General features: G+C 33.7%; 5 protein-coding genes and 1 pseudogene across 6 annotated transcripts in view; 3 read left to right on the top strand and 3 right to left on the bottom strand.

Moving 5' to 3' along the window:
• The first annotated feature begins 5,381 nt into the window (after window positions 1–5,381).
• LOC108981076 (auxin-responsive protein IAA13-like) lies at window positions 5,382–8,740 on the top strand. The gene is made up of 5 exons (XM_018952148.2): window positions 5,382–6,025; window positions 6,900–7,213; window positions 7,642–7,759; window positions 8,069–8,130; window positions 8,235–8,740. Exons 1-5 carry the CDS (start codon window positions 5,382–5,384, stop codon window positions 8,282–8,284), a joined length of 1,188 nt encoding a protein of 395 aa, XP_018807693.1. The 3' UTR covers window positions 8,285–8,740.
• Window positions 8,741–11,085: 2,345 nt separating this feature from the next.
• LOC108981067 (3-isopropylmalate dehydratase large subunit, chloroplastic-like) lies at window positions 11,086–21,793 on the bottom strand. The gene is made up of 15 exons (XM_018952141.2): window positions 21,598–21,793; window positions 21,311–21,445; window positions 21,042–21,212; window positions 20,247–20,399; window positions 20,085–20,153; window positions 19,871–19,987; window positions 19,002–19,076; window positions 18,776–18,853; window positions 18,502–18,597; window positions 18,089–18,138; window positions 17,743–17,797; window positions 17,403–17,534; window positions 16,746–16,793; window positions 16,497–16,655; window positions 11,086–11,471 (listed from the first exon to the last, which is right to left on the bottom strand). Exons 1-15 carry the CDS (start codon window positions 21,646–21,648, stop codon window positions 11,331–11,333), a joined length of 1,530 nt encoding a protein of 509 aa, XP_018807686.1. The 5' UTR covers window positions 21,649–21,793; the 3' UTR covers window positions 11,086–11,330.
• An 11,622-nt stretch (window positions 21,794–33,415) lies between these two features.
• Window positions 33,416–39,421, top strand: LOC108980699. Its single transcript, XM_018951704.2, has 3 exons — window positions 33,416–34,132; window positions 38,139–38,180; window positions 39,193–39,421. The coding sequence occupies exons 1-3, from the start codon at window positions 33,617–33,619 to the stop codon at window positions 39,292–39,294; spliced, it is 660 nt and encodes a 219-aa protein (XP_018807249.1). The 5' UTR covers window positions 33,416–33,616; the 3' UTR covers window positions 39,295–39,421.
• Window positions 39,422–41,486: 2,065 nt separating this feature from the next.
• LOC108981040 lies at window positions 41,487–44,271 on the top strand (annotated as a pseudogene).
• On the bottom strand, window positions 43,637–45,960 carry LOC108981049. Its single transcript, XM_018952124.2, has 2 exons — window positions 45,341–45,960; window positions 43,637–44,804 (listed from the first exon to the last, which is right to left on the bottom strand). Exons 1-2 carry the CDS (start codon window positions 45,763–45,765, stop codon window positions 44,648–44,650), a joined length of 582 nt encoding a protein of 193 aa, XP_018807669.1. The 5' UTR covers window positions 45,766–45,960; the 3' UTR covers window positions 43,637–44,647.
• Window positions 45,961–60,058: 14,098 nt separating this feature from the next.
• Window positions 60,059–62,920, bottom strand: part of LOC108981017 (histone-lysine N-methyltransferase family member SUVH9-like) — a 6,907-nt gene continuing 4,045 nt past the window's right edge. The window contains exons 2-3 of one of the 2 annotated variants that reach the window (XM_035683449.1): window positions 62,362–62,475; window positions 60,059–60,582 (exon numbers count right to left, since the gene is read on the bottom strand). The gene's annotated coding sequence lies outside the window, so the exon portion shown is untranslated. The remainder of the gene's footprint in view (window positions 60,583–62,361; window positions 62,476–62,920) is intronic. The other variant, XM_018952091.2, reaches the window with a different exon arrangement.

Genomic DNA, 62,920 nt, shown 5'->3' with positions numbered 1-62,920 from the left:
AAAAGCTTAAACTGATGGGAAGAGATAGATTTTATCATTTTATATCTTAACACTCCCCCTCACTTGTGGGCCAGACTTCCCCTTAATGAGTAGGCCCAACAAGTGGAATATTTAATTAAATGGGGTAGAGTGTAGAGTCGGGATTCGAACTCAGGACCTCTGCTCTGATACCATGTGAAATCACCACTTGTCCCAAAAGCTTAAGCTGATGGGAAGAGGTAGATTTTATCATTTTATATCTTAACATTGGTGATTTCACATGGTATCAGAGCAGAGGTCCTGAGTTCGAACCCCGACTCTACACTCTACCCCATTTAATTAAATATTCCACTTGTTGGGCCTACTCATTAAGGGGAAGTCTGGCCCACAAGTGAGGGGGAGTGTTAAGATATAAAATGATAAAATCTACCTCTTCCCATCAGCTTAAGCTTTTGGGACAAGTGGTAATTTTATCATTTTATATCTTAACACTGCTAAACTTCAGAGAATAAAAGAACTTACAGGCACTTTTTACAGTAAACACCCCATTCTTATCACGTACAGTTCCATAAAAGTCTATCATCTCGAGGATAAGGACCAAAATTTAACTGTAAAACCTTAGAGCTTCTTTAAGAGGCAGCAACCATCTAACAAATTTCTAACGGGAGACATATATGGAAACTCGCAATATCGAACGGTATATCAAGTACGTTATTCGTAGTAGTACTTATCCTTCTTCCTTTTTCCTGCATGCATGCACAAATTTCGCTGATATTTATATATGTCAATATATCATGTGCGTGTGTTTCGCAATTGATCAGTAATATTCCTTTAAAACAAATATACAGCAACGTCTGCATTCAGATTGTCTTCTATTTGTTGATATTTACTGGAGTCTTGCCGACTTATATATTTAGAAGCGTGATATATATGTATGTAAACTAAGGAATTCATATATAGGGATTGTTATATATATGACATTTGTACGTACATACGTGATCTATATATATACGGGGGGAGAGAGAGAGAGATCAGAGAGAGAGAGAGAGATCAGACCAAATTTGAATTGCACAACTAGAGAAGGATCAGGCCATTTGTCCATGAAAATTAAGCACCTACGTAGTAAGTACCAAGGAACATATATATATATATATAGAGAGAGAGATAAATATATATATATATATATATATCTATATGTATATATATACACACACACACACACACACAAATGAAAGTTGAATTAAATGAAGATATTCTGCGACTCACCGAATATTGACAAGATTTTAGCAATTCAAGATTTCTCTTTATATTGATCTTCTCCATCCATTAATATTATTGTAGTACGCAGTACGTACGTAGCATGTATGCATGATTTTTATATTAATAATGTTGATCTTGCCCCTTGCATTCCATGTACAATATTAAATTTCTCGTATCATGAGAGTATGTACGTCGGTCGTATCTATATATATATATATATATATATATATATATTTAAAAAGAGAATAATTTAATCAAGATTAGTTTATCTAAAATATATAAATTAAGTACGTATTGTTCAGTATTCTCCATGAACCTGGATGATGATCTAATCCTTTTTCTTCGACCTTTAATTAATTGAAACTGATAATCTAATATGTATATAGTTAGCTAGTACATGATCAACTATATACGTACTTCAGTAATATTAATTAATTGAACCATCTCCACAAATTAAACGTATTCTCTCTCCTTAAAATCATCCATCGATCTCTAACTAATTACGCAAAAAGACCGTATAACTAGAAGATTAAAAAAAAAAAGAAAGAAAGAAAGAAAGAAAAAATATATCTTTTATTTTTCTTTAATTTTGCTTTTGAATCCAAAAGAGAAGAAAAAAAAAGGTTAAAATAACTTCTAATTTTGTAATTAGAATAATATAATTATGGAATGACAAAGCATACGTTGAATCGTTATGTGCTCCATATATACAAACCAAAGTAGTACGTAGTACTTTTTACCTAATCAGTTCACTTAAATATTCAATCATGTATTATTTAAGAAAAAGTTTGAGAAACACACAAGGAATTCATTTTAGTAGTCCCCATGGAAAATTTATGATAAGCAATAAAGTAATGTTTTATGTAATTGTGAAGTGCATAAGTGTCTTGTATTCATTTTAAAAAATAGTGAGGTCTACTATTAAAAAAATATTATTATTTTTAAATGGATTCTGTATTTATTTATTAATTTAAAAATAATTATATAATATTTGTATATTTATGAGTATAACTATTATTTCTTTAATCAATATATATAATATATATAGTAGTTGAATTTCAAGCTTTTGCTAAAAAATAAAAATAGTGATCACAATTAGGCTCACTAGGAACACGTACGTGCGTACGTAGCAAAGTATATATGCTCGCGCGTGAAGGGGCATCGATCGACGTACAGAAAGTAGTACTGCATGATGTGATTTGATATATATCAACACAACGAACATCTTTTCCAACTTAATAAGCCAAAACAAAAAGAAAAAGAAAAAAAACAAAGCACATATATACGTTCTCTCTGAAAAGATTCCATTATATATATATATATAAAAAAATAAATTTTATTATATACAATTATTTTTATATATTTTATTAATATAATTGGTTAAAATAATTATTTTATATTAAAAAAATGATGTAGTCAATCACATTAATAGCGTGCATAAAAAATATGTAAAAATAACTATATATAGAATTTATATATATATATTATTATATTGCTATTGTGGGAGAAATATTGTAATAATTTGAGACATATCATCCATAAAAGATATAGAGATTCTTATAAATTAAATTTGTAATGCAACCTGCAATAATTAGTCAATAAAGTGATATTTCTCGTTGGAATATTAATAATGTTGTGACCGATGATCTGGTACGTAATTGAAGTATATATATTCTCTTGTATATAATCAATATATATATATATATATATATAATGCGAATGAAATTAATAGTAGTAGAAGAACTAGTGGAGGAGAGAATATTTAGTTCATAGCAGAGACTTATAACCATATTCCCCCTCAATGGGCCGGCATGCATGCAAAAACATTCTCATGCAAAAAATAGATCACATGCACTTCTTATCGCCGCAAAAAGTATAATATATATCTTGTAGTGAGATGATCAACTTAGCAAAACCTACAAGATCGATGCATGTACAGGTTAATTGTATTGTTCCACACTTGATCATAACCCAGCCGGGCGGGGTTGTATATATTAATATTAAGGAAAATATTGCTAAATATACTTAAGAAAAATTTATAAAAAAAACTTACTTCTCCACGTGTCAGTTATTAATAGACTGAAAATCATAAAATTTAAAATTTTAATTTAAAATTTAAAATTTAAAAATAAAACTAATATAATGAATTTTGTAAGTAAAATTAATGTAAGTAAAAGTGTAAGTGTATATATCATGTAGCACTACTATGTTATTAATGTTAAATGTAATTGTGTCAAGAAAATATTAATTGAAAATACCAAAATTAGCTAGGTTTTAATTACCTTGATCAATTCGACATGATTTTTTTACCATATATATTAAAACAGTAATCCATGCATGCATTATCCCAAAATTCAACAAGTATTTATAAACCAGTCATGTGTAAGTAAGAACGACATACTCTCTTTTTTATAAATATATGATATATATGAAAAATTAATTTTTTAATAATAAAACCTTACATTTTTTTAAAAGAAGTGTGCGAAATTTATATGATCTAACATTACACTTATTATATTTGAGTCTTGTAACTTATATATATGATCTATTAGTACCTATATATATATAATCTATTTATCATCTATTTTCTTATCATCCCATGATATAGTATTAGATAATAAGTTCACAAGTGAAATATATATTAAATATTATAGCTTGATGTAATAGATATTAATGCATGGCATGCAATATGTACCAATTAGTGTTTCCACTTCAGGTAATCGGAATTATGAAGACATCCTCTGAACAGTGACAGTGTATGAATATATGAGACCAACCAATTAATAATCATGTCTAGCAAACCATGCATGGAATTTAATTAAGGTATGCATCATTAACTATGAAAAAACTGCCCCATAAAATCGGACAGTTCGATTTTAGAAGAAATAAACACATCATGCAGTACACTCTAAAAAAAGATCTCCAATATTGCTGTATTTTGTGTTTAATTAATACTGATCTGATCTTCCTCTCTTTCCCAAACAATCAATTAATGACCAGACCATGCATGCATGATCTGTACTAGAAAAAATGTTTAGATCGATCGATGTGGTCCCTGCAGGAAGAATAATAATTTGTAATGAATATTGATAAATGCGGTTTTGTGAATAATTAATAATGAAGATGTTTTCTGCCTAGTCTTGAAAATTTATCACCTTTACTGGCTGCAGGCCCACTCATGCATGCCCACTGGCAATAATATTGCATCTGATCTCTTTAGGTCTCAACTTTCTAAAACAAGTTTTGGCGCCGTTTGTCGTCTAAGTAGTAGACAGCACATAGAAAGAAAGAAAGGAGCAATATTCAGAAGTAAAGATCATTATAAGAATAAATTAATAATGTTTTTGCATACCTAATGCTCTTTTATAGTACTAAGAGATTAAATGAATAGGTACTAATTCTTCATTCGAGTAATATATATATATATATATATATTTGTTATATATGATCTGGGTTTGGAATGCTTGCTCCTTTAGGTTAAGGAAGATATATATAATAGCTTAAACACAGAATGATTAGATTTTGTCATCTTTCTTAATTTTTTTTCCATTTTCACTTTTCTTAAGCAGCATTTTTCTCGAGGAAATTCGCTCAGTTCAAAGAGAAATCTACAAAGAAACGGTCTTAAGTTTTCTTTTTGATGACAAGACCTTACCTGCTTTTGTAGTAAATACATAGTTGATGTGCTCAGAACACAAAAAAAAAAAAAAAAAAAAAAATACAGTGTTGGATGGTAGATCCCCACATGTCCAGGTCAAAAGACCCAAGATCAACTCCTAACTCCTAACATCATTAGCAATCATATACTAAGGCTTAAAAAAAAAAAAAATTGCAAACATCATAATAGAAGACTTTTATATCAATTCCAACCTTTATCATATCAGATCAAGGCTATTTTTAACAACTTAATTTTCTTCTGATCTGTATAAAGAACTGTGCCACTCGGATGGCCAAAAACATTAATGGAGATGGATATTGTTTAATTGGAATTTCAAGAACCAAATTGCATTTGCTTATGCCCATACTCTGAGTATTCGATCCCCCTCTCCCTCTCTAAAAAACTATTAAACTTTTTTCCTAAACTATATCTTTCTCTGCACTATACCAACATAGAAAATCAGATTCTTAAAGAGAAATGAATCATGTCAAGAAAATTTGAGGTTGGGGGTGGTGAGAGTGCAAGGCGCACTACCGGACACATGGGCCCCAGCACCATCACCCCCTCCACCACCTCTCTTCAACCTACCCTCCCTTCCCTTCCCTTCCCTTCTCTCTTTGCGTGCCTTTTGCTGCCCTATACTCTCCTTTCACCCCCTCATTACTCCAAATCTTTGCATTCATTCTTTAAACTTTTCTTTGGCTCTGCTAGAAATTTGACTCCATATCTTGCTCTCATGGATGTTACTCTTGGTTTACTACGGGGTGGTGGTGGTTCTTCTGGGCCTTCCACTAATGAGTCTACTGTGTCAAAGATGGAGGTGGTGGAGCAAGACTTCGTGGGCCTGTCCTCTGAGGCATCCTCATACCCCCCGGTTGAGGCTGAACTCGAGCTGGGTCTTGGTCTGAGCCTAGGTGGTGGTGCTGCTGCTACTGTAAAGGGTAAGCCTTTTATATGGGGAGAGTGTCGTCGAATCTTGACTGCCAAAGACTTTCCTTCAGTGGTCTCTCATGGTTCCTCAGTTCCTTCTCGGTTCTCAGACAGAGCAACTGCTGTTGCAGCTGTTACTGGAACTAAGAGAGCTGCTGACTCTGTTTCACAAGAGGGTGGATCTCCTCCTAGTGCCAGGTTAGACGATTCATCAAAGTTCTTTCTCTCTGTCTCTGTCTCTGTCTCTCTCAATCTCCCCGTGTTTGTTAGCAAAGAAAAACTGGGGAAAAAGTTGAAATCATCTTATGGGGTTTCGCTCTCCAATTCCAGAAAATAAAGACCTTGCAGTCAGTCAGACGTGAGGATATGTGTTAGACCATCTTTATCTGGGGTCTCAAGTAATTTGCGAGCATGATCTAATCCCATTCCCTCCCCCCCCCAAAAAATTTTTTTTTTTTTTTTTTCATATTGTTTAGCTGTATTTGAAGTTGATCAGCAGCTCTAAAAGATCCTTGTATTAGTGGGAACTTGGTTTCTCATGTTGAGTATTTCCTCCTTCGGGTAGAGTGTGAACTTTTTCCGTGTAACGGTTTCTTTACGTGTCATCTGCCTGAATTTTTCCTTACTAGCTCTATGTCTTGCGTCTGTTCATATTTTTTCCTTCATAATCTCTTAATGGATTATGGACCATGCCTTCTTTAATCTATAGTGAAACAGGGAGCTTGTATTTCTTATCTAGAATGCTTGTCCCTTTTACTTTTGTTTCTTGTATATACTTTGTTACAACGATCACATTTCTTTATTTTGTATCTTAAGATATTCAACTCTGTAGACGATGCTACGAATAATAGACTTCTATTTTTTATTAATTTATTTTTCTTACAAGTGCTTTTCTTATCAAATTCCCAGCATTTGTTTATCAAAAAAAAATTCCCAGCATTCTACTTTGTTCAAGCAATTGCCTGGTTATTATGAGAAAATGGTTATGACTGATCTTTGTTTCTGTTCGTCAATCTGTTCCTTAATCATTAATGTTATCATTCCTTCGTTGTGATTTGCATTGTGAAAGCAGTCAGGTTGTGGGATGGCCACCCATAAGGGCTTACAGGATGAACAGCTTGGTAAATCAGACAAAAAGTCAAAGAGATGAAGAAGACAAGCAAATTGGAGAGAAAGATGAATCCAACGATTCTTCAAAAAAGAAAATTTATACAAATACTGAAAATACTGCTAAAGAAAAATGTCATCTTGGATTTGTGAAGGTGAATATGGATGGAGTTCCGATAGGAAGAAAGGTTGATTTGAATGCTCATTCTTGCTATGCGACTTTGGCCGAAATGCTGGAAGACATGTTCTTTAGGTCCACCACAACTGTCAAATCCATGGGTTAGTTCTCTTTCCCTTGTGTGTCTTGATCCGGGATATCGAAATTGGATTGATTTTCTAAAACGATCTTCAAAGTAAGCACATAGACATATAGAGTGAAAAACATTTACTCGGACAACTATAAATTTTGTTTAGGCCCACTGTTTGATTGTCTTGTCCACTTTTGTTCCTAAGTTTCAATAGAAACTTGAATGATCTGCGACCAAAACTGAATACCCCAGTTGAGGTAGGCCTAAGACATCCAATGTTTACCCAATGACCTTGTACTCAGATAAGAGGTTGGGTCAGTGAAAGGGGAAAAAAAGGTCCAGTCTGAGTAGTAAATATTTCTGCCAGTTAATAATGCACTTTTTTTTTCTGCATGTATGGATCAGCGAAAGGTTGATTGACGCTGATAGTGCATATTGTCGTTATTTGTCTTGCGTCAGGTGGAGAGAAAGAACAGGTGACAAAATCCCCTAAGCTTTTGAATGGTTCATCTGAATTTGTGCTCACTTATGAAGATAAAGATGGAGACTGGATGCTTGTGGGAGATGTTCCATGGGGGTATGCTCAATCGTTTAACATTACAACTTAAAAACGGAAAAAAAAAATACACAAATAAATAAAATGGGAGTTGGGGAAAGGGGGAAATGGGCATACATAATGTTGAAGTGAGCCTTGCCACTTTTAATGGTCCTAGCCATTGGTGGACCATATTACTAGGTGGTCTGGTAGAGGGTGTCATAAGGTACGACTCATGGGTTGTAGCAATCTCGGAGGAACAAAAAGATTAAATTGCCATGATGAGTATATATATCTCCTTTTTTTTGGTGCTGCTCCCAGTGTTTATGCTATTTTCTATTGTAATTTCAGGATGTTTCTTGGCTCTGTGAGACGGCTTCGAATCATGAAGACCTCTGAGGCAAATGGACTTGGTATTTGAAATTTACAGCTATAATTCTAATGTCTGGCGTTCAAATATTTGGATTGATTTTGTTTCCCCTACTTTTTCAATTCTAGCTAACACATATATTTCCAGCTCCAAGATTTCAAGAAAGGAATGAGAGACAAAGAAGCAAGCCCATATAATGCCACTGATCTGATCATTCTCAAATTGAGTACATGAAGAAAACCCACAGATTGAAAACAAAGGAAAGTAGAAAAGTTCATGAGACAGAATGTCCTGCTGAGATTGTTCTTCCACTGGTTTTTATATTGCTCCCTTTTTGTTATACTCAACCAGTCTCTGGTTGTTGCTCCTTTTTTGTCCTTGTAGGTCATTTTGATTCTAGTTTTTACAGGCTCTTAATATAGTGCTACCATACAGGCCTGCCAACTTGGCTGAATGCTGCTTCACAGTATTGTAAATATGGGAGTACTTATATCTAGAGTGTTGAGTCTGCTGCAATCTAGTGGTCTCAGTTTTTACAAGGTTGGAAAAAAAAACTTGGGTTGTTTTAGATTTTTAAAAATTCTGTGGTTGTGTTGGTTGGCCATGTTTTCTAAATGTGATGCTCCAGCAGTGTTTTGAAAGTGTTCTTTTGTTTCTGATTTGACATAATTTCATTTTTTTTAATTACTTTACAGCTGAATCAACCTGTTCAAATTATGCTAAACCTTCGAAGTAGCAGAGTTTTGTAATTATCATTGCCATAGCTGGTTTTACGTGAACTTCTTCATGTACAGACATTGAAATATTACCAAAAGATCAAAAGGCTACCACATCATAAATGTTAACAAGTCATAACTCCTTAAAATCTTCCTTGTATTGTGTAAAAGTTACACCGATGAAAAGTCAACGATTTAACCAATTTCGTGTAGGAAACTTCCGTGAGTACGGTACACGGAACTAGGGTTTACTCTGCAGGGATGGGTCCGGAGGGCCCTGCCTTGAAGAGGTTCCCCAACATAAAAAATAAAAAATAAAAATGGATACACTGATGGTGGTGAGTCTTGCATTCACAGCATCACAGCTGCCGCTGTCTAATTCGTACATTACAACTAACAAGAATGAACAATCTCAGCCTAATTGCCATAATTTATTAGCAATGGTAATACAAAGCATAATCAATGTATATGATGATGGCTCTGTACACCATAATTATGTCTGACTGTATATTTCTAGATTGATTTGAATTACAAGGTGGTTTTCGAGATGGCTGAGCAATTAGAATTAGGATTCGTTTTCATGTTGATTGTGTAGAACTGAAATTCAGTAAGGTTACTCAAAAGTATATATAAGACAATAAAATCAATGATATGCTATCCTCAGCCTTTTTGCTTGACCTCGTTCTCAACATTTCACTTGTGTTTTTTGTTTACTTCAAAGGAAGGCCTAGGATTCTCTCTCTCTCTCTCTCTCGTATGATAATAGCCGACCACCAACCGACTAATCTTCAATCTTTACTTAGAATGTAAAAAAAACGTGGAAATTAAACATTCTACCCCATGGTTAGAGTTAAAAGACTTTCATTAATTCCAATAAGTTTGATAGTGAAAAACATTCATAATAAAGTTATAACTTATATTCCGTTTCTTTATTATTTGTTTTTTCTTTCGTTTTTGGATAAAGGTCGGTGAGGTTTACGAAATACTGATATGAGAGAGAGAGAGAGAGAGAGATGGCAGTCTTGGTTCGTAAGATTATGCAATCATGAAAATTTTGACTCCAGACGACAGCCTATTGATGAAATGAGATGCTACTTTTTCTTTAAATAATTACATTCTTTTAATTGATTGGGGGGGACAACTGTATTTCACAAAGTTCTCATGAGTTGAAGGGAGACATGCGGGGGCTCTTTCAGCTTTCATCTGTTTCCCGTACATTCTTGCTGGTTTCCATTCCATGTCTTGCAAAAAGACAGCAAATGAGCCTTAAGGGGTTTCCCCCAATAGCTGTAAAGCTTTTGATTTTGTTTTTATGGCTTCACTCCAATCCAAGAAAATCCTTACTTGAGTCTGAAATATTTCAGGCCGAGAAAGGAGAAGAGACGAGAGAAGTTGGAATGTGTTGAAAGCTTTTAAAATCAGTCTTGTCACTTTGACAGAGGTTTCCCTTTCTCAAAAGCGTTGTGGCGTTGAGTGCACTCTGGTGGATGATCGGGCAGTAATCTAAATACTGAACAGTGCAATCAGATCAAAGATATGGCCCCCAAACTGTATGATGAGGTTCAGCTCATTGCTTGTCGAGGCACCATGAGGCCTGTTTTCTGATTTTGGCATTTTAAATGATTGTCTCTCTGCAATTTTGTGCAGATGCTACGGCCACTAGCGTTACAATGTACTTGAATGGCAAAACCAGACCAGATTGCATTGGCCTAGAACAAACTATTTGCTTCAGTTTCTTCTATTAGATTAAAAAAAAAAAAAAAAAAAATCTGGTTCAGTCAGATCAGAGAACAAACAGACTGCAAACCAGATTCCCCTGGCCTAGACTGAAATCTTCTTCGCAGTACCAAATAACTTCTGGTGAATGATTACTCTCTCCCCATATGATCTTTGTTTTGTAGGTTTTCAGACTCAACCCCAACGACGCAAGGAACAACGGGAAAAATAGAACAAATGTTGTTTTGCATTCATAATTGGTCATTTCCCTTGGGTAAAGGGCCTACAAAAGAGAGAAGAAAAAAAAAAAAAAACAGATAATAGAGTTTGCCAGCAATTCCTTTCCATTTTTTGTATCGTCTTCTGCGCTCCAATATTTTTAGAAACCCCCCCCTGCTGCGATGTCTGCCCTATCATCACAACCTTGAGGAAGATCCATACATCAAAATCAGAAGCATTCAGGTTCCACTGTTACACAGCTAGGCAGGAAAGTTCAAGGTTTTCCTATTATTTCGCCATAAAGGAAGAATAAAACCAAAGTCAGGAATAATTATTACGATGACGAGTATTGCCAACCCCAATCGAACTTCATTTTATTTCATGGATAATTTTAGCACAGCCATAAGACACGGTTTCTGGCCCAGGCTACAACTCACTTAAAAGCTCAATATTTAGTACCAAGTTCCTAATAATTATCATACAAAACTTCTAAGATCCATACTTCTTCTAAGCTCCGCCATTAGACCTACAGTCTTCAAGTACAAAGTAACCATGACATACATGGTGATGGTGAGCAGAGTTATGATATAGCCTACTGCAAGAACTCCCTTGGATCGGTAACATAGCCTGTCAAAGCTGATGCTGCTGCAGTATATGGAGAAGCAAGATATATCTGGCCTTCTCTGTGTCCCATTCGACCTGGGAAGTTCCTGTTTGTTGTTGACACACAGACCTGCAAAGACCATCCCATACAGTAACATTAAATTCACGGAAAACATTCTCATTGGCCTTAAACATAAGCAATCTAAGTAAAACATAAAGGGGAGTCACAATAGAGATTGAACACATCACAATGGCTAGCAGTAAAACACATCACAATGGCTAGCAGTAAACTCATGCTTGAACAAAATCAATTGGGTCCTACCTTTAGATACTCTATAGTATCTGTATGAAGAAGCATCTTCAGTCCACATCTTTGCGGGAGTATATAATCCCAACAACCATCTTTTTTGATCGGTAATCAAAGTGTTTTATTCATAAAAGTAGGCAAAACCCAAGTATACAGGGAGTATACATGAGAAATACCTAACTAGAGTTTAGAACAGATAGTAAAAAGTCATGGACACTTAGTCCGTTACAAACAACGGCCCCCACCGATGAGAACAATGTTTTAAAGAAAAAGACTTTCAGCTCCTCCATTGTCTTCTTGCAGTTTTCGAAGCTTCTATCATTTCATTCCCGCCATATACACCAACACATGCAAATAGGGACCATTTTCTAGATTGTTGGGACTTGTGAATTCCCTTGGAGACCTCTCCAACTAGCTAGAAAATCCACCATTCTAAAAAGCATGACCCATGATACGCCAAGTCCTGTAAAAAAATTCCCACAAGGTCTTCTGTAACGCCCCAATGGAAGGCCCAAACCACATGGCCTATACTCCAAAAGGACTAGTCAATGATACAATTGGAGCCCCATTGGAACCTTATAAGCAAGAACTTCTCCTTCCCAAGCAATGTGGGATCCCATACACCACCTACCCTTATCCATATCATATGGGATATCACAATCTACCACTCTTAAATTCTCGAAGTCCTCATCGGGCCTGTCCATTGTGGGTGGCATGGCTCAAGTCCCACATTTCTAGTTGGAATAGACTCTGATACCATTTGTAACACCCCAATGGAAGGCCCAAACCACATGACCTATACTCCAAAAGGACTAGTCAATGATACAATTGGATCTCCATGGGAACCTTATAAAGAGCAAGAACTTCTCCTTCCCAAGCAATGTGGGATCTCATACATCACCTACCCTTATCCATATCATATGGGATATCACATCTTCGCCACCTCACAGTGTAGAAACAAATGGTTTACTTATTCACCCTCTTTCTTACACATGTAACACCAATCCAACAACATTAACTAATGTTTCCTTACGTTAACTATGGTGAGAATTTTGCCTAATGCTGCTATCTAAAGGAAAAATGCAGCTTTGGAAGGAGCTTTCATCTGCCAAATGCTCTTCCATGGAAATGAATGTATGCATGGACTCGTTAAAACTCTGTGGAGTGATCTAACAGTGAATTTACCTTTCGTGGAAGGGCTCCAAATCATCTGATTCATGGTACCCTCAGTCATACAAAATACAGTGCCGCATAGAACTTTGTGATCTCCTTCAACTCCCAGTCTTGATTTTCCCTAATGAAATCAACATTCCATTGAGGGGAGCCACTAAAAAAAAAACAAGTGGTCTGCCATCGCTACATCCTTCACTCGTGCAAGCCCAAATATGGCAGGGAAAGTGTCTTAAAGACTTCTTTCACCTCACCAGTTGTCATACAAAATACAGTGCCGCATAGAACTTTGTGATCTCCTTCAACTCCCAGTCTTGAGTTTCCCTAATGAAATCAACATTCCATTGAGGGGAGCCACTAAAAAAAAACAAGTGGTCTGCCATCGCTACATCCTTCACTCGTGCAAGCCCAAATATGGCAGGGAAAGTGTCTTAAAGACTTCTTTCACCTCACCAGTTGTCATACCAAAATCTGACATGAGAGCCATCAACCACTACAATATGAGAATATCTCCGGAAGAACTCCCAATTTTTTCATATGGATTTCCATAGACCCACCCCAAATGGGCCACGTACCTCATTCGAACACCAACCACCTCATTCCTCCCCAACCTGTGCATCTATAACAATCTTCCACAAGGTCCCACTTTCGTGTTGATACCGCCGTAACCATTTCATCAAGTTGTGAATCCCCAATCCACTCCCAGAAATTGGAGTACAAACCATTGAACAGTTAACCAAATGGAACTTGAACTCATCACCCAAACTACTCCACAAAAAGTCACGTTGTAGCTTCTCAATACGGTTGACAACCTTTGCTGGTAGCAAGAGCAAGGACACAAAATAGGTGGGTAAATTGGAGAGAGTGCTTTTAATTAAGGTGAGCCTACCGCCTTTAGACAAATACAACCTCTTCCAAGATGCCAGTCTGCGTTACACTTTCTCAATCACTAGGTTCCAGCAACCATCTTACCCCAACCCAAATAAAATCTTTGAGGTTAGGATCCCCCCCAACATATCGTGACTCCCCAACAACTCTGGCTCCGGAAGAAATAAAATATCATTCACACCTAACCATGTCAACCACAAAATACATAAATACATATATATATATATATATAAATATATATCCATTATTTAATAACTGCTAATGGTTGGCTCAAGTAGTAAGAGCCTTGGTCTTGAGAATAATATATAAAACCCTCTTAGATACATTTTGCAGCCCATTTAATAATCCGATGTGCCATTTCATTGGCAGTTCTTTTTGTGTATTTTCCAAGCTAACTATTGATCCAAGTAGTCATCCCTCTGTGTCCTCCTATAATTAAGGAACAAATATTGCAAGAGCCCCCTAAAAAATTACCGCATCCAGATTTACCATTGAATCTTCCTACATGGCAGTGAGAGCAGCCCTAGCTTCACCAATAATAGGGGAACATGTTTGAGATTTGTTGCTCCATATGCCCTTCATATAGCCATTCCAGTCACGACAAACAGTGCTAATAGCAACATCAAAGTTAACTTCCTGCTATCATTGGATTAGAGAGTCCCAAGTAAGGCTCTATATGCATCTCTTGCTAAGCCTTCAAGTGTTTTGGGAATAGAATTATGATTTGTATATCCACTTCAAGGGGCTGCCTTTTTCCTCATTTGTGGATTATTTTAATTCTCTCAAAGTTGGGATGTTCATTTTGTCCAATTTGGAGGGTTTTGTTAGCATGAAGGAGAATCCTAACCCACTCCAAGATAGTAATACTATGAAAAGCAAAGGCATCCGATGGGCCATGGTGATGAGCTCCATAGCACACGTGCAACGGCACATTCCAATACAGACGTGTGGTTGTTTTGAAAATACATCGCACAAGGGGCGTTGAACGCTTCATTTTCTGATATGAACTTACCCCATTCATTTGAGTAGGGAGAATACTGGTAGCTATCTTCCACAGCTGTAGCTTCAGTCATCCTGTAATCGAGCTTTCCACAACTGTTCCCAATCATGCGTTTTTGTAAAGGATTAGCTATATCCCATCCCCTTACATCTCCAAGTGCAAAGGCCATGGTGATGAGCTCCATAGCACATGTGCAACTGCACATTCCAATACAGATGTGGTGGTTTTGAAAGTACATCGCACCAGGGGCATTGAACGCTTCATTTTCTGATATGAACTTACCCCATTCATTGGAGAATACTGGTAGCTATCTTCCACGGCTGTAGCTTCAGTCATCCTGTAATCGGGCTTTCCACAACTGTTCCCAATCATGCATTTTTGTAAAGGATTAGCTAGATCCCATCCCCTTTCATCTCCAAGTGCAAAGGTCGAGTTGACTGAAAATTGACCATCATCGTCGTGCCCAAAACAGTTGATTATTATCTTCTAAATCTATAAAGGATATCAAGATTGCTTCAGCCCTCTCAGCTTGAAAAGCTCGACATATATAATCGACTTTCTAGGATCTTTAGGATTGATTGATGAAAGCCTCCACCAGTGCTTCATTCAGCCTCATTGATGCATCTTTCATCCAAACTTTGGGGATAAATCCCGATAAACAGGGAACCCTTAAGCAGTCTGCAGTAATCGATTCTTTCAATATTAACAATCTCCTTCGAGATCCATGAATATATTGCCTTTGCTTTAGGCGATACCAAAATTACCATTTGGTCGGTAGTTCTCTCTCAATTATTTTACCCGCAAGCTCTCCTTGTTTAAAACCACTGCCCGTCCTAGTTTTTCCACTAGTGCCTTTTTCAATTCCTGCATCTTCCTCATAATCTACCCGTAGACAAATGGCATCCCATGCTTTGCATAAAATTTTGCTGTTTGTGGACAGGAAAACCCACCAGAAGTCCTTTAGTTTGCAATCAATAGATTTGCAAAGAGACTTTAGCAAGAGGAAGTTAGACATGGTGTAGGTAGGAATCATCACCGCCATTGCTTTAAAAATGTGGTTCAGCTTAGACTTGTAACAAGATACTGGTGGATAGCAAAGTATGCAGGATTAACAGTGCACGGTAATGTACATTGGAACTTAGCAATGCATGGCTCCACAAATTGTTTAAGATTATTCTTTATACTAGATCAAGAGTAATTGTTGGCTAAAAATAGAGTAATTGTTTGGATGAAACTTATATCTATCAAGAAAACTAAATTAGCATAAGAGTAATTGGATGGTAATGCTGAATAACTACATCAGCATATCATGTTTAAGGTATGAGAAAAATCAGCCCACCCTTTCCTGGGATCCACAAAGGGTCAGAGATCAGTCCAATTTGTTTGCACATTTTGACATGAAATGCAATCGTCTATGAACTCCAGAACAGGAAGATCAGGCCTAATTGTATCACAATATTGGTAAACAGCATAAAAATGTTATGGTGGTCAGTCTTGACAAGATTATTATCTCACTGTCATTGTGCCAGGAATAATTTGAAACTCTCAGGGCACACAAGTGGACTACACTCAGAATCTCATCCCAGAATGGCTCAGGAATTTCTTTGGAAAAATGTGGAGGCAACAACCACTAGGACGGAACCATAGGCAAGTTGTTTATTTCAATTTAATTATGCTCTGAATTTTCCAAAAGATACCAGCTGGAAATAAGGATCACCATTCAGGAAGTAAATGAATAAAGAGCTAGTTAACACTTCCAAAAGAGCAAGAGAAGGATAAAAATAACTCACCATTGGTTCATTCATGCGTGCATAGGTGTCTTTAGGGCCACCCAAGCAAGCACCACAACTGGGACTTGCAGGTGTGTCACATCCAGCTTCTTCAAATATCTGGGAGCAAGTCTTGCCACCAGATCCTGGTACTTGGAGACCATATAAATCCATCCAAACCTAAATTTTTATCATATAGTTGCTTAAAAGTTTACTTATCTTCAAATTATTCAAATCATTGCTTTCTAATTGAGCTTTATAATTACAAACCTTTTGGGTTGCAGGTACAAGGAATGTTGGAACTTTGACCTTTTTGCCCTGCAGAAGAAGTGATTGCATCTCTTTAGCTTACTCCCCAAAAAGCGGGGGCGGGGGTGGTTAATAACAGAATAACATTAGCTTAGCAATCCACAAGAATGGCACTGGGTAAAACAGTTAAGCAAAAGAAATTAAGAAGCTCCAGAAAGGAGCATAGTTACTAAAAAAGATTAAAATGAAGTCTTAATAACTCCTAAAAAGGCATAAAGTGCAATCTATACCTTAATCTTAATTTGATTCTTCATTTAAGTAAAAAAGCTCATATGTCAAATATAAGAACAAAAAAATGCAAAAAAGGCATAATGCAGTACAAAAGTTATTAAGATACATGTTTCCTGAACAAAACACATCCCCGATGCTTATGAATTATATGAAACTACTCATATAAGGCAGATAGTAGTGGTTTTTCTCATGATTCTAAACAAATGGATAAAGATAAAGCAAATTAGAGACCGGCAATCAAACTTTCCAATACTCAAGTTAAGATTAAATTTTTAAACAAAATATATCTAAAAAAAACACCATATTTACATTTTAACCAAGCCATTATATAAGTAGTAAAAAAGTGCCCAGTGGTCTTATATATGATAAAGATATTCAGCTTCTTACTGAAGCTAGGAAAACTTTGGCTGCAGCCATAAAATCTTCTGTCTTCCCTCCCGTACAAGATCCAATGTACACTCTGTCAATTTTCACATCTTTGCATTCTCTTGCTAAAGCCCGATTATCTGGAGAATGTGGCTGTAGAAAAATATTGACATCATTTCTCATAAAAAGAGTCAAAGCAAGCAATCCCTCTAGAACTATAACAGAAGACCCATTTTTAGTAGATCGATCATGTGATCCACCACCTACATTGTTTCCTAGTTTTAATCATATTAGGAAAGTAAAAATAAAACAAAAGAAAATTGAGCAAATCTTCTCTTTATCAGCTATCAAAATCACACACCTTTGCTACCAGAGGTTCCAGTTTTGACACATCAAATCTGTACTCGGAAAGAAATCTAAAAGCCAAGATCAAACCCATCAATATAAATGAAATCCAAAAGCGAAACAAAAGAAAAAAAAAATTAGTCAAAAAGTAATCAAGTTAATTCAGTATGTCATCAAGGAACATAAATGTGCCAAGGTAGGAAAGGTCCCCCAAACACCATTCAGAGCTGACATCAACAGATTTAACTACTAGGTACTTGATGCACAGACACCCTCCCCTCTCTCTTCCAACAAAATAGTTTTTCCCTCATACGTCCATGTAAAGTTCTAATCATATAGACAGTACAGTTAGGAAAAACTACCTTGCTTGTTCATCACTATAAACTGGTTCATAGGCCACAGAGGTCTTATCCTGTGCAAAAGAAAAGATAATATTATAAGCAACTGTTTGATATGATACATGTAGACTTCATAAGATCACATCTTCTGTCCAAAAACAACACAGTTTTTAAGCAATAAGTTTTTTTTCAAGGTGACAACCCAACCCCATTACAACAAATATGGATTTCAAACCCAGGATTGTGGTCTGCTATCATCAGGTTTTAGTATTAAAACTAGGAATAAGTTAAATATATCTATATCATGATATATAGCTAAAATGGAATGGCACGGTCTCGAAAAGGTTAGCATGTTTGCACAAACACACATCTAAGTGCATGGACAAACACAGAGGGGACTATCAAACCAAATGCATTTAATGAACTATCGCACCAACCTCAAGGTACTTATATGTGGTGCTATCAGCAGGGACAACACCATTCTTTCCCCCAGCTTCAACAACCATGTTGCATAATGTCATCCTTTCTTCCATCTATACAGAGAATTAGAGAAGTAAAATTCATGATCCACTTAAAAAATAAAAAATACTAAAAAATAAGCATGAATAACGTTAGCAGACAAATTTGTGTGGACCAGAGACTCACAGAGAATATCTTTTAAAAATTTACTTACAGTTACCTAAAAAAACAAAAAAAAAGACATTTACTTACAGTTAAACTTTCAACAGTTGAGCCAACAAACTCCATAGATTTATATGTTGCGCCAGATACAGATATTTCACCAATAATCTGAAAGGTAAAGATTGTTCAGGAAAACAACAAAACAGAGAATGGGAGTACATTTATATAGAAGATCCAGTTAATACATATTGGCTAGTGCAATCAGAAAATTTTATTAAAGATAATAGGCATCGCCCAAGAACCTGTTTTAACTTACTTGTAAAATCAAATCTTTTGCAAGCAAATAATCCGGCATTTTGCCATCCATTACAAATCTCAGAGTTTGGGGAACCTGCAAATTATATATAGATGAAAACTCGATATGGGAATACTACAAATATATTTCTACATAAGACGGGAAAAACTTTGTCAATTTATAAGATGGAGCACATGTACAGGTTGCAGAAAATTGAAACATGCACATAGCTTGAAGGAAGTTGAAATGCATAATTTTTCCATACTCTAGTTTCTAGTGCACTTATATGTATACAGTAGCAAGTTTTAAGACTTGAGGATCTACTAGTTTTCCTATCAAAAACTAGGTGTACTCACTTGTATACATCTTGTGTACTTGGGCTATACCTATTTACTTGGAATAAATTCTATTATTACCTATCCAAAAAAAAATCTACTAGTTTTCTAAAATTTAACAGAATGCGTATAGTCATGGTCATGCTTATCCATGGAAATGCTAAAAAGAGCAAAACAATTGTATTTTAATCATCTTTCTTGGCTTTTCAATAATAATTCAAACTACAAAGATGTTTTTTTTTTTATATAAGTAAAAAAAAAGGATGGCTTTAATATATGACATCTGAACTTACCAACAAGGATAAACATGATACATCCCAAAGTCAAATAAATCATTTGTTTGGGTATAGATACACACACTAGACGGCAGTATCTTAACTACCTTCCAATCAGTGAAGAATATCTAAGTTCTTACAGTTGCTGGAAGCCCTAGAATTGAGAATTACGATCATATTTTTGGAAACCTTAAATATGAAATTAGTTTTCCAACCAAAAACTAAGTTGTTAAAGTGAGGAAGTCCATGTCAGATGCCAAAATAAAGCATATATATAGACCTTGAGCAGGAGTTTCCCAGTGCCCAACACAAAACCTGCATCAGTGTTGCCAATTCCAGTGGCAAATTGACCAAATGCTCCAGCTGTACAAGTGTGAGAGTCTGTACCCAGCAGGACCTGAATGCAATGAATAGGGTTTAACAGCAGTGGAACTTTAAGGCACAAAAGTTACATGAATTATTGACTTTGCAATGGATTTGATAAAAGAACTTACCTCTCCAGGCCTACAGTGACCTTCTTGTGCAAGAGCAATATGGCATACGCCTTTGTAATCTGGGTTAGCCTGAAAAGTTAGGAAGGAAAATTTAGATATAAGCTCTTAAGGATAATGGATTAGCAAGATGGAAAGAGAGCAAATGAGAGAGTAGAGCCATACCTTAAAATTACTAAGATCTTTAATATCATAAAAGTACTTGATGTTTTGCTCCATGCAGAAATCCCTTAGTATATCCACATTACGGTTCGCACGTTCATCACTCGTGAATATGTAATGGTCTGGTATTATTACAATCTTCTCCCGATCCCAAACCTCAATTCCAAAATAACAGTCAATCTCAGACAGTTATTACATTATTTAAAACAGTGCCAACACACACACACACAGAGTTCACCTAACAGTCACTCGTGAGTATGGCATACACCTTAATCAAATTCATGAAGACTGTGCAGCGAAAAAAATAAAAAAGCATATCTCACAAATATGTACATTTCTCGCTCATGTGAATATTGATACGATTGAAATCCACACGCTCATGTGAACCTTGACATGATCAGGCTATTGTAAACTTAACGCTCAAGTGAACATTAATATGATCAAAATTCTCACGCTCGTGTTGACGTGATCAGACTATCAGGTATAGTTGATTCGCGTCAGTTATCTATTTGGACTTTTGCAATCACTGTCTTGATTAAGTGTTAAAAATAACAACAGCTTAATGAGCATCAACACGACCCTATTGTTTTATATGGAACTTTAAATTTCAATGAAGATATGCAAATTCTGTCCACAGATTTTCATCACATCACCGCATCAGTTTTCAGCCACTAGACATCCAAACCACTTATAATAAGTTCAGATATTAGCTTCAGAATCAGTAATCATTAAATCTTATTGAAGCCAAAAAAAAAGTCGTCAAAAAGTCACATTTCAATGCGACAGTTTATCCAATACCTTGGCATTCTCTCCAAATTCTTTCTTGAAGATTCCAATTGAACCAGGGCCGCAAACATCATGGGTCATTAGAACATCAATGTTAACCCAAACATTCTCACCAGGGATCAACTGCGTTTTCTCAGAAGCCCTAGCCAGTATCTTCTCGGTCATCGTCATCCCAGTCTTCACCTGTAATTAACCAAAATCCCGCCATTAAATTCCACAAAACAATCAAATCCATTAACCCAAAACAAAAACCCGATCAGGCAGGATGATAGGAACCCAACCGAGCCAGTGGTCGAAGGCTTGCGTTCCGACTGCTGCGGGGTCATGACCGAACAAATTTTCTTGGAAATCGTTCCCCGGCATTTCGGAATAGAAAACCCTGACCGTGTCGAAAAAGCAGAGATGCCCAAATCTTTCTGCCGAAAAGAAAAAAGGATCAAAACAGGAACGAAATACTAGACATGGGCTATTAGATTACTGTCAGAAAAAAAAAAAAAAAAAAAAAAAGGGGAGAAAATAGAAACAGAGAGGAATCGTGGGGCAACGGGAACTGGGGTAATGTATTGACCTTGTTGAGTATGACAGATATGGGAGTTGGAGCAATGGTAGAGGTAGCCATGGGTGGATGCCCTGAGAAAATGTAGAGTGGGAGGCGGCGGCCAAACACTTCGCTTACACAAGGAGTATACTAGATCTCGTTAAGGATCCACGAGCAGGGGATTTTGATTTTCTACTTGACGTGGCTGTTTGTGTAGGGAGGGGCCCCAATGAGATGGCTAGTGGCTACTCTTCAAGACATCGATCACACAACGTGTTTCAACCACACGTCACTTAAAATAGATTTATATATATATATATTAATATTGATATCATCCCAAATAATAAATAAATAATGATCGATCAATCAAGCACTGTTACACTATTATCTTTTACTTTACAATCTAGAAAAGATATATCTAAATTTGAGAAAACTTATTTAGAAATAGTTTTTAATAAATTCAGCACAACAGCGTTTTGCATCAATAATAATACTAAAATATTAATGTTTTGGCTTTTTTAAAGTTATAATAAATCTCACTTCAAGTAGTGCTAACACAAAGTCTTCTTTATAATAAAATTTTTTAAAATTTTTTCAATATAATATAAAAATTTATTAAAAAAAAGAGGCTAGGAGCCGAGTAATTTATAAATTATACGATTAGTTTAAGTGGGAGAGAATTTATAAATTGATTTACCTTATATAATAGTATATAGTAGACTATTAATGCTATATTTATATTTAAAATGTGCAAATCTCATGCATATTTTTAAAAAAACAGTATGACTCGCTATGAAAAAATATATTCTTATATGGGTTATAAATTTTTTAAAAAGATTGCAAAAAGAGTGTACTACAATTGCCCCAAAAAACAAATAATTTAGTGTAAAAACTAATAGAGTGAATTATTATATGAATAAGTGAGTGAACTATTAAGTAGTTTTAGAGTAGCAATGCCGCATTGTACCATGAAAAATTCTATTCAATAACCTTACATCACACACATGTTGCCGAGGAAAAAATAAACGTTTAGATCAATAAGTATGTGGTGTAAGACTGCTACATAGAATAATTCATATACTATTATATAGTGTCATATCATTAAACAAATGCCTACATAAGCAATTTTAATGTTGTGATAGGTTGGAAGTACCACGTCATCCATATTCTAAATTATCTAATAATTCTCCACTCTATTTATATTGAAAAATAGCATAAATAAATAGGATAGTGATATATATAATTTTAGAATGTGCAGTTTCCACGTATTCTATTTAAAAAAATGGGCACTATTATTAAAAAAATAATTTATTCATGTGAGTCTCATATTTATCTATTTTTTCAAAAATAATATGTGGAGACTACATATTTAAAGACTATAAATATCATTTATCAAATAAATAACTTTGCTAGTAACTTTCAATTAAGGTTTAATGGTATTTTATATTTAATTAAAATATTATTACATTATCATTTTTAATTTAAAAAGATCTTATTAAAACTTAATTTTAAGAATAATGATAGATATAGTCTTATGCAAACACTCCGTTTGAAAATAGTGAATCTTATTATTAAAAAATGAGATTTTTCATATCTCTCGGTTTTATCAATTTCTTTTGAATGAAGTACTCAAGACTTGCACATCTTTTAGGTGCCGTTTAGATAGTAAGTTAAAATGATATGAGTTAAAATAAAAATTAAAAATTGAATAAAATATTGTTATAATATTATTTTTTAATATTATTTTTATTTTGAGATTTGAAAAAATTGAATTGTTTATTATATTTTATGTAAAAATTTGATAAAATTATAATGATAAAATTGGATGAAATGAAACACTTTTTGGATCCAAATAGAGCTATTATACATATAATTTTTCTTATTTTATACCTCAATTTACGTAAATTCAGATTTTGTTTGGGAACACAAATATTCTCATATTTCTTAATTACCATATACAAATAATTTATTATTATTTATTATTATTTTGTAAACTATTTTATTATTATTTATAGATGACTGAAATATTTTTAGCATGTTTACGGAACTCAGCCAATGGAAATGATCCTCACGAGCTATCGAAAGATTGCTAGAGCCACTATTGGTGGCTGTCTAGCATATGTTTTTTTTTTTTTTTTTTCAGTTATTTTTTAATATTTTTAAATATTTAAAAAAATAAAATAAATTTAGAATATTATTAAAAAATACTTTTTTAATCATAAAGTAAAAAAAAAAATCATTAAAAAAATATTTTCTTAATCACATAATTTTTTATTTTATTTCGTGATTAAAGAAATATTTTTTAATAATATTATAAATTTTTTTATTTTTTAAAATATTTAAAATAATTTTAAAAAATCTATATAAAAAGGGAACTAAACAAAATACATAAAAATATACATACTAAAGTCAGCAGTAGTTTCTGGCTCTATCATTATTCCCTATCGAAAACTCTCCATCGCTTAAAACAGTGAAAACAGCCTCGTTGTTCCCTCCGGTTTATCATTACAGTGCATTTGAATTTTAAGGAATAAAATTGTTTTTTTTTTCTCAACTAATTAGAGTAGTTTTACTTTTATTATTGGTATATAGAATTTGTCCTCCAAATTAACTTGTATCTATATTTTTTTTATATAAAAAATAAAACTGACTCTCCTTTTCCTTCTTAAATAAAATTTTTTTTTCATTAAAATTGCTTTATTTGGTGCATTTAACTAAGGAATGAAATTGCCATCTTTTATATTTTATTTACATCAATTAAGTTGGCTGCATGTGTTATTTTTTTGAAATTTTTCTAGATTTCTTTTACTTGCAAATCCATCCAAAGGTCATACCATCCATATATGGTGGAGAAATTGAATGAGAAAAATTTCGAAGAGGAAGTTGATGAAGTAGCTGCAGCTGTTTTAAAAAACGTTTTAGGGTTTAGATTTGGGTACGCACAAAGGATAGGGTACATGGTCATTCCCAACCCCTCCAATGAAGAAGAACCAGGCATTTCTGCATCTGGCCGAGGGAAATGAATGGAACAAGACTTGTGCAGAAATGTGCAAGAGTAAACTAGGCCAAATTATGGGTGATATGACTACTATGATGAGATATTTTTATGAGTATGAGAAATGAATGAACTTTCGGATGTCTGAGTTGGAGGCAAATAGTGAGTCTTATAGAGAGATTTAGGGTGATGCTTAGGCATCTATATTGCTGGAAGTAGCATAATTTTTTGTGAATGGTTTTTTGTGGATGGTATCAATCCAATGGCCATGGTAGTGTGGAAAGTGTTAGGTATGGTATTTTAGAACAAGTGGCAAGGAAATGATGGTGATTTTATAACTATATTCTAGAATTTATCAGAAGTGGGTAAGATCTTACTTTTGATTGTTAGATCCATACATGGCAGTTTGAAATTATTTCTCTTATTTCTCAGTGGTTATTATGAATGGGTGATTATCTTATAATTTTCCACGATTTGATTTGTAGACTTTGTGTATTATGATGATAGACTTGGGAGGCTAAATTTAACATCATTCTATGCAGGTTCTACACCAGGCACCAGCATGCATGTAGAAGATCAGGATGACAGGTGTTCCAGCAAACTGATTAGACAAATTTCATTAATGCAGTTGTCGAGAGTTGGTGGAGATAATGGACAAGCAGCAAATACATTAATCAATTGTATTCCTTGGATAGAAGTAAGTATAAAACTTGGCTTTGCTGACATTCTAGTTATTCAAGAAATACATGGTTATGTCTTCTCCTACTACATCTCAGCTTGCACGTCGAAGATGTTAATTTTCTTTGTAGTTTGATTATATATATATATATATAAATAGCTATATATATATATCATGTAGTAGTTGGAGTATGTTTGGATTAAAAATTGATGGTGCACCTTAGATAGATACAGTAAAAATGTATGTCTGGTTATTGTTTCAGGTATGTATTATTTCAAGTGGCTTTGTATGAATTATAGGGCAACAAGTATGTAGTATATATATATATATATATATATATATATATATATAGGGCAACAAGTATGTATTGTTTTAGGTGACTTTGTATGAATTAGAAATATGGTGGATTTTATATGACTGGTTATTGTGATCTTGTCTGTTTTATGTGAAAAATGATACTAGAGTTTTAGTTTGAGGTCTTGGCTAATTTGTTCTATAGCTCCTAAGGTGAGGTTGTAAACCACATGGCAATGCTCAATTTCAAATATGTGAACGAAAAATATTTAAATATATCTTGGGAGATCTTAAACTGGTGGGATCATATTATGATAACTTGAGTAAGGTGTATGAAATCAAAGTGGTTGGATATGAGAAAGTTTTAATTAGCTATTATAATGTCCCATATACCTTGTTTGTTTCAGCCTTTGATTGATTTGTTGTAGTAATGTCCTAGTAGTTAGGTAAAAAATGTTTACTATTGGCTAATACAGTTAACTACCCGGTTGTTTCAAATAATTATGAGCATCTAATATTTGTGGATGAAGAACCTTCGCCTCCAGATTTTGAGGGGATGAATTGGAGAAATTTACAATAACATAGAATTGTTTTAAGTAATGTGTCTAGAACCAAAAATATGTATATATGTAGTTAGGCACAATGATTTGTTATGAACATTCTGAAGGCCATGTAGGCTTCCTTCCTGTACTCCCCTATTTCAAACATTGATGCATTTCCATGACCTTGATTAATTAGTTAACCCAGTGGAAAGATGTGTAAAATTAATATTAATTCTGTTATATATATTAACTATATTTTTGGTTGAAGTTCTTCAGGTTCTGATTTTTGCATGGCCTTTTGCTGTACAGTACATGAATGGCCTTCAGAATAATTTTGCAAGAATTTTTTCCCATTAGCTACAACTATTTCTGGTATTTCTAGTAACACTTCGTGGGAAAAGTGTAGGGAATCTGAGTTTTTCCTATAAGCACCATTTGTGAGAGATTATTGACATGTCGCAGCATGTTCGTGCATTTGTGTCGGAAAAAATAGTAGAAAAACTGTATGACTGTCATACGTACCTAAAACATGTATCGTAACCTACATCTTTGTTTAGCAGATATTGGTAATACGACATAAGGGTCAATAGAAAAGCACAAGAAGACTAGTAGTAACCCGGTAACAATGGTAATAAATAACAGCTTTACCCACATTACAATGATTATAACATATTTCACATTAATAGTATTCCACTCTCAAACAGACTACTATGTCACTATAGTAAATTTGATCCCTCTTCAAACCTGTAGCTGTAAGTCTACCATATAAAAGTCAAGTATGAAAACAAGCTGTAAGGTTGAAAACATTACAAGTAAGAGGGAGAACATTAAAAATTGCTCTTGCAAAAGACAGCAAACATGTGTGACGTGTGAAAGCGAGAGAGCTGCCCCAACTTAAAGAGGAAGCCACTTTGGTTCCTTCACAAGATTTAATACATGCGTGTAACGTTTCAATGAAAGGTTCAAATCATATAACCTATACTTTAAAAGGACTAGTAAATGATATAATTAATTTTTTTTTATATGTAAACAACAGTCAATGATACAATTAATTGGAGACCCATTAGAACATTATAAAGAGCAAGTGTTTCACCTCTCTAAGCAATGTGAGATCCCATATACAACATACCTTATCCTCTTATCGCAATATGGAATCCCTGAATTAGACTGAGTTAGTTTGAATTAGACTCGAGCCGAAACTCATGAATAAGATTCAACCCAGTTTTTTTTTATTTTTTTAGTTTCAATATTTGAAACTTTTGATGTTCTTACAGTTGAATAATGATATGTTATCATTCTATTATTACTCATCTATTATTTTTTTGTATTTAATTTTTTAAAATTTTTTTAATTTACTTAATGATTAAGAAAATGTGTATTATTAAAATTATAATTTTTTTTTTAATTTTTTAAACATATTAACAAAATATTTAAAAGAATGATAGAAAAATTAAAAACTTGAAAATGTACTTAAGTAATAGTAGATAGATAGTAATAGGGTAGGATATTATATGTTTTGCTAATCATGAAATTTGTGATTTGATTGAATGCATCATTTCCCCCACAGAAAAGTTGAACATTTTGTATAGAGGGGAGCAAGACTTTCAAATATTTGCTATCAATGCCATGGACAGTATTTGGTTTTTAAGAAATAAAATTGTTCATGAGTGTTTAATTCCAAATCTTGATAATTTTATTTCTAGCACTTTGAGAACTTATAAGGAACACTGTAATGTGTGGGATATTAAAAAAGTAAATGACAGCCATAGTCGGAGAGCTACACCAAACAGGCATTACACTCTATTCTTTGATGTAACAGTTAGACAAACAGGTAGTACAGCAGCAGCGCTATGCAGATCAGAAGAGAGCAACCCAATCTTTGTCATTACAAAACATATTGATAGTCATAACCCAAACCTAGGAGAAGCTACTGCAATGAATATTGGATTAGAGGAGGCAAGACACAACAATATAAAAAAATTAGTCATTGTAGGGGATTCACTAGTGGCTTTGCAAGGGGCAAATGATCCTGACAAAGTGGCAAATTGGATCATTCAGCCTGTAGTCAACGGCATCAAATTTTTGCTGAATTCATTCGATAGCTGGCACACTAGAAAGATACATCGAGATTATAATTGATGCACGCATTCCATTGCGCAATGGACAACTTCAAAGAATTTATATAGATGCATATCCATTTCTGCACAATGGACAACTTCAAAGAATTTATATAGATGCATATCCATTTCTTTTATTTCATTTTGTATGTTGGATTTTCACAACAGGAAAGATCCATTTTTTTAAAAAAATAATTGATGATGTACAGTTTTAGGGTACGTTCAGGTGTTGAAAAGTATTGAGAAGTGTTGAGAATGTTTGTGAATAGTTATGAGTAGAGATTGGAGTGAGTTTGTGGGTCCCATTGAGAGTATTTTGAGTTGTTTGGATGTGTAAAGTATGTTAAGTTGTTAACTTTTGAGTAGGAAGTGGGTCTCATAAATATTATAGTGATTTTATTTTTAGTAATAAATATTATAATGATTTTATTATAGTGATTTTTTAATATTAATAAATATTGTAGTGATTTTATTTTATTTTTATATATAATAATGATAAATAGTATAATGATTTTATTTTTAATTTATATATAATTGTGATAAATATTATAATGATTTTATTTATATATATATAATAGTTATAAATATTATAGTAATGTTATTTTTTATTTATATATTATAGTGATTTTATTTTTAATTTATATATAATAGTGATAAATATTATAGTAGTTTATTTTTTATTTATATATAATAGTGATTTTATTTTTTATTTATATATAATAAAGATAAATATTATAATGATTTTATTTTTTATTTATATATTATAGTGATTTTATTTTTTATTTATATATTATAATGAATTTATTTTTTATTTATATTTAATAGTGATAAATATTATAGTGATTTTATTTTTTATTTATATATTATAGCGATTTTATTTTTTATTTATATATAATAGTGATAAATATTTTTTATTTATATATTATAGTGATTTTTATTTATTTATATATTATAATATTTTTTTTATATTTAATAGTGATAAATATTATAGTGATTTTATTTTTTATTTATATATTATAGTGATTTTATTTTTTATTTATATATTATTGTGATTTTATTTTTTATTTATATATTATAATGATTTTATTTTTTTTATTTATATTTAATAGTGATAAATATTATAGTGATTTTATTTTTTATTTATATATTATAGAGATTTTATTTTTAATTTATATATTATAGCGATTTTATTTTTTATTTATATATTATAATGATTTTATTTTTAATTTATATATTATAGTGATTTTATTTTTAATTTATATATTGTAGCGATTTTATTTTTTATTTATATATTATAATGATTTTATTTTTTATTTATATATAATAGTGATAAATATTTTTTATTTATATATTATAATTATTTTATTTTTTTATTTATATATTATAGTGATTTTATTTTTTATTTATATATTATAGCGATTTTATTTTTTATTTATATATAATGGTGATAAATATGTTTTATTTATATATTATAGTGATTTATTTTTTATTTATATATTATAATGATTTTATTTTTTATTTATATATTATAATGATTTTATTTGTTATTTATATATTATAGCGATTTTATTTTTTATTTATATATAATGGTGATAAATATTTTTTATTTATATATTATAGTGATTTATTTTTTATTTATATATTATTGTGATTTATTTTTTATTTATATATTATAATAATTTTATTTTTTATTTATATATTATAGTGATTTTATTTTTTATTTATATATAATAGTGATAAATATTATAGAATATTTGTGAATAGTTATGAGTAGATATTGAAGTGAGTTTATGGATCCCATTGAGAGTATTTTAAATTGTTTGGTATGTGAAGTATTTTCAAAAATACGAAAATATTTAAAAAGTATTGAGAATACTTGGTTATCCAAACACAGCCTTAGTTTTAATTTGTCTTAATCTTGTAAGAACAGCTTTTATTTACGAATGAATCTATCTTATTTAAAAAAAAAAAAAAAAAAAGGGCAGGAAGCCTATCATCTATTTCTAGCCCGAGTAATTATATAAACCCAATATACTTTTATAATATATTTCATAATAATATTATAAAATAATAATATTTTTATAAAAATATTCCTCATTTAAAATATATTTATATAAGATATTATGAACAATATTATGTGTAGCACTCGTCTCTAGCACTCTGCCACTCTGCAAACTCTGGTCCAATGGCGCATTGGGAAGGAAAAAAACTAGTCCATCGACCTATATTTAAGAATAATCCAAACGATTGGAATTAAAAACACAAAAAGAAAAGGGTTTAAACTTTAACCTATATCATATATAAAGAAAGGGTGTACTCGAGTTTTACAATCTGAATTTTGATCTTAATTTATTTTGAACCAGAATTCAGAATCGAAAGAAATATAATTTCTTGAGTTTTAGACTGGGTCAAAAAAAATTCGATTTAAATGAACCGTTCTAAAGTTGATAGCCTGATGATATATAACTTGATTTTTCAAATGAAAAATCTGACCTTCTTTATAAAAAAAAACTAATTAATTGTTACCATTAACATCGTGATGCATTCATAATATACAGTTCATACCTACCTTTCTTCAATTTCAACAGTACATATATATGGATGGATAATACAAATAATATTTTTAATACTTTTGAGTAAGAAGCATGCATATTGCACATTGATAATTTACCATAAAAATCAGGAAAACCATGATCTATGGTACAATTATAAAATTTAATTTTTAGGGGGAAAAAACAAAATTTAATTAATTTAATGGAGCATTCGCAAGATGAACGCAACACGCGGTTCTTTTTGTTTAGTACGGAAGCGACAACTTTATTTTGTTTTTTTATATGGAAAATGTTAGCAGCGGTCCAATTTTGTCTTCTTATTATGATTATTTAATTTTTTTTTAATAATTAAGCAAATAGTTTTTAATATATCGATATATATATATTTTAAATATTTAAAAAATATGAAAAAATAATATAAAGAACAGTGGTCAAAGCTGGCGGCGCAACACTCTTTTTATATTGTCTGTACGCGTTCAGTTCTTCTGCAGACGACATCTTTACAGACGCTATGGTTGACTTCGGCAGCACGAGGAGCTGTCCCACGTTTAGGTTGTATTTAGATTTAAATTAAATTGAATAGGGATTATAAAATATTATAAAATTATTATTTTTAATATTATTAATATTTAAAATTTTAAAATTTTAAAAAATTAAATTATTTATTATATATTATATTAAGGGTACGTTTAGGTTTTGTCTCATGGTGAGATTCTTCGGGGCAACAAGTTGGCAGTGTTGTGCCTTGCCTCAATGAAAAATTTGTTCAGTGAGTTGGCAGAATATTTGCGTGTGGAAGAGGGAGGAGCAGTACGTTTGTGTCTGAAGACTTGGCTGCTAGGTTTGTGTCTAGACTCGAATGTTAGACTATTTAAAGTGTTTTTTTTTTTTTTTTTTTTTTTTAAGAGTCGGTCTACCCGTTATTTACCAAGTTCAACTCGACATTAATGCAAAATCGTCTTTTATCGAACGGATTTGATTGGGTCAGACGAGCCGACGGGTCCAACGAGTATTTATATGGAGAGAGAAGGAAAAGGATGAGCTAATTAATTTAATTATTAGGCTGGTTAAGAAATGAGCTGTTTTGATTCCTTGGACTTTTTCCTTTCTTGGCTGACATCGATCCTTAAATTTATTTTTCCTACGCAATTTTTGTTTGATTGAGTTACAGGTAAAATCCGGCCCAAACTCTCGAGGCATTCTAGTTACGATCTTGATATGTGCAATATAATTAATATAAGTATTCGGTTGACAATTGAATGAGCTAGGGATTAATATTAGTAGGACAATGCTAAAATGATCATTTCAAATATGTACATTAGTGTAAATGAATTTTTTTTTAAAATATTTTCTAAACATCTTGAACTATTAAAAAATAAAAATAAAAATAAAAATACATGGATTGACACATATTTAAAGTTATACTATATATCATTTCCCTTAATATTATAAAAACTAAATTTGACAATTTATTCTTCGTGTGTTTTGGTAGTGTTGAACTTTTCAATACATCATGCGAATGAGACAAAAACTTTTAAATGGGGATGTAATGAATGTGCTTAATTTATTAAGCTATTAATAGTACGTGATGGAGCCACGTCAATCATTCAGAACCATTAATTATTTCAGTCACGTTCTCGGATATGAAGAATATTTAAGAAAAATATTCAAGTTCAAGGAATCAACCGATAAGTTTTGAGGATAGATGAGATGATAATTTTATAAATAATAATAAGGTAATTTATAAATAATAATATGATAATTTGAATTAATATTTTATGAGATTTTAAAAAGAAAAATAATTTATATAAATTTTAAATAGATAAATTATGTACAAAATCTTTTAAAATATTGAATCTCATCTTAAAAAAATATAAAAAAAATTATTCTTTATTAGTGAGATATACTTTTTTAACAAAGGGCTTGTACCTAAGCATTACTCATATTATTTTATACATGGTTATGAAGTTATTAACTAACGTGCCTCTGAGTTTCATAACCGTCTCGTGTGAGTTAACTTTGAGGATAAGTCGACGGGTTCGGAAACTACCTAATGTGGGTCCAAGGAGTCGATGGGTTCTCTGACCACTTTGCGTGGATTAATTATTACAAATAAACTCTAACATTGACGATAAAACGTTAACAACAATTCACATCGGGGCTCTAGAGGCGTCTGTTGTCGAGATAGTCCATCGTGTAGGTATCCTCAACGACAAGGTTGATACCTTGACCGAGGAGATACGGAGTACGAATTTCACGAATAACTCTATCATCTGAGTGTTGTTTGCGAAATTCTATCTATATTTTTCAACTTAAATATTAAATCACTGCATTTCAAATATATATAAACATAAATATATATTTATATATGTATATATAAATATGTATTTATATTTTACAAATTGTGTAATTAATAGGGCTTTCATTATGAGTGCGTTTTAATATTTAAAAAGGGAATGGTGTTTGATTAAATTGGGTAGGGATGTTTTAAATAAACTGGTTAATTAAATAGAAGCAAGCTAGTGGGAGTTTCTGAGTCAATGAAAATTAACGAGGACTTTGGCATTTTGATTGGTTGAAATACGACTAACAGAAGACAGACTTTTCTCAATTCATAGCGCTTGAGCGTATTTTGTAAGCATCAAGTGCAACGTGAGCATCTCCAAACGACTCAACGACCACTTTACACGGCATGACTCATCATGAGCTCCAGAAACAAGGTCTATAAATATTTCTATAAAAAACTAATGATAGTAATCCAGTCGAATTTTCTGTTCCAATTTCCAAATCAAGTGGCTGCGAGATATTAATTCTTATAAGTAGTACTTAAGAAGCTCGATCAAAGGCCCTGCTCACGTACAGCAATATTAATGGATCTATCCGAAATCAACGAGTTACGCATAGCTGCTACAGCATCCTATAACAATGCCCCCCGGTACCTTCAAAATCGAGCATGGGACTTCTTTAAGCAGATGGATATGAATGGGGATGACCGAGTCAGCTTGGATGAGTATTTCACGTTCTTCCGAGCATGCGGTTACACCTGGATAGACTGCAACTTGTTCTGGGCGTTGGACCTCGACAGAGACGGTCGCTTGGATTTCTACGATGTCCTGGCGTTGTACTACTTCATGAAAACACGTGTGCGGTGCCGATGCTGCTGGGACTGGCCAAGGAGGATGTATTTTACATGCCTCGAATGCTTTGACAGCGGTGGCAACACCTACGATCTCTGTCCCAACTGCTATGCCCGCGAAGAATTAACTAGATTCCAGCACGGGCGGAATGTTCATGGCATTGATCGCAACATCTTCTTAGATAGCTATGTCTTGCTACGGGCCAGGAGAGGCTGGATTCCTGCTGCTGCTCCTTCAAATATGAGCCTGGTAAGGAAAAGTAGTCCTGATCTGTTATTATAGGCTGAAAATATCAATATTTATTTACCTTTTTTAGCCATCTAATTTATACATCATGAATCTGTGAATACTTTGTATGGATTCCCCTAAAGTACTTATCAAAGGAAACTTGATAGAAGGTGGGTGAAAAATCTGATCCTGACGTGATAAAAAAAAAAAAAAAAAAAATTCTCAATATTCCTCAGTAGAATAAGAATATTTATCATTTAATAATAAGTATGTTTCTTACATAGCACTTAATTAATTAATTTAAAGATGATAAAGTCTGATTCCGTACGTAGAATCTCAATCAATTTAATTTGAAATCAGTTGACTTAATTAATCCTATATTTATCTGTTTTACAATAAAAGAGGGAGGTTATAGCCTCATGAATAGTGAATTTTCTTTGATTTCACATTGAAAATTACTATTTTGCCCTCATTTGGACAATTACATTTTTGTTCTCTAATTTATTATTAAAAATTAAGGGGATGTTTGGTAAAGTTTTTCATCTTATCTAATCTCATCATATCTCCTTTCCAAACATCATCACTTAAAATACAAACATTTTCAAACTAATCATTACAACTTTTCTAAACTTTCCAACAAAATACAAAAAACAATTCAATTGTTTTAAATTCCAAATAATATTAAATAATTATATTCTAACAATATTTTAACTTTATAATATTCTTATTCAACTTTTTCTCTCTTATTTTCTAAAAGTCCATAAAACATCATAACTCAATCTATTTTACTACTATGCACAAACTATTTCACTACTATTCACATATTTATCATCTCATCCAATGTTTTAGATCTCGTACCGTACCGACTGGTACGATTGATATTTACCGTAGCGGCCACTAGGCCGGTACATGTACCATATACGTTTCGTACCAGTCTAAATATCGGTCGTACTGGCCTCAATTTCGGCATGTACCGACCTATATTTCGGTCGGTACCTGCCGATATTTCTGCCTTCAATTTTTTTTTTTTCATTTTTTCAAACTACAAACTTATTTTTTTACCCTCAATTCAGACTAGACTATTTATAATATATATGTATTTATATATAATTTATTCATATATAGACTATTATTTTGAAATATAATTTATTCATATATCGACTATCCCAAAACGGTATCAGTATCGAAATATTTCGTTTCAGTGTCTTGACTGGTACAGGTTCCAGTACGATATTTAAAATATTGATCTCATTTCATTCCCCAAACATCTCCTTAACAGTGGCTTTTGTTTAAGTTCACACTATCAGTATCACCATTTGCACAATTACATTTGGTTCCTCTATCACCATTAAAATTTTCTATTATTCTAATACTAATTAGAATATAATTATAATAATAATATTAATGAACTTATAAATCATCTAAATTTAAGATTTTGATTTATTGAACTTTTGTGAAACAAATTAACAACTTATGATTTTTTTTATATCTCTTCTTAGATTTAAAAATAATATTATTTTTTGTATATAATATTATTGAAAAAATAAATATTATCCTGGAATTAATTTTCAAAGTAATTCATAAAAATAAATCATAGTCATTGGACTAATAATATTTTTCATTTTACAAAATGAAATTATTATTTTTAGATTCTAATTTATGCATCAGTCTATAATTGATCTTTAATAGTTTAATTGATCATATTAACTATTTTATTTTTTGTGGTAAATCATTTCATATTAATCTACTTGTAATGCATTTTTCAATTATTATTAAAATAATTAATAACACTTTTTATCCTTTAAAAAATTATCTTGTTAAGAACATGCTTTTATTTTCTAAGATCGATATTACAATTCCAAAATTGAGTTAAAAAATGGAAATATTGTCTTTAAATCTAAAGAATAATATTTTATAACTATAGGATATCGTTTTTTAAAAAAAAAATTCATATTATTTCTCGTAATAATGAATCATAATAAATGACACTTTTTAAAATAATATTATTTTCATTTGAAAAAAATATTATATTTTTTAAATTTCAAATGAGTAGTCTATTTTTGCATTTTATCATTCTAGTAAGAATTATATATCTAGTAGTTTTCTGAAACAATTAAAAATAATATTATTTTACTTTTTTCATTTATAAGAACAATATTATTATTCTTATTTACATGTCTAATTGGTCTCATAACCAGTGAAGCAATGCATGTCTTATTATGATTTCAATAAAATGTTCTAAACATTTTATTTGTTATGTCTTCAATAATTTTATATTTTCTGTTTTTTTTTATTTTAAATATAATTATAATCATTTGTTAAATTTGTTAAATAGATTTATGATCATCTTTACATTTATAATAATTATTATTCTAATTGATATACATCTTAAAACTATATTTACCATATAAAAAATATAATAGCACTTTCGCTAGGAAGTACGTACGTTCCTTGCACGTAAACTGATGTGGGAAAAAAAATAAATTATTTTTAACATTTTGTTCCCCGCCCTTAGAGCATTCTCATTGGATTAGCTAAAAGTTAAATCCAATGAGAATTTAGCTATTAGGTCAATAAATTGCTCACATTGAATTAGCTATATTCCAAATATTTTGAATATAACTACAGTAATATCCAAACTAATTTCCAAATTTAAAACACACTATTCATTCATCAAATCCTTTTTATATTATTTGTTTCTCTCTCCTTTTAATATTAATTATTTATCTCTCTATTTTAAATGACAATTGAAAAAATATAATTAGAATACAATTACAAATTAATATATAATATTATAAATAGTAAAATATGATAAAATAAAATAAATTTATAATTAAAAAAATTAAAAAATTTTTAAAATTATTAATTACTCATTACTATATAATGAATAAATGGATAATTCAATTTGGAAATTTGATGTGAATAGTCAAAATTAAATTCATCTTATATTATTTTATTGTCATATAATGAAAAAATGGCTATTCCAATGTGGAGATTTATAAAAATGGAATAGCTAAAAGTTAAATTCATCTTATATTCATCAAAAATGTACTTTAATTTAGCCATTCCAATGAGAGTGCTCTTAGTTAACTTCCAAATTAAGACTCTGTCTTTCTACAATTTAAGAATGTTTCTTTTTAAGAATAAAAAAGATTTATGCCAAAATAAGAACAAAAGGCCTTGGTAACGTAATGGATATTGAAGCTAACAATCCCAAGACTTTTCAATTAAGGCTGCATGACGACTACTACTGATATGATAAAATTGAGACTTGAGGCTTATGATCATTAATTCTAGGTATAATTATATATATATATATATATATATATATATAATTCTGATCATCATCGAGATCGTGATCGATCGAAAATGTGCTAATTAATTAATTAGTTAACTTGAGCTAGCAGCCCGGTGATCGATTGATATTGATCAAAGAACTAGTACTTTATCCCTCCAAATATTTTCAAAAATCTCACCTAGTATTTCGTTGTCTAGGTCACTTTTAATTTTTAACAATTTTTTCATACTTACACCTATTTTTAATCATTAATAAAATATCACATTCTCATTTTTTTTTTCACTTCTCATAATAGGCAAGATAATATCTTAGTATCTTTTTATAAGCTATTTGGTAAATTTATAACATCTTTTTTTTCTATTTATTTATAAAAAGTCTTTTCCAACCCGAGAAAAATCTCACATATCTATTTCTATCTATATTATACAGACCTTACAATATTCAATCATAGATTCAACCAAAAAAAAAAAAAAATTATTTACTTAATTTTCATCATTTGTTTCAAAAAATCTCACATGACTATTTTTATCTTAATTTTTATAGTTCACTTGAGTCCAATAGATAGCTAGATAGCTACCTTACATGATTAATGTTAAATATTGGTCACTATTCACCCTTACATACGACACACTTTACTAATCATCCCCACACACCAAATCCTAGTTCCAGCCCATATGGTGACATGGTCCTCATGTGGAACACATAACTTGAGTTAATTATTTCATGCAGGCACTAGTTCCTCAACCTCCTCCTCAACATCAACCTGCAAGGGTACGTATATATGTTTTTAGATTTCTCGTATGCTATAAATATTCTTCTCTTCCCTCCCTATTAATTTCCCTCACTCGATCAATTAGTAATTTGACATTTTCATGACTTTTTCTATGCACATATATATTAAAAATGGTAATACTAGATACAATTCTAGTTTATGCAAGTTTTGTGCACTCATTAAAAAAAAAATGAGATTTATCATTAAAAAAATAATTTTTTAATGTGGATTACAGATTTAATTACTTTTTCAAAATAAGTATGCGAAACTTGCATATCATAATACTATAAATATTATTTCTCTGTTAAAAATGTAGGTTTTTTACCATATATTATATTCGCTTGAATTAATTAATAAATTTGGTAGAAATATTCTTTGTTTTAACTTTTATTTCTGACATTTCTTAGTTACCAGAAAGTAAGGCAGTGTTTAAAGAGAAAGTACTATATATATATATATATATATATGTTTTTCGCCACCATAATACAACTAATTTTTTAGATTGGAATTTTAAATCATCAAAACAATAGACAAGGTCATGAGGTGTTTTCACACCAAAAAAAAAAAAAAAAAAAAGATTGAGCCTACCATAAACTATGTTTGTTTTAGTACCCGAATCCCACTTTTTTCAAGTAGTTCATATGTAACTACGTGCAGATCATCTAATTCTGCACAAGCCATTTTACATGAAAAAGAGGGTATATCCTACTTCTTGAGAAGATAGTCTTTGTTCAAAATGGGTTTTGCTACACAACCTCCACCACACTCCACACTCCACTCTTTTTTTAATTTTTAAAATTTTTAATATTTTTTTTAAATTTTTTTTTGAGTTTATTTTTTTAAAATTATTTTAAATTTTCTATTTATTATTCATATAATAAATATTTAATAAAAGAAAAAAATAATAAAAGTTAAAAATAATGTGGAGTGCGGAGTGTTAGGAGGTTGAGAATATTTATTCATCTATATATGGCTAACTAACACCCATATTTTGTTTGATTTTGCATTCAGCCTGATTGGTGGAATGTACTTCACTTATTGGATGTGGCGATAAACGGCGCGATAAGCGGCGCGATAGGCGGCGTGATAAGCGGTCTTTGCAGCATCATGTGATATTGATATAGAGTTGTGCTACATATTCTTTTACAATACTTATTTTGTTAGTTTTATTTTGAATTTCAAATTTTATAATTTTCAATGTATCAATAACTGATATGTAGAGAAGTAAATTTTTTGTAAGTTTTTCTTAAGTACATTTAGTATTTTTGATTGCTATATATCCGATTCTACATATACATTATATCCGATTCTACATATACAAATACAAATAATGCTATACATGCACTACACTCTCATTCTACTTAATTTCATTCTAATGTGACATTAAATTATAAAGATGTTAAATATTTTCACATGAACATTAATAATTGGATATTCGATTTTCTATGATCCATAATAATAATAACAATTATGATAATTAAATACGTACATTTCTCCATCTGTTTGATGAATAATTTGATCTGACTATGAGAGAATGATCACTCCAACAACTTAGTCTCCTAAGTATCTCCAAATGACTAAAGGCACTCTAATGTTGTAGGTGAGAACCTTTTAACACATCAATACTATTTATAAATTTCTAGCCATCAAGAAATCTAAAACTTTGTGTTTAACTGTGATTAAAGATATAGAGTTAATATTATTTCTTAGAAGTTTTCTTATCCCATTATAACTCGTCTATTAATTGATAAGTTTTGAGCAATTCCAAACTCTATCAAGATGGGTGTATGAGACATAGAATTTAAATAAAACTTTTACATTCTTCCACTTGGCTCATACATTCATAAAATAATATTTTCCATTCATGAGTTTATTACAAGAAATTAATCATACTGCACAAGTTCATTTTGCAGAAAACTTTCATAGCTCATAATACATTTCATGAGTTCCATAATATCAATGTTAAACCAACTAACAATGCGAGTCATGTCGGTCATCTGTTAAAAAATCAACAAATTCCATTCCATATACCACAATACTAGTAACTTAATTTAACACGATTTTTAATTTGGACAATTAAAGCTAATACTGCAATACCTTAGGTTCCAATTCATGTCTATTGTAGACATTATCTTGTCAGCATTCATCCACACCATTCAGTGTACATATAAAGTGAAAAGACAAGTAAACATAAACAACCATAATAAATATCTTTTAATATCAAGTAACAAAATACTTAGCATATCTATGATCTCTTTGATATGTCCACATCATGGGTATAAGCATATGACTCATCATTTCAACATGTCTCTTAAAGTATTTAAACAAATAAGAAAATTGTATTAAAAAATAATAATATTTTATTATTATAGAAAATGAGATGGCTAGTCCAATGTGGAATTTAAGTTTTGAGAGAGCATTCATAATGATTTCTTTATTTTATCCTTTAAAATACATCATCAAACTTCATTTTTTCTATTTTACATAATGACTTTTATAATATATTATGCATCAACTTATTTATTTTTTCTTCATATCATTTAAATAATAATTTTTTATTCTTTTTAGATATTTCATTTCTACTAATAAATTCGCAATATCCATATATTGTTTTATATTTGCAATATATTTTTATATACAATGTAATATAACTTAGTCCTATACACATAAAATAAAAATATATAAGTCAAATAAAAATAAAAAATAAAATCAAAATATGAAAAAAAATAAAGATATTATTTTAGAAGACCGAAATATGTGTTTTAAATCTTGAATAGCAAAAGAATTTGCTTGCATGGTAACAGTCAGATTAAGTTAAAAAAAAAATAAAAGAGTAAATGAAATATAAATAATAATAATAATAATAATAAATGTTTATAGGATGAACAGTACATCTACGTGTAGTGGAATACTGTAGCTAATTGTATTTTAAATTTCCTTTCAAATAATGGATGGAATTAACTTTTTGAACAATTCTTCAAATAATTTATATTTCTTATAAAAATATCTAAGTCATTGAGAATGTTCTAATTAGTCAAAAAACAAAAAAGTCACGAAAAATATTACATGTAGTCGTATGATATATAAACGTCATGTAGTCATTTTGAAATAGAGTAAAGTTTATTATTAAAAATTATTATTTTTTTAAATGAATCTCATATTTATTTATTTTTTTTAAAATAATTATACAATATTTATGCACGCACGATTATAATTATCATTTATCATATAATAAATAATATTCTAATAATATTTTATTTCATTTTTAATTTTTATCCTTCATCACATTTCATCTCCGAGTCCAAATGGTGCTTCGGTTAGTTTTTCAGCAGGTTCATAACAGTTTCCTTTGTTTCTAGCTGGTAATTGGGAGACACGGTGCGGTGAGATCGCCATGGACAAGGTAGTGGAGGGTGTAGAGGAGGCGAATAAAGAGTGGGCCGAAGCGGATTGTCGGACCCAAGAGCATATAAAGGCGATCGAAGAGTACGGGAAATCTAGGGAGGAGAGAAATTCGAATTCGCTTCCGAGATTGAACGGGCTTGCGCAAGATGGCTTGGCTTTGCTCTCGTCGCTCCATTCAAGCTCGATCTTCTTGCGCCACAGTTGCCCACCAATGATGAAGTCCAATCTGCTACCACTTTGCTCGAGTCTTGGAAGAACCAATCCCACAAGTACCTAATTCTCTCTCTCACGGCGATTGCTTGTAATGTTTCTTCTTGTTTCCTTTTTTAACTTGAGTTCCCCGAACAGAACTGAACCTTTAAGCCAATTTAGTGAAAATGCTTTCATTGAGTGGACGACTTTGTTTTGGGCAGTCCTTAATTGCAGAGTAGTTTGCTAATCTTTGTTTACTGTCTTCGTTGCCAGTTTGCGATTGAGTCTGAGGAATGCCAATTTACAAGCAAAGGCTAACATGAGGAAAGCTGCTCAGGAAGAGGTAATCAACACCATATTGAATTACTGTAGCAAAATGTTAGCCATTCCTATATATTTGAGTTAAAACTCTTTTCTTCGGTAGCTATTTCCCGCAGAAGTTGCAAAATATAGCTTTCTCATACGCTTATTTAACAAACCTCATTTTGTGGTAAGTTTGTGATTAAATATGGGAGTGCTTATAAGAGAGGCTTGGAGTGAGGTGTGATTTTACATTGTTGTGAAATTGCCGAGAGAACTACTTTTGGGTGGTGGAGGAGAATCCACAATTCGCAGACGCAACTTACAGTATGTATTATGCTTTATGGATTTGGTCCCAAATTCAATGCAATGATTGAATTTTGTGGCTAGTTTTATGAACATGAACAAAAATAGCCATTTCCTTAACATGGATTTGTTAAATTACTGTACTATTTATAATTTTATTTTCAGAACAAAAGCCGGAATGACATCTGCTGCTGAAAGCATCACTGAGAGCCTTCGCCGCACTCGCCAATTGATGGTTCAGGTTAGTAGCTGTATTTCTTGCTTTATTTTGTCATATGGTTTTTCTTGGGATGCAGCATTAATTAATTTATTTTATTGCAATTTGGATATAGGAAGTGGAAAGAATTGCGAGCACACTCATGACTTTTGGTAGATCGTCTATTTCATTATGATCTCAGCATTATTTCTTGTATTTGAAGTACTAGGTCTGGATACTTTTTCTGTTTCTGATGGTAAGGTTATAAAGAATGACGCTCTATTAGCTGAAAGGGTTGAAAATTTTGAGGAACTATTTTGATATGGCTACATGATTTAGAATTTACTTTAGACCATTGATCAATTAGACCAAATATAAGGTAGGGTAGAATCTTCCTGTGGTAGTTGTCCAATTGAAGCTGTGGTGAAATGTTATTCATTTTCTATTAGGGTAGCCTCACAAGAAGATGGTGTGGGCATTGTTTGGTATCTGGTTGATCTTCCTATTCATTGCTCAGTCATATTTTAATTTTTCAAGATGGATCAGCTAGATTTATGAAAGAAAACAGTCTTCAATGCTCTCAGCTCTGAAAGCACTCCCTGCTATAACCGATCTAAATGAAGATTTATGCACTTCTTTTTTTAGTCCTTGCAATTTGTGCATTCAGGATGAGATCCATTTGGAGTTACCACTTCATTTGTGTGTAGTATTACTATCTTATCACTCATCATTTTCCTCTAGTCTATGAATTTCACCCGGTTGTGTTCTTGTGGCTGTTCCTCTGTGGGATCCTAAAATTCTGGTCATTGGAATGTTGCCCCCAGTTTTAAAATTGAATTCTGACTGTTGTATACCAGCATCTTTCTGATGAGGTTAGAATATTTGAATCAACTCATTCGGGTTAGCTTTGAGGTAATGCTTATCTTGTTCTTCAGTCTTACATATGAAAAAATAACTAGAGAATGTCAAGGGATGTGTAAATCTTGTCATATGTCATTTCTCTTAGTACCACCATACAATAAGTTTACACGAGTTCATATTTGTCTTGGACCTATAGAGGAATCAACAGGAGTATTAAAGAAGGCTGAAAGTGAATACAAAGGGCACCGCTCGCTGTTCATGCGAACCCGAAACCTACTCTCCACAATGCAACGTCAAGATGTCATTGACAGGTAAAGGATTTTTTTTCCCTCTTCCAATGGTAACTATCTTTGTTTTCAAACAATTTAGGTGAATCCTATGTGAACAGGTTGATACTTGCAGTAGGAGTTTTGTTATTCTCATCTTCTGTTCTCTATGTTGTCTCAAAACGCGTTGGGCTACTAAAGTTGCAGAGACAGATTACTGCTGCTTTAAAGGCTGGTATGGTGAGACAAGCAGAAGTAGGACACAGCGCTGTTGTGGATGGCATAAATCCTCCCCATGTCCATGAAAAGGCAGTTCATAAGGTGGATGTTCCTTTAGAACAACCTATGCGGGATGAACTCTAAAGTTCTTTTGGTGTTCGGATAAAAAATAATGTGTCCTATATTGACGACTCTCCATTTTTTCCGTGTGCTCGTCTTCTATGGCTATGGTTCTTAAGCCTTGTGGGGCAATGTGATTGATCCCCCATTTCCTTCATAGCGTCTGCTTTCTATTTCGATTTTTTCTTTTATTCCCTTAGTAAAATGTTTCGTTTGCCAGTAATCCCCAAATCATTTAAGAAAATAAATGAAAAGGAAGGATGGTTTCTGGCATTTCTGCTGTCCTCGCAGTTTCTCGTGGTTGGTTTCCAAAGGGCCAGCCATGCCCAAATATTTACAATCGTTGTGCTATAGATGTCGAGAACATTATACATATGGTTCACTAGGGACGAGAAATACGTCTTCGAATAAAAATTCACTAAACCCAGCATTCTACTGATCTAGCAAAACACAGCACAGTCAAATTGGTCTACTTTTGCCGTTCTCCCAACAGAAACCTGATAAATCATGAACCGCATGTAGCCAACAGATTCCCAACACAGAGAGCGAGAGAGACAGTGCAAATGATGAAGCGCGAATGGCTCTCGGATTGATCGAGTGCTCAAGCCAAAAGCCAGAAATTCTTGTGGGTCTTTGAATTGAGAAGAAAGCCTGCATTTTGGCCCTTTTTCTGCACTCCAACACATGTGCACTTGCTATTTTCTATCAAATACTCTGCTGTGTCTAACCCTCTCATAGACCCTCCAGGCCGCCTACTCCTTTTGGTATGCAAAGACATACAGTAATCGATTAGGAAACAGTGTTTCTGTTTTCACAAACTAAAATCTAATAGTACTGAAAGAAAAATATTGATAGCAAGATACTAGTTTTAGGCGTGGTTTGGATAGTGAAATGAAATGAGATGATTTTAGATAAAAATTGAATAAATTATTATTAAAATATTATTTTATATTATTATTATTATTTTAAATTTTAAAAAAAATTAAATTATTTATTATATTTTATATAAAAATTTAAAAAAATTATAATAATAAGATGATAAGTAAACAAAGAAACATTTATTTCTAATTTCTCCGTTGGGCTTTTTGGGGAACTGGTCCTATTCTCGGAGGGAACAAGTTTTCAATCGAAACTGGCATAAAGCTGTGACGGGGAGAGATTTTCATGCTTTGGGTTTATAATACAGATCTATTTTTCTCTCACACAGACAAATTGTAATTACAGTAGAAAATCTTGATGTATATTTTCGTGACGTAAAGACTCAGAAGAATAGTGTGGCTCAAAGAGCACTCACCCCAATATTGCCGTTGAGAAACTCCGCCGCTGCCCTATAACTATGAGATCCACCCCGAGTGCCATGCTTTGGAAAAGAATAACCCCTGCCTTGTCCTTGCCCTCCATTTCCACTCTCTCAACACGCACGTGCAGTGTCGGTTGGGTAATTTTGCATGCATGCTTCATTTCTTCTAGAAAATCCACTTCCCCTCCATTTGATGATCCATCCGCACATGTTGTATGGGAAGAAGAGCTTATGCTCGGCTTTCTCAAGAACGTGGAGAATGTGTTCCGCCATGAATTTGGATTCCCAACGTGGAGAAGAATCAATTCGTCTTGTTCAAACACTGCATGAGAAAGAGCGTATTGGAGTGCCACAGCTGACTCTCGGTTTGGTTCTGCTACCACCATTACCTTCCTCGCCGCAGGTGTCCCACCTTGCATGGCCTGTATGTTGCTCGTTGATATTATATTAGCAACGGCGCCTCCGCCGCCACTACAACTGCTGCCACCACAAACCTAGCTAGCCACCGCTAGCACCAAGACGGATCTGGATTGGAGGTTAGAAAAATGAAATACAGTATGAGGTGGTAATTTTTTGTCTGAGTTCGTACAGCAGGACAACAATTAGCATATTTTGTTAGCTTTGGTTCTCTGACTCTATATTTAGTGTTGCGTTGTTTCCATGCTAAAATTGGAGGGTGGGGTGGATGTTTGTTTTTCGAGACCCGTCCTGGAGACCCGTTCAACAGCCAACAAAGGTAAAAAATAGGGAAGAGGAATTCTGGATACAATATCCTGAAGTACTGCGTAACGCAACACCGTGTAATCAACGAGATTTATTATTAAAAAATTAATTTTTTTTACATAATCTCATATTTTATTTACTTTTTTAATATAATTACATAACAGTTACACAATTCCGATTGCAGCCCCACAAAACAAACAAGCATCCTCGGCCGAATACCTCGAGCTAATCCAAACATCAACGTGAATTTTTGGTCTCGCCCAAGCATCACCTTGGGTAACCCCAACAAGCAACAGGCATATATCTACATGCTTAAACTCTTTTAAAATATAACGTCTTCTATTTAGTGATGAATACTTCGTATATGCTTTTTTTTTTTTTTTATAAAACTTCGTATATGTAATCGGAAGTAAAATACTATGTTGTTTCAACGGAAATAGAAAAGCCCAAACGTCTATATAAACTGAAAACCATTTTAAATTTGGAAAATAAAGAACGAGTTGAGAGAGAGATCAGAATCAGAGTTTCGAGTCTCTTGCAACGGTCTTCTCCGACTCCGTCTGAATATGAGCCTTACAAAATAATCACCATCCACAACCTTCTCGCCCAGCAGCCCTACCTCCATTCCCTGGAGGTCCAGACCGTTACCACCGTGCTCCCACAGTTGGAGTACGGCGGTCCTGCAGGAAATCGATTGACGTACTCCCTCCCGATGGGATCCGCATGGCCTTCCTCGATTGGCTCGCTCTCCTTCGGCCTCCGGAGCACAACTTCCGGAACCAACCCGAGCACCGTGCCCTCCACCTTGTCATCGCCCAGGTTCACCTCTCCCCTTCCCCCAACAACATGGAAGCCCTCGAAGCCGCCTTTTTGCATAGTGCAAGCAAGAAACTAAACATTATGGTCTCCGATCGCACCTAGGCCTCGAGCACCCCTGTGAGCTCCTCTACGTCTCCCTCTACCTTCAAGGGTGAGTCCGCTAGTCTCCGCTTCGCTAAGTTCTTGAATTAAGGATTCCAAGACCGAGAGAGGTAAAACTCAGCGCAGTCCGATCGTAATAATGAGTCCAGTATTCAATCCATGGCTGGACTGATAGTACTCTCTCTCTCTCTCTCTCACGTACACACATGCGCGTTTTTTAATTGATATGGAAGTCGCCTTCGTAGGTTGAGTTCCTCACTTCCCTGCACCATATCTTTGGTGTAGGATCTGGGATGCTTCACAGGAAGCTATAGTTAAACCATAAGGGGAATCTAATCTCATATCACATATTCTAGTTTTAAAGGTGACATGTGCTGAAGGTCTTTTTAATTTCTTCGGCAGAATCAGAAATTTGTCGTACTGGCTGAGCAAATTTAAAATTATAATAAAATATTTTTTATTCTAAGTCAAAATAATTTGTAAGATCAAAATAATTTTATAGAGGGAAGTCAAGATAATGTTTTTAGGAAAAACTCTACTCAGCCTCCGATTCTTGGATCGCACTCCACACTCCTGATGTGATGAACCTAGTTCCTTACTGGTTTATTGATATCTTCAAGATTTTGATTTCTCTCCCACTACTCACACTTCTCCCCTTCTCCCCCTCTCCATCACCCTAAAAACGAGCCCTACCCTCACCCCAGCCAGCGACGCCCCTTAGCATGCCGACGCCACTCACCCCAGCCAATGAAGCTCCTCAATAGGCTGACGCCCCTCACCCCAGCTACAGTTCTCTCTCCCTTAGCCCAGATCTGCCTCCAGGCATCGCGGGCCAAGCTAGATCTCCCGCATGGACACCAAGTCACCAACCCAGATCGCATGGTAACACTATTTTTCCAAAAAAGTTAATTTTTGGTAGATCTCGTGTAACTTTTTGCACGTACAAAAGTGCAAAAGCTGTAAGGAAGCCTGCTTCTTCTTCTTTTTTTTTTTTTTTGTAAGGTGGGGGCCAAAAGCAAGAGGAAGTCATTCTTGAAGCAGAGTTCTGATGGAGGTCTTGGAAAAAAAGATGACTTATGATTTAGGATTTACAAAGGAGGCGACAATGGATCCACATCCTAGGGGGTTTTCGGGTTCCACTGATCATGCAATCCAATTGGGCAAACAATCTTTTTCGATTCTTTCTAATCAAAACTCTGTTTCTGGACCCAGATTCATCCACAACAATTTCCAGTATCAAATCGTTCCACAAACTAAAGAACAAAGGATTTATTTGTTCATAAGCCAGCAATTAGAAAGAACAAAGGATTACAATTTCTAGAAATTGCAACTAGTTGTGTTGATTTATCTGGTTGATTTTTTTGTGATTTCTAGTATACAACTTATTTGCAAAAAAAATTACATGAGGCCAAAAAAAATCAGCACATCCCAATCCAACGGGAGTTGGCTGAACCTCATCCAAATTCAATTTACCTACCAATTTTTCCTCCACAGATTTGCTTTCATTGGTAGTTTCTAAATCTTGGGTTTTTCAGTATTTTCTCTCTAAGATTTTTGAAGAAGTGAAGAAGAACACGGATGAACACACGTTTACTTTTCTTTTTTTGAAAAAAAAAAAGAAAGAAAGCCACGTAGGCTAGAGTGCGGAGGTTGTGTGAACAGTGGGCAGTTGTGTAGCAAAACTCTTTTTTTAGAGAGTGGGCCAAAATTAATATAGTCAATCACATAACAAGTTGAATAGCAGCGCATAAACATTTTTGCGTATATTGTGGGGCATCATTCTCTTGACTTGACTGATTTTTATCGATATTATGGGCTGTGAGGAGGTTGTGAAGATTTATTCGGGAAATATACTGGTTTTGAACCAGATCGGAATGGCCAAAATTATCTCCATCCTAATCCTTGCAGCCTTTCGGGGCCAATGCAAACTTTGCACAACCCAATATTCGGAATATGGTATCATCTTCACTAGGGGTCTGACCAATCCATCTGATTTTGGATAAAATTTATGATGAAATCGGTATAAACCGGTTCTATATTTTTTTAAACCGATTATATATCAGTTCTTCTCCTAATTAGATACCTCCAGTTTTATCGATTTTCGGTCCGATTTTTTAGTTTAAATAATTTACAAATTTGTCATAAAAAACTGTTTATAAAAAATTAAAAAAAAATTAAAAACTGCTTTAAAAAAGTCTGTTTTATAAAAAATCTATTACTATTTACAAAAATCTACTTTATAAAAAAAATCTGCTATGTAAAAACCATTCTGCTATAAATATTTGCTTTGTATAAAAAAATCTGCTATGTAAACAAAATTCTGTTATAAAAAATCTGCTTTATAAAAAAATCTGCTTTGTAAAAAAAAATCTGCTATAAAACAAAATGTATCTACAATAAAAAGAAAATTATTTATAATGTTAATTGCTAATTTGTTACTAACTTAAAGTATGTCGATGTACTAATACTACATGTTATACATTATGGAATATATATTATATATTATATAATAATACATTAATACTAAATTATTACTATTACTATATATTATACTAATAGTGATATTAATATTATTTATAGTTATAGTGATATTAATACTAACATATTAAGTTAACTATATTATTATACATATATTTTGCTATAAATCTTATAATATATTAATATATACTAATACTATATATTATACTATTATAGTGTTACTAATACATATAGTATATATATATTATAATGATATAGCGATACTAATATCATATGTTATACATTATGGAATATATATTATATTTATATAATAATACATTGAAACTAAATTATTACTAATACTATATATTATACTAATAGTGATATTAATATATAATAATATGTTATAGTGATAATTTATAATATCTTATATATAATTATAATTTATATTATTATATATATTATATAATATTAAAAAATTAATTTAAATATATATTATAGTGAAACAATCCGGTCCTAAAAATTATAGAACCAGACCAATTTTAGCCAATTTTTGCATTTTAGAAACTGGTTCTAGACCAGACCGGTTCGGGCCGGTCCAGTCCAATTTTCTGATTTTCCGGTTAAAATTCACCCTATAATCTTCATGAGCATAGTTAATGTTGACCTCCAATATTCAGTAGAGCACTGCAACAATCCCATGATCTATGGACGCCACAGTACAATGGAATGCAGCGCCATCCTAATCTTGATTTAGCTGTTGCACCTGCAGCCAACTTTTATTATTCTTACATGACACCATCATCTGGTGGTGGGCATTACCTGCTCCCCGAAGCCATGGAGCCTCTGGTCAGTTGCCATCTTCTAGCAGTTATGGAGTCATTGGAATATCTGCAGATGAGCATGGAAGCAACGGTCACTTTACGGATGACTTCAGGGATCCTCACAGAGGGGGATTTGTGCCAGAGGCAAACCTTAGACATCGCAACCTGCCACACCTGAGAGTTCTGCAGGCTATTATTCTTTATTAATTTTTGTTCTTTCTCTATTTTAATTTAAATAAGGGGGTGGTCTTTTATTTGGAACGAACCAAATGATATGTATATTTGTGACTATTCATGTTACTTGTTTATACAAACTGGCTTAACTCTTGTCTTGATATGTGTAGGAAACTGCCATACTAGATATGCAATTTTATGAGGTGGGGAATTTGATGGACCATCACAGAGACATGGGGCTGGATATAGATCAGCACGTATTATGAGGTAAGCGGAGAATGTTTATTTTGGTATAGCTCTTGGTAGGAAATGAGTACGCATATAGATAATGGAAGCAGAGTCCGGGATCTTCTTGAAAATGGAAAGATCTATGAAAAAATTCATGGACTAAACTTATCTCATAAAACCGATTCAACAAGATAAGATTGCTCATTTCTTATAAATATGCTCAAGACCTTGTCCACAAATAATGTGAGATTATTCTTCAACAATCTAGAGTAGGTGGCCAATCTCATGGAGGGTGTGACAAATGCTCTTTTTTTTTTTTTTTTAATTTGCTTCTAGGAAAAGGAAAAGCAATGGGTGAAAATTTGAATTAATTTGATTTATTTTGTAGTATATGCTTAAATTCTGATGGGTGAACTATTTTTTGTTGTATTGTTGATTTTTTAGAGAATTAAAGCATCTTTAATCGGAACAACTTGAGCTAAAGTCCAGATTGTTGAAGATTTTCAAAGAAACATCATTTAGCCTTTGTTAGGTAACATCCTTCAGGTAAGTTTTGTTCATCTCTCTTCAGGAATAACTCTTTTGCGACGTTTGGCCTAGTTCACTCGATCCTAAATTACCACTAATTTGTTTATCAGCGTATATGGCATTTCTTTGTAGATTATGGACAATTGATATGACTCTGTTGCTTGTGGATCAGCTAAAGAGTCGTTTTGGTCAAGAACTTAAGGATTAAAAACACTAGTATCTGCTTTATTTTTGTGATAGATTTATACAAGTGTTAAATAACAGATTGAATTCTATATAACAACTCATTCGTACTTGTTAGTGCTATGGGCATTTAAAATTAAAAGCATCAATACAAGTATAGAATAAATATACAATTAATTCGATTCCTCTCACAAAGGGTGGTGTTCTCACTCTGTTCCTATTCCCTTGGAGTCCCCCAAGTCAAATCGGAGCTTAATGGTTAAGCAAGCTAGTACTCCTAATATTATAACCAATTACTATTTGCTCCATGTCCCCTCTCTCTCTCCCTTACCCCCTTTCACTCTCCTTCTCTCTCTTTTCCCTCTCTCTATTCCCCTCTCTCTTCTCACTCTCTCCCTCTCCCTCTCCCTTCCCGACTCTCTTGCTCCCTTCCTCTCTCCATCTCCCTCTTTCAAGCTCTCACTCTTGCTACTTCTCTGTCTCTCTTACTCCCACTTTCTCGCTCTATCTCTTCATCTCTCTCTCTCTCTCTCTCTCTCTCTCTCTCTCTCTCTCTCTCTCTCTCTCTCTCGGTCCCTCTCTCTTTTCACTCTCCCTATAACGCTCCAATGGAAGATTTAAGCCACGGAACCTATACTCTAAAATGATTAGTTAATGATACAATTAGAGTCTCATTTGATCATTATAAAGATCAAGAACTTCTCATTCCCAAGTAATATGAGATCTCATACACTACCTACCCTTATATATCATATTGGGCATCACAATCCCCCCCTAAATTTTCGACGTCATCGTCGAGCCCATCCTTCATAGGTGGCACAACTCAAGTCTCACATTTCTAGTTGGGATAGGCTCCAATCAATTTGTTGCACCCCTTCTCGTAAGTTAGGAATGCCACATATGGTAAAGAGATTTGAGATCATAAAAATACCTCATTTATGGAATCAAAAAAAAAATATTATCTAGCATGATAGTCTTTCATAATAAAAAAGCTTGAACATAACAAAATGACATAAACTAGTTCTATGTGAGTCACTTATTCAAATGTCTTAATCATAAGCTAAGCCCATGTGAAAATAACACTTATTCAAGGTCTGAGTCTCTAAAAATAGTCTACTCCTGACACTCCAACTCTGTATCCATGTAATTATCATCTGGGACATTAAAACATAAAAACAAAAAAATAAATAAGTCAAAGAAGATTCAGTAACATCATGGTGTAAACTTTACTAAACATTAGGCTTAATTTTGAAAACATTCATGCATAGACATACATACACATAGCATATAGACCATTCATCAGTAACATTGGTGGAATTAACATAATAATAGAAATACATCTAACATGATGCATGAATAGCTGACTCCATGCATTTCACATAATACACGCATGACTTATTCATCTTGTCTTTCACTTATTTAGTGGTCATCATAACATACGTACATTGGTCCAATTGTTGTTGACCGCATGTAACATATCATAACATATGGTGAACCATACTTGGGTCTGTGGCACTGCATAACGTATCATAACATGTAATGAAATAAGCTTAGGTTCGTGTAATCACATAACATATGGTGAACCACGCTTGAGTTCGTGGCACAACAAACATATCATAGCATGCAGTGAAACACGCTTGGGTCCGTGTTATCACATAACATTGTAGCATACATGTGGTAGAGCACGCTCAAGTCCATGGCTTGCACATCCACTCATAACATAAGGCCAATCTTAAGGCTTGCTTATCATTCATATGTCTCTTACTTAACTTCTTGTATTGCATACGAACATCTTGACTACATGACTTTCATGGCGTGTCTTACTCATATGTCTGGCATAGCATTTGATCATGGCATGCTAATATGAATTTTTACATAACATGCATAAGCATTACATAATCAAATCATGAGCGTTACATGGCATAGCATAACATGAGCGCATTCCATAAAGTAACGTAACAGATATACATTTCAGCATAGCATAGGTAAGTGCATCATATAATCTGATCATAATTCAATGAGGGTTCGTAAAGAGGGGCTAACTTTGAATTGGCCGTACATAGCATAGCATAGGTAAACGAACCTTTTTTCATGCAAAATATAATAATTACAGCACATATAAAAGATATGATCATGCTCTCAACGCAGCTTGTAAAATTTCACTTTGCACTTCATTACCTATACAAAGCACTAAATGTTACTAAATTTCAAGAAAAGCGTGTCGTAGCATTCTAATTGGTTAAAATCATACCATGGAAATAGTTTTGATAAGACAATCTGTGATGCGCCGCACTTCACTGCATTCAATTTTTCAGGCAGTTAGCTATGATATAAGACAAAAGGCACATGCACCAGTGGCAGTTCTTTTCTCTGGTGGATTGGATTCAATGATACTTGCAACATTACTTGATGAATGCCTAGATCCCAGCTATGGGATTGAATTGCTTAATGTGAGCTTTGATGGTCAGTCTGCTCCTGATAGAATTTTTGCCAAGGCAGGAATAGAAGAGTTGAGAAGAATTGCACCATTGAGAAGGTGGAATTTGGTGGAGATTGATACTGATTTATCAAAATCGGACCTTGAAACAAAGCATTTTATGTCGCTAATAAATCTTGCAAATACTTACATGGATCTTAATAAAGGAATAGCTAGCTTTATGGCTGGCCACTAGAGGCAGTGGTTGGGTGATGACATGTTTCTTTAGGCCTTGGAAAGCTCCCCATGCCAGCTTATTCAAGAGGCTATCAGTGCTCTAAACCTTGAGGACAATGTTCTTTAAGGGAAGGGGATTGTTATGAACCTGATGCGATGTGATGCCGTTTTGATTTGAGAAGTCTCTCATCCATATGATGCCGTTCAATACTATGCTATGCTGTGTCATTTTTTTTTTTATCAAAGCTTTGCGTTTACGTGTTAGAAGAGTGCTTACTGATTTGTACGTTCATATAAATAGAGCAGGAGGAAAGGAGAGATTATTCTAGAATGTATTTTTGACTAAATTTACTGGAGGAATTGGGAGCCTCGAACATCTCAAGCTGTAGTCCTTTTTATTGAATTTCATCGGCCTCTTTAATTCATCTCCATTTTCTGTCTCTATTTTGCTTTTAACATCCATTTTCAGTCTTCTTCATCGTTACTCAGCGGGATCATCATAACCGCAAATAATCATATAACGTCTTTTCTTCCCATATCACAGCCATGTTCTTGTTAGCAGTACAGTATGAGTATACAGCAGTTGAACTAGAGTGTTGTCCAAACGGGCAGGGGTGTGCAAAATTTCGAGAATTCCGACTCCGTCCAACCTCCGCTCCGATGCCGACTCCGACGGAGTCGGAGTTGTCGGAATTCGGAGTCGGAATTCGGAGTAGCTCTCGTTTTGGAGCTGGGTTTAAAAAAAAATTATTGAACGACACCGTTCCACTTAATATGGAACGGCGTCGTTTCGGAAGTTCCTTCTTGAAGGAGCTTCTTCATAAGACGTCGGTCGTTCCTTTTCACTTCTTCTTCTTCCTTCTTCACTTCTTCTTTCTCCTTCACTTCTCTCTCGCGTCTCCCGTGGCAGTGACTGAACCAGTGAACTATGAACTGTGAAGCCGTCCTCACTACTCACGTCTTTCTTGCTAGCGTGCCGCCGTTCGTCGTTGCTCCTCCCTGCCGCCGTCCCTCGTTGCTCCTCTGGAAAGCTTCCACCTACGGTGAGCCCTAAATTTATGAGCCCTAAATTTAATTCAAGCACGTCTCTTATGAATTGGAGCCAGCAGTTGTGATTCTTGTGATTCTTGTGTATTGAATATTCAATATAGTCCCCAACACGGCGCTCAAAAACATGAATTTTACATTGTTTTGAAGACTTGCGCTCGAGCGAGGTGTCAAGCGCAAGTCGAGCGCACGTTGTATTGAACATTGGCTCGAGCGATATGTCGAGCGGACGTCAAGCGAACCTCTCTGGAAGAGTTCTGCTCGAGCGTTACGTCGAGCGCTTATCGAGCGAACCTCTCTGTATGAGTTCTGCTCGAGCGATATGTCAAGCGCATGTCGAGTGAAACTCTCTGTATGGATTCTGCTCGAGCGCGACGTCGAGCGCATGTCGAGCGAACCTCTCTGTATGGATTCTGCTCAAGCGCCACGTCGAGCGCACGTCGAGCGAACCTCTCTGGATGGATTCTGCTCGAGCTCCACGTCGAGCGCACATCAAGCGAACCTTACTGGATGGGTTCTGCTCGAGCGCACGTCGAGCGAACCTCTCTGTATGGCTTCTGCTCGAGCGCACGTCGAGCGCACGTCGAGCGAACCCATCTGGATGGGTTTGTCTGAGTCAAACGCACATCAACCGAACCTCAATGTAATAATACATCGATACATGTATTATTATGATACAATAATACATGTTCTATTGTATAATACAATAGCCTAGTTTATTTTTAAACTAATTTTTTGCTTCTAATTTAATTTTTTCAGCTTCATTGATTGTGATATGGATCGTAGACATAGTGGAGATGATCGTCCACAAGGGGATGTGGCGGATGCCAATGCTACAACTCCTACACCGGTGGGTACTTCCACCCCTAGAGCCACATCTAGGGCAGCTACATCTAGAGCAGCTACATCTTGTGCGAGTAGTCGACTCCCACTCCCAGTTGATATAGAGGATGAATATATGTTCAACGAGGAGGAGGAGATGCCCATTGAGCAAGATCAACCACCACGACCTTCTAAAAAGAGGTCGTGGACATGAGAGCATTTCACCAAAATTCCTGGTGAAATTGCGAACCCAGTGGCAAGATGCCATTACTGTGGATCACTTTGTGGATGCCATTCGAAAAAGCAAGGTACCAGTGTGTTAATAGCACATCTAAATGGTTGCCAACGATATAAGATAGCGAAGGGATTGCAAGCCATTGATCAGACCAACCTCAGTTACCAAACTTCTACAGCCACTGATGGTACACATACTAAGAAATTGGTCATCCCTCAATACAGTGAGAAGATGTTGAGGGACATGCTTGCAGAGATGATAATTACTGATGAGATGCCATTTACCACAGTCGAGAAAAGAGGCTTTCGAAAGTTTCTAAATTTTGTTGAGCCACGATTTCCCATTCCATCACGGTATACAGTGATGCGAGATTGTATGAAGAGGCATGCGAAGGACAAGGAGGAGATGAGGAAGATGTTTATTACCACTGGCCAGAGAGTGTCTTTTACGACTGACACATGGACTTCCATACAGAACGTCTGCTACATGTGTATCACAGCACACTACATTGACAGTGAGTGGATTTTGCATAAAAAAATTATTGGTTTTAAAGAAATTGTGGATCATAAAGGTGCATCCATTGGGGCGAAGATGGATGATTGTTTAAAGGACTGGGGAATTCGAAAAGTGCTGTGTATTACAGTTGACAATGCCAGTGCGAATGAAACAGCAATTGATTGGTTTAAGCGGAACACGACGGTGAGAGATGATGTCATTCGGGCCCACGAGTTTATTCACGTTCGATGCTGTGCTCATATCATTAACCTCATAGTTGTTGAGGGATTAAAAGAGGTTCATGATTCCATAACCCGAGTCCGCAACATTGTACGATATGTGAGGGGTTCCCCTCAAAGGCTTGCCAAGTTTAAGGCAATAGCAGAAGATTTGAAGATTGAATGTTCTAGTATGCTGTGCTTGGACGTTCCGACTCGATGGAATTCTACATACATGATGTTGGATGTGGCACAGAAGTACCAAAAAGCATTCGAGCGGATGGAGGTCGAGGATGGGGGCCTGAGGTATGCTTTGTTGGAGCCAGCAGGACAGGGGCTCGGTGCGCCAGACGCACATGATTGGACCAGTGTGAGTTATTTTGTTAAATTTTTAAGAACTTTTTATGAGATAACCATGCGACTATCTGGATCCAAATATACGACTGCGAACTCATTTTTCAGTGAGCTCTCGGAGCTTCACTTCCAGTTGGAAAATAGTTGTACTGACTCTGCTGGATTGTTATCTGATATGGCTACGAGGATGAAGATCAAATATGATAAATATTGGAGGTATATTGAGAAGATAAATAGATTGCTATTTGTGGCTGTGATCCTTGACCCCCGAGTTAAGTTGGCCGTTCTAGAATTTTGGGTAAATTCCGTCCTCGGGGCAGTGAAGGCTGGAGAGTTTATTAGATTGCTAAAAAGTGATGTTGATGACTTATATCATCACTACAGTACTAGTGCTCAGCCTTCATCCGCAGTTGGTAGCTCCTCACATTCGAGGCCGACAGGATCGACAGTTCCCTCAGGTGATACTGACCCATCTGTAGGGGTTAGAGGCAATCGTGTCATACGGCAGTATCATCAACTCATGTCAACAAGAAATATTATGCATTGTACATCTGAGGTTGAACGATATTTTATGGAAGCTGTCGAGGCACCTAGTGATGTATTTCAGTTATTAACTTGGTGGAAAGTTAATTCCACCAAATATCCAGTCCTTTCCCGTGTGGCCCGAGATGTGCTAGCCATTCCTGTCACTACGGTTGCCTCAGAGTCGGCATTTAGCACTGGAGGTCGCGTGTTGGATGCTTATCGGAGTTCATTGTCACCGTCAACCGTGGAGGCCCTCGTTTGCACACAGAATTGGATAAGTGAAACGCCCATTGGACTAGATACCGTTGGCGTTGATGCCGAGAGCTATAGGCTTGAATCGGGTAAGTTTATATGCTTTTAAATGATGATTTAATTATTTTTAATGTTTCTAACTTCTACTTTTTATGATTTTATAGATCTAATTGTGAACCCTAACATAATTACCGATGATTGAGAGTTTGGAACGGACGCTACTTGAGAGTTGGGATGGAGTTGAGAGAACCTCCTTTCTTGGTAAGAATCAAATTATTCTTTTACCGTATATAATTTTTTATTATCAATTTTTTTTCATCTATTGATTGCTACTTTCTATCTTCATTTCAGGCGTGACCAATGGAACATTGGGGTTTGAGTGAAACCCGTGTTTAATTTTTATGTAGTTATATTTCAAGACTGAGTCATATTGTTATTACGTTATAAATGAGACTGTTATAACTTATGGCTGCATCATACATGTTATTTACTTTTTAAACTATTTATATAGTTATATTTATGTACTTATATCCCGAGCAAAGACGTGGGATAAGTACTCTTTATTCTATAATTTCTATTAGTACTTATCCATCCTCTCTCAAAAGTTTATAATTTATTATCCAACTGAAATTAATCGAATTATACAAATTCGTACCATCATTCTTTTCTATAAAATTTTAAATTTGTGTAATTTTCAACTCATGAGTCATGAGCACTTTTAATTCGATTAATTTCAGGCGCACATAAAACAAATTAAAGATATAATCAAAATTCAGTAACAAAATCAGAACGAATATTTAAATTATTGAAAACTCTTGAATAAACCAAATATTTGTAGATGGTTCACTTTTAAAAATATATATATATGTTGCCCACTATCTGAAACGAAATTAAACAACAAAATTTAAATAATAATAAAAAAAAAATCTGAAATTGATCGGAACTCCGAACGGAGATCCGGAGCGGAACTCCCTCCGAACTCCAGTCGGAGTTCCGATCGGAGGTCGGAGCTCCGACCTCCGATCGGAATCGGACTCCGACTACGTTCGGAGTCGGAGTCGGAGGGGAATTTTGGCTCCGACTTTTGTCGGAGTCGGAGGTCGGAAATGACAACTCCGACTCCGTCGGAGTCGGAGCCCACCCCTACAAACGGGCCATTCTGATTTGGGTCCTGAAAATTTCAGAAGGTTCAAAAGAAACTGAATTTGAAACAGAGACGGCCCAAAAAATCCAATTTGATAAAACGAAGAGTCAGTCCATCTACAAGCGATCTTGTAATCACAAGACAATGACCGATCAAAAAAATAAAAAAAAAAATCAACAAATAACAATAGCCAGCCAAAAATGAAAAGCCGCTATATTGCTTTATCCACCATTGTAATGGGTTTTCCAAGCGTCCCTCTCTAAAGGTCAGCTTATTGCTAAAAAAAAAACTATTGTCTCTCTCTCTCTCTGAATTTTCAATAAAACAAGCATGAATTCCTAGTATCATTTGAATATATGTGTATATCTGCCTATGGATTATGCATATCAAGAATTATGTTTTATCCAAAATGTTTGTCCTTGAGCACAAAGGAAAATCTGTCAATGTTGCTTGATCCACCTGTTTTTTAATGTTTGCTGTCATCTATAATTTTTTCTGTGGTGAGTTCTTGTTTAATTGGAACAGTTTTATATTTTGGCTAGCGCTGGAAGGAAGTAGAAAACTGGTAGGAATTACCCTTAATTACTATTCAGTCATCACCTTGACTTGCTTTGCTCTAAGATGCTATAGATCTTACATTTGTTGACTTGCTTTGCTCTAAGATGCTATAGATCATACAAATGTAAACTTACAACCTGGTGTAACTCAATATGAAACATTATCTACTCTCCTAGAACTTCATAATTTGACATACCACATCAAGTAATATCAGTTTGTATATTTATTTTTATAAGACTTATTAGTAAACGTTCGACAGACAATTATTATTAAATCCAAACTACTAAGCAGATGGCGCAAGGCAGCAATTTTCTCTGTAAGAAAGGCAATGGTTTTTCCAAACTCTCTTGCAGCTGGATTACCACAAAACATGCCTAATTCACCCAAAAGGATATTTATATACAAATAAAAGAAACACAATAAAAAGACACCCCCATCTGCACAATGCACTGATACAATTTCCATACAACCTTTATCCAATTTTGCACTTAATATGTACAAGCTAAAAGTACAAAAAGGGTCCATACAGCCAAGTCTACAAGCTTACAAAACCTCATTGCAACCAGCCCCAGTGGAAAAGGCTTGCAGAAAGGCTTGATCCTCCAAGTCTTGAAAATAGATTACAGTAGTTTCTTGAAATGTCAGGGTTGACCATCACAGCAGGTTTTGTGACTTGACAAATTTTGAGTTGTAAATTTCTTCACCAACTGAGGAAGTCCAAGATTGTGTACTCAGTTCAAGAACACAACCATGTAACCACAACAGTGAGATATCAATCAAGTCAGCTTTTTTGGTAATCTGATCGAGGGTTTATATTTACAGCATCCATCTTGACGGACCAGAGAATTTTGGAAGCCAGGTGACAAAATTTTATAAACATACGGTACACCTTCAGCTGCATAGATTAACAAAATACGTGAGCACATCTCCAATGGTTTAAGTCAAATGTTGCAAACATCATTTATTGAGGGATAATAAATCAAAATGAACTAAATGGAACACACTCCAAATCAACTCTCAAACATAAAATGAAGGACAAAAAGTCTAAGAGTTCATAAATGTGGAGGTGCAAGTCATACTTCCACTGGAGCATGGTCAAAGTTCCAGTGATTACTTGAACAGGTAGATAATATCACACATACAATAATTAATGACTACAGCTGAATGCAAATTCACATATATTGGCCTTTGAAGATATTTAAATCCAACCTATCCAAAATAAATAAGAAAACATTTTTTTAAAAGGGCTCAACAGAGCCTAGAAACAAGCTCCGGTCAAAAGATTTGCCGCTTTGATTGCAGAAATTTTACACTACTCTCATCTCGATGCAATGAAACTTAACCCCCCTACAATCTATTTGGGAGTTGATGACGGAATGGGATCCAAAGGAAATGATAAAGTAAGAATGAATGGAACATTCATGTAAATCGCTATATATAATGTCACAAGAATATATATATATAATATGGTACAAAAAAATTGCGTCTGTGTGCTAGAAATGAACCAGCCAAGCATAAATCCATGATGCATTTTCCATCGTAGGTACCTGGTACAAACAACATTTTCAATGAAAACAAGTCCAAACTTCAAATTGAATTCACAAATTGTGCCACCACAGATGCACTGCTAAAATTTCCATGGTCTACAAGTACACATTTATTTCCATCAAGAATTGGTTCCATAACTATCCCCCAAATCAAGTAGCAAACTGCTTAATCTAAGTAACTTAAGAATACCAATTTATTTCCAAAAATAGAAGCATATAATTATTTAAACACAGAAAGATATTCTCCATACCGAACACGATTACAAGGAAACTGCAGACAACAGCAAGTGCCCTACATTAGGGATGTGTTTATTTACAGAAACCCATACCAGCCAACAGCAGAAGAGAAGGGGATGATATTTGAGCGGATAATAACCACTTCCTCCGTCCCATTATATAAGAATCTTACAAGAAAAACTAACATTTGACATGAAGCATTTAATGCCTTCACAACTCAAGTTCTTTATCTCCAAAAGTTAACTTGCAATTATGGGTATAACTTTTTTATTATGACGAGGACTCCCAAAGACAGTGCAAGCGCAATGTGTCTTTTATCCGATTAAAATCCATGCTCGTGTAATTTGTCCCCATCAAACGGATCAGGTAAATCATCGGCTTTACCACCAAGACTAAGGCTCCTACCACTTAGCCAACCCCTAGGGGTTGCCTTAAGGGTACAATTAAGTCATGCATTCCACAAAAGAAAAATATTTTACATTTTGGATTCCATAAGATCTAGCTGAAATCCTCCCTTGAATCTGGAAATCATTAACTGGCATTTACCAAAGGGAAGCAAGTGATCAAAGGAGTTCAAATAGTGTATGAATGAATGTTGACAAATCTTAAATAAATGTAGTTGAATCTTTCAAGATTTTTACTTATTTAAGAGAAAATAAATCTTTCAGGATTTAAACAACAACATTTATAAAGTTCATCTTTCATCATACTCCCCTTCCCCCCAAGGAAAAAAGAAAAAAAAAAAAAAAGAATCCTGAAGATTACAGGATTGGCATGGTATATTTCAAGGTTGAGATAAGAAACTTCAGCATATTTCTAGAGCTAATGGAAAATCAAATCCAACTACATTTCTAAACCAACCACAGACAGAGAATGCCTTGGAGACATACCTCCATGTATAATTTAAAATTTAATGATCACAAATAGCATATCTGATGTTAAGCCGGAGGAGGCTTGAACATAAAAAGAATCACCACAGCATCAATTTTCTCAGACATTTGGAGCTGCCCAAGCAAATAGAAGTATGCTTTAGCACATAAAATAATCTAAGGTGAATATTTACAATTTTGACTTCTCACCCATCCAATCACACACAAAAAATGTTAGTTCATCTCTAGATGAAGATAAAGATGAACTTTCCGCACTTGTCAAATCCCATTCTGAGGAATTAAAGCAGTAACTCCACTTGGATAAAAAACAGACCAGATTCAGAAAAAGGGCAAGCACTGAGATACCATCAAACCTTATTCCAATCTAGTATGATTCTGAACCAAAGGTAGTTGTTATTAAACTCAATTTCAATCTAATGACTATACCAGGGGGTCTGCAGTCATTAAAATATAAAAAGGTGTTGGGAGAGTTCGTATTTCAACGAAGCAAAGTTGATGTAATAAATCATTTAGTAAAAGCTACTGGAAGCTAAACTTTTACAACCTAGCCTCTTTAGTG

The sequence above is a fragment of the Juglans regia genome, chromosome 12 (genome assembly GCF_001411555.2).
Source record: "Juglans regia cultivar Chandler chromosome 12, Walnut 2.0, whole genome shotgun sequence".
Taxonomy (NCBI): Eukaryota; Viridiplantae; Streptophyta; class Magnoliopsida; order Fagales; family Juglandaceae; genus Juglans; species Juglans regia.
This window is presented reverse-complemented; position numbering and strand designations above follow the sequence as displayed.

Coding starts and splice junctions, on each gene's coding strand:
- LOC108981076 (XM_018952148.2), top strand. CDS start 5,382: ATGTCAAGAAAATTTGAGGTTGGGGGTGGTGAGAGTGCAAGGCGCACT. Junction 7,214..7,641: donor CACAACTGTCAAATCCATGG/GTTAGTTCTCTT, acceptor GTCTTGCGTCAG/GTGGAGAGAAAGAACAGGTG. Junction 8,131..8,234: donor CTCTGAGGCAAATGGACTTG/GTATTTGAAATT, acceptor ATATATTTCCAG/CTCCAAGATTTCAAGAAAGG.
- LOC108981067 (XM_018952141.2), bottom strand. CDS start 21,648: ATGGCTACCTCTACCATTGCTCCAACTCCCATATCTGTCATACTCAAC. Junction 19,988..20,084: donor GTCACTGTAGGCCTGGAGAG/GTAAGTTCTTTT, acceptor CATTGCATTCAG/GTCCTGCTGGGTACAGACTC. Junction 18,598..18,775: donor CAACTGTTGAAAGTTTAACT/GTAAGTAAATGT, acceptor TTCTCTGTATAG/ATGGAAGAAAGGATGACATT.
- LOC108980699 (XM_018951704.2), top strand. CDS start 33,617: ATGGATCTATCCGAAATCAACGAGTTACGCATAGCTGCTACAGCATCC. Junction 34,133..38,138: donor CTCCTTCAAATATGAGCCTG/GTAAGGAAAAGT, acceptor TATTTCATGCAG/GCACTAGTTCCTCAACCTCC. Junction 38,181..39,192: donor CTCAACATCAACCTGCAAGG/GTACGTATATAT, acceptor TTTTGCATTCAG/CCTGATTGGTGGAATGTACT.
- LOC108981049 (XM_018952124.2), bottom strand. CDS start 45,765: ATGCAAGGTGGGACACCTGCGGCGAGGAAGGTAATGGTGGTAGCAGAA. Junction 44,805..45,340: donor TTCTCAACGGCAATATTGGG/GTGAGTGCTCTT, acceptor GCATACCAAAAG/GAGTAGGCGGCCTGGAGGGT.